This window comes from Momordica charantia (genome assembly GCF_013281855.1).
Source record: "Momordica charantia cultivar OHB3-1 chromosome 4 unlocalized genomic scaffold, Mcharantia_2.0 BLBB01000004.1, whole genome shotgun sequence".
NCBI lineage: Eukaryota > Viridiplantae > Streptophyta > Magnoliopsida > Cucurbitales > Cucurbitaceae > Momordica > Momordica charantia.
In genome coordinates, this window is record NW_028275162.1 from 5,714,150 (window position 1) to 5,782,688 (window position 68,539).

The 68,539-nt window shown below is 33.0% G+C and overlaps 7 protein-coding genes, 1 long non-coding RNA gene and 1 other non-coding gene across 15 annotated transcripts; all 9 read right to left on the bottom strand.

Moving 5' to 3' along the window:
• Positions 1-6,441: 6,441 nt before the first annotated feature.
• On the bottom strand, positions 6,442-7,173 carry LOC111017366 (basic form of pathogenesis-related protein 1). Its single transcript, XM_022293105.2, has one exon. The coding sequence runs from the start codon at positions 7,076-7,078 to the stop codon at positions 6,587-6,589; it is 492 nt and encodes a 163-aa protein (XP_022148797.1). The 5' UTR covers positions 7,079-7,173; the 3' UTR covers positions 6,442-6,586.
• A 3,684-nt stretch (positions 7,174-10,857) lies between these two features.
• LOC148211689 (pathogenesis-related protein 1-like) lies at positions 10,858-11,577 on the bottom strand. The gene has a single exon (XM_088123254.1). The coding sequence runs from the start codon at positions 11,517-11,519 to the stop codon at positions 11,028-11,030; it is 492 nt and encodes a 163-aa protein (XP_087979380.1). The 5' UTR covers positions 11,520-11,577; the 3' UTR covers positions 10,858-11,027.
• Positions 11,578-17,313: 5,736 nt separating this feature from the next.
• Positions 17,314-18,439, bottom strand: LOC111017330 (pathogenesis-related leaf protein 4-like). The gene is made up of 2 exons (XM_022293046.1): positions 17,962-18,439; positions 17,314-17,429 (listed from the first exon to the last, which is right to left on the bottom strand). Exons 1-2 carry the CDS (start codon positions 18,437-18,439, stop codon positions 17,314-17,316), a joined length of 594 nt encoding a protein of 197 aa, XP_022148738.1.
• A 7,872-nt stretch (positions 18,440-26,311) lies between these two features.
• LOC111017341 (uncharacterized) lies at positions 26,312-31,229 on the bottom strand. 7 transcript variants are annotated; one of them, XR_015790451.1, is made up of 4 exons: positions 31,089-31,229; positions 30,569-30,804; positions 29,631-30,188; positions 26,312-29,454 (listed from the first exon to the last, which is right to left on the bottom strand). XR_015790451.1 is itself a non-coding variant. In XM_022293058.2 (3 exons), the coding sequence occupies exons 1-3, from the start codon at positions 30,779-30,781 to the stop codon at positions 26,622-26,624; spliced, it is 333 nt and encodes a 110-aa protein (XP_022148750.1). In that variant the 5' UTR covers positions 30,782-31,017; the 3' UTR covers positions 26,312-26,621. The 7 variants fall into 7 exon arrangements, 1 of the variants encoding a protein (XP_022148750.1); XR_015790453.1 differs by having other exon boundaries at positions 31,093-31,209; XR_015790452.1 differs by lacking the exon at positions 31,089-31,229 and adding an exon at positions 30,916-31,060.
• A 4,699-nt stretch (positions 31,230-35,928) lies between these two features.
• LOC111017387 (uncharacterized) lies at positions 35,929-37,185 on the bottom strand. The gene is made up of 2 exons (XR_002602277.2): positions 37,087-37,185; positions 35,929-36,515 (listed from the first exon to the last, which is right to left on the bottom strand). It is a non-coding gene; the product is annotated as an uncharacterized LOC111017387 (long non-coding RNA).
• A 3,126-nt stretch (positions 37,186-40,311) lies between these two features.
• Positions 40,312-40,956, bottom strand: LOC111017389 (basic form of pathogenesis-related protein 1-like). The gene has a single exon (XM_022293138.2). It carries the CDS (start codon positions 40,887-40,889, stop codon positions 40,410-40,412), a length of 480 nt encoding a protein of 159 aa, XP_022148830.1. The 5' UTR covers positions 40,890-40,956; the 3' UTR covers positions 40,312-40,409.
• Positions 40,957-47,726: 6,770 nt separating this feature from the next.
• On the bottom strand, positions 47,727-48,384 carry LOC111017384 (basic form of pathogenesis-related protein 1-like). The gene has a single exon (XM_022293132.2). It carries the CDS (start codon positions 48,302-48,304, stop codon positions 47,825-47,827), a length of 480 nt encoding a protein of 159 aa, XP_022148824.1. The 5' UTR covers positions 48,305-48,384; the 3' UTR covers positions 47,727-47,824.
• A 6,491-nt stretch (positions 48,385-54,875) lies between these two features.
• Positions 54,876-54,947, bottom strand: TRNAT-UGU (transfer RNA threonine (anticodon UGU)). The gene has a single exon. It is a non-coding gene; the product is annotated as a tRNA-Thr (tRNA).
• Positions 54,948-58,130: 3,183 nt separating this feature from the next.
• On the bottom strand, positions 58,131-58,747 carry LOC111017391 (basic form of pathogenesis-related protein 1). Its single transcript, XM_022293140.2, has one exon. It carries the CDS (start codon positions 58,714-58,716, stop codon positions 58,216-58,218), a length of 501 nt encoding a protein of 166 aa, XP_022148832.1. The 5' UTR covers positions 58,717-58,747; the 3' UTR covers positions 58,131-58,215.
• Positions 58,748-68,539: the final 9,792 nt, after the last annotated feature.

The following is a 68,539-nucleotide window of genomic DNA, read 5'->3' on the forward strand; positions in this document are numbered from 1 at the left end:
GTGTATATTTGTAGGGAGAATTAATGAGAATGAATGGTTTTGGTTTAGTTCATGGCTGTTATTCTTAGCTAGTGTTAAAAAAAGAAACTAAACTTGTGGAGCCGCCATATTCGCTGTGAATCCTAATAATGGCAAACCTTTGTTTACTTTATCTCTTTTGACTCTCTTTTTTGGCATCTATCGTTTTGATCAATTCATACAAAAAGAGGGTTTTTGGGTAATTTTAACAACTATACATCATTTCGGAAGACTCGCACGTTTAAATTGCCGGATTCAATCTTCGAGCGTTCTTCACGATCTTATTGTTTTTGGTCGAATATTTTCGGTAAAAACAATACATATAAATTAGTCAAATTTTTCAAGATTTTTCAGTTTTCATTCTTAACTCTATGAACAAAAGAATTATAAATTTTTAACCTTAATAAGCTTATCATTAAGTAGTCATAGCATGTAGACATCCCAAATGTAACTTAGATTCACCTATTAGCAAATTAAACCTGCCTTATAGAATTTATGTTCTACATATAAATTAGTCATTTTTTCAAGATTTTTCAGTTTCATATTCTTTAATCTATTAAAAGACATATTATCAATTTTTAACCTTAATAAATCTATCATTAAGTAGTGGTTCTATTAGAAGAGCTCGGTTGTTTCTACTTGAACATGGGTTTATAACTTTTCAGGAACTGCTTTCAAAAGTTTTTCATCAATTTCTCGTTGAAGGGATGGTCCAAAGGAAGACGATGAAGATAGCAAATAGATTAAATTCTTTTTTAATTAAATGATGCAAATTGTAACCAAATATGTTATGTTTAGTTATTATGTGACTTGATGAGCCAAACAGGAACCTAACTCAATGGTAATTGGCATATAACTTATTCTCGATTTGATGAACATGTATAAGTCAAGTGCGGCTTGTACACATTTCAATTAGTATCCGACCAAATTAGCACATCAAACCTATTTAAATCTATTTTATTGTATAATCATAATTTAAGGATATCTCCTGGAACTAAAAAAAACAAATAATAAAGATATCTCATAGAGTTACATTTACAAATTATTCAAAACACAATCTGTCTATTTGAATTCAAATTTCTCCATCCTATTTGTGCGTTTAATATTTTATTCATTTAAAAAAGCATTTTTATAGAAAAACATAACATCAACATGTGTATTTTCAAAAATAAAATAGATTAAGGTTTTGATATTCTGAAAAATATCATAATCTGAATCAAACTAAAACTCAAATACACTTAAAAAAATAGATTCAAGCTCGGGTTCCCTTATCTTACATTAGTCCAAATTGGTGCGTTCTTTGCCAATCTTCAAATAAATCTTTGGATCATCTATTTCTACACTTTCCATATTCGACGGCTCTATGGACTTGTCTCTTTGATACTTTTCGTCTAGCTTATGTGGTGTGCCTGCTCGCATTAATCATATTATTCATGAAAGCCTTTTCTGCTCGTTATCAAAGAGAAACCTTCTTTGGTGCAAAATGCTATTGGATCTTTCCTGTGGAACCTCTGGTTGGAAAGAAATAGTTGTACATTTTCGGATAAATCCAAATCTCACATTCAACTATGGGAGGATATCAAGTGGCATCATTTCTTGGTCTTCAACATCCCCACTTCCCCTCTTTTTTATAATTATGACATTGTATATTTTTTTTAAAAAAAAAATTGGGGTGCCTTTATATAAGTCTCCTCTTTTGTATTTTCCTTACATACTTTCATTGAATGAAGTGATACCTCTTTTCCAAAAAAAAAAAAAAACTTATATGCTATATTTGAGAAAAGAAAAAAAACTTATATGCTATATTTGAAAAAAGAAAAAAAAAATTGATACTGCAGTGAAATTTTGAAAGAAAAGATTATGATACGGTTCATCTCAAAATCACTTGACAATGAGAGAATTAGCCATGTATCTTATAAAACCTTGTTATGTTCCCTTCATCTTTTAGATGTGAGATCCGTAACATGCAGCTTCAAGATGCGGCTCTTTTGAGCTACCAATTTTTTCCTAATCTTTTTCTTTTTTGGATCGAATGCTTAATTGAGCGCTTGTTCTGTGACCATTTTAATATTCAAAGAATTCGATCTCAAAATCAAGTGACAATGAAAAAATTAGCTCATGTATCTTATAGACCTTGTTACGTCCTTTGATATTTTAGATGTTGATTCATAACATACTACCTCAAGATGTGGCTCTCTTTTGGGTTCACCAACTTTTTAGGCTTCTTTTTTTTAAGGAGAGATCAAATGCTTGTTTACGCTTGTTGGACTCTGTTACCATCTTATCATTTATAAGATTCTATCTCAAAATCAATTGATAATGAGAGAAGTAGTCTAAAGTATGTCTCCTCTTCCCTCTTATGATTTTTGAACAAATTGAAGGCAAATGGATCAACATGCGAAGGAGCAATGAATCTGTCCCAGAACTTGCTGCATAAAACCAGTAATTAACTAATTCTTATAAAGTTGGTAACCAAAAACGTATGGAAAAAGTTGTCTTATTTAATGAAGGGTTAATATGGAACGTTGGCCATTGGCTCACATGGCTACAAGCCCCAAAGAAACTGACAAAGTCTAGAAAGATTGCGGCTGCTAAATGCGAAACCATGACTTTTGATAGTACCTTTTTCTTGCCCATGTGAGTGAGCAAATTGCCTTTCATAATAATCTCGTTCCTTTCTTCTATCTTCAAAGTTATTATAAGAACACGCATGTCAATGTCAAGATTTTATTTTAGGGTTTCGAGCCTATATGAACCTACCCCATATCTTTCTATCCTTCAACAACTCATATAATTCAGTTAAAGAATGAAATGTTGAGGGTGATTAAAAAACTAAAGATTTTGATTTCAGTGGAGACTGCTACGATCATGATAAACAGTGTGAAGTAGTGTGACATCCGAGTAGAGATGAGGAGTAGATGAATTAATTGATATCAAATTCGAATAAGGGAGATCTTGAGATCATAAAAGAATGGTCAAGAAAGACTTAAAAGAATTGATAGTCACTACTTATATAACAATGCATTTTCCTTTTCGGTAACTCAATTGTAAGAATTCTAAAGTCAAGCGTGCATCTTGGAGCAATCTTCGGTTTGGTGAATTCTTAGTTGCTTTACTAGGAAGCAAAGTAGGTGAGTCGGGGCAATTAGGTGCCAAGTCTGCAAGTTTTACTAAGCGGGACATGGGATCAATTTAATCTCTGGCATCAATTTAATTACAGGTTCATATGATTTTATTAAACTAATTTCTTTTGAATTTGACTTAATAAAAATCAATTAACTAAAAACAATTAATGATTTCAAATTAACTCAGGTAAACTATTGGAGGTTAATTTTGATTAATTTTAATGCTCTATAATTAACTAAAATTATTTATAATTTCCATGAAATTTTCATACACAACCAAATATCGTTATTTTTTATTCTCAAATATCTTATTTCCAAGCATCTAATTCTCAGACATCTTAGCTTATTCCAAATAATATTAAACTAAAATCTCAAACCAAACGACTCTTTGAGGGTTCAAAAAAAACACCTCACTATGTGGTAAAAGCCAAGACCATCATGGGACTTTAGTTGAATTCCCAACAATAATCCTCCCCTCGAATAAAGTACTACCGAGCCTCCCCTCAAATAGTAATTCATCCATCCAACTCTTATGAGACCTTCTGGGTGAAACTAAAAGCAAAGTCGTGAGGATTATGCTCAAAACGCGGACAATATCACTCAGTTGTGGAAATACTTGGGGGTATTTCGATTATCTGTTGTCATTAACAAATGTTATAAGAAAAAGGATTAATCGGAAAAAAAAATACTAAGGTGCCTTATTTAATAATGATGAAATTCTAAAAACAACATTTTTATATATGTTGTAGGGTCGGACGGTCGCCCCATGAAATTAGTCGAGGTGCGACTCATGGATATAAAAATATATATATTTTTATATTTTCGACATTTTTTTATTTAGAATTTGAAATCTTAATTGCATAATTACCTTAAAAAAACATATTATTAACTCATTTAATTTTTATTAAAATTAACATATGTAAAATATTATGAATTATATAATATTGTAAAATAATAATCCTACAAAATTTATAACATATATTTAATAAATTAATTAACAATACTTTTTATTGAACTAAATATTAATTGATTATTACCGTCCATTTAAACCTATATTAATAGGTTCTGTTGGATAACCATTTTGTTTTCAGTGTTTTTGTTTTTGGTTTTTAGTTTTTGAAAAACAGGATGTTTGATAATAACTAATTTAATTTTCTGTTTTTTATTTTCAAAAATCATTTTAAAATTCTACGTAAATGTTTTTAAAAAAATTAGTTTTTAAAAACAAGTTTATGTTTTTCAAAATCTCATTTCTTTTTATAATACTTAAATTTTTTTTGTTCACATTTATTTTTAACAAATTTCTTTCTCTTTAATTTTTTTTCATAAATAGCTCTCTAAAAAATTTATTTTTTTCTCTCTAAAAATTTAAATATTTATTATTATCTCGACTTCAAAATTTTTATTTTTTATCTTTTTATTTTTTATCTTTTTATTTTTTCTTTTTGTTCTATTAGATCACACTCATCTCTTTCTAAAAATTTAATATTTTCCCGAACTTTTATCTTTCTAAAATTTCTAAAATGTTCCTAATCTCTTTTGCCTCTAAAAGTTATATATATGTATCTTTTTTTACTATAACTTTAATTTCTTTGTGTATTTAATTTTTTTTTCCTAAAACATATATTTCGAATCGCGTTTTTATATCTAAATTTTTTCTCCCTATATATATTTTTTTCTCTTTCTATTTTTTTTCTTTAACATATATTTTCCTCTCAACTTTACTCTTTTTCTCTAAAACTTTTATCTTTTCGTCTTTAACTTTTCTTTCACTATTATTTTTCAATTTTTTTATCTTTCTAAAATTTTTCTTTCAAAAATTTATTTCCATATCTCCAAATTTATATTTTCATGTCTCTACATTAGGGATGACAAAAATTCCCGCAGGTTCGGATCCCCGTTCCAAGAATAAGAAATTCGTGTCTCGGTCCCATCCCGATTCCATTTTTTAAATAATTAATATATTTTTATTGACATATTTATTAAATTGTGAATAAAATAATAAATATGTTTTAAAACTGATTATTTATACTAGTAAATAATAATTCTAAAAATAATTAATATATATTTATTAAATTTTTATTTCTTAAATTCTGAAAATAATTAAAATGAATTATAAAATCGGTAATTTTTCCGTGAATATGCCGATCCCGTAATAAGAATTTTTTAACATGGATCTCGATTCCCCGATTGAAGAACGAGGTGCAGACAAGGGATTAAAATTTTCACGTGCATGAAAATGAGGGAGAGTATCCTTACTTTCGTCCTACACCATTATCATCTATAGTCTACATAGAATGTTCTCACAAATATATATTTTCAATTTCAGAAAACTAAAAATGGTTATCGAACGTGTTTGTTTTTATGTTTTTTCAAAGCAAAAAAACAAAAAATAATTATCAAACATATATGGTTTTTCTTTTTTAAAAACAGAAAACTAAAAAAAAAAAACAAAAAACACAAATGGTTATTAAACAGGTCCTGAATACTTTGAGAATTACAATTCAATTTAAACTACTAGACAGACACACATCCAAAAACATAGAATTTCTTTACCGTTTTATTTTTAAACTCTTTCGCTTTGTGGTGAAGGCAAAACGAGGAAAAGTCAAATCCATTAATAACTTCTTCCATCCTTGACAGTGACAATATTTATCTATTTATTAAAGGTCCAAATCATTCATGTCGATCCACTTCAATATAAGTCAACTGATTTAGATACCTATATATTTCGGACAAAAAGATTGCTGAATTCGAAATTTCCACTTGTTATACTAAAAAAACCATAAATACCACATCTATTATCATCTCAATTATTATTGGAATAGAAAAACAAAATTTATGTGTTCTGTTTTCCATGTCTTTTTTTTGGAGAGATTAAAACATGTCTCACAAGTTACAATATCCCTCAATTATTACTTCTTTTTCTCCTATATATGTCATTTTCTTTTTTCATTTAGAAAAATAGAAATCTGTTTTACAATCATTCCCTCTTTCATTCTCATCAACTTTTTTTTCTTTCCAAAAACATACATAAGTTCGTTTTAACTTAAAGTTCATTTTTTAAAATATAACTTTCAAGACTCTCTCTTTTTCTCTTATCTCTTCTTTTTAATTATGAGCTAAAAAGGGAAAAAAAATACCTTCTTTATTTGTTTCCAAGATTTATACACGGTTTTTTCCCAAATTTTAAAAACAAGATTTAAAACAAATATTACCAAATCTATCTCTGCTTTAAAACCAAAAATAAAAAAAACGAAACAAAATAACTAGATATATATAAGCATCAAGACATATATAAATAAATAACTCATAACTTTATGTAACTATTTAATATTCTTAAACATAGATGCAAATATATTGCATATGATCAATATAACAACATCATCATCATTCTGTCACATAATATAAAGTCCCAACTTTTAATCATCTGCCAAGTTCATTCAGTAAGGAAGTTGGCCAATATAGTTGCCTGGAGGATCATAGTTGCAGATCACAAAAACCCAGTTGTTCTCACACTTCACTCTCGCACACCCTATACGCTTACTGTCCCGCCACACTATCTGCGTATAATGCCCGCACTCGTCCCCGACGCAGCGGTTCGCTCGGTGGTCGTAAAACTTCTTCTCAGTTGCCCAGAACTTCACCGCCTCCACCGCAGTCATCTCGCCGTATCCCTCAGCCAGGTTCTCGCCGTAGGGTCCATTGGAGTGCACCATCTCGCAGGTCTCGCTCTTGCTGTTGGCATAATTCTGAGCATAGGCAGCCAGGGTGGCGTCCCAGGAGACCGGCCAGACACCGACCTCGGCTCGGACTGCGTTGTGCGTGTCCACGAAGTCTTGGGGGGAGTTTTGGGCCATGGAGAGGGGAGCTATGAGGAACCCCACCAAGCATATTGTATAGAGAATGGTGGGGGAAGGGGAAGGGGAAGCCATTTTTCTTCTTTTCAAGAGCTTTGGAGGAGATTATTCTTTTGGATTGGTGGTGGAGATTTGGGGTTTAGTAAAGGATATTTATAGAGGAAGGTGGGTTGGTGGCTTTCATTTGCAGTTGGAGAATTGTCTAAGGGAAAAAAAATAAAAAAGAGAAGATGGGACAAAATAATGAGAAGGGTGATGATTTTTCTATTGTTTGTTACTTCTTTTCATTCAAATAATGGGAGGGATATGGGCCATGCATGTGTCATCTGACCTGCTTTTGTTGATAAATTTTGCCTCTTTGTTTGGTATGAAACTGTCCCTCCTCATTAATGGTGGCTCATCTTTCTTTCTTGCCAATCAAATTTGTAAGTTTTAATGATATATGTGTATAAAGGTTTAAATACTCTTTTTGAGTCCTGTAATATTTCAGCCGTTCAGTTCATTTTAATCTCTATACTTTCAAAACGTTCATTTTGATTTCTGTATTTTAAAAAAGTGATCATCTTGATCTTTTAACTTTCATTTTTATCTCATTCATGACATTTTACATACTAAATTTCTTGTAATGTAATTATAAATTTTTATAGAAGGATTTCCATTGTATATAAAATTTGTGTTAAACTTTGCAAATATGGACAAAAATTGTCATATTTTGAAAATATAAGGATCAAAACAGATGTTTTGAGAATATAAAAGATTAAAATGAACCAAAGTTAAAAGTACGTAGAACGGAATATACATTATGAAAGTATAGGAATCAAAATGAATCCAAAGTAGAGTATCTATAAACATATCATATATAATGATGATTACATAAATATTGTAGTTAATTATAAGTATACAAGGAAAAATTTTCAAAATGAATAGAGATGATACTAACAAATCATAAGATAATGAATGCAATATTTTGTTTGTATTCTAATAAAAATATGGGCATACCTGACTTGTTAAGTTCACATGCATTCCTTACAAAAGGGCAAAAAAAAAAAAAGGAAAGATAAAAGTTCACATGTATTTTATAAGAGAATGTTGTTGAAGAGAAAGGAAACTTTATTCGTCCTATAATTTGTGATCTTTGTATTTTAAAAAAGTGACCCATTTATTCTTTATTCAAATTAATTTTTTATAAAACGAAATCCTTTAATTAACACAAAGTTATGACTATCTGTTTTTTAAAAAAATTGAGAGTACAGTGTCGTATTGAAATTGTGATGGACAAAAATAAGATAAAAAGAAAATAAGAAATCAAAATGATCACTTTTAATTAAAAATTTAGGGGTAAATTTGTAATTCTTTGTATTTTAATAACCCAAGGTAAAACTTTAGTCACCGAAAGAACCTAAAAAGTTTACTTTACTAATTGACGTGCTCTTTTGTACCTTTTTAGATTGGATTAAAAGTAATTAACAATGTAAGAACAAGTGCATACTCCCATAATTTACTGCACAAAAATTGATTAATTTTATTAAAAGTGGGAATTGTTTATGAAAATATTTATTTCAAAATCAAAAGTGTCCCATGAACTGACAAAGTCTCAGCCGTTGAATAACTTACACCTATTTTATTTTATTTCATATTATTTTAATTTTTCTTATTATTTTATTTTTGCAGTTGTTTTGTTTTATGAGCAATTCATGGTCTTAATAGTACTTTGGACATGTGACTCCCTATCCCTTTCATAATCTTGCCTTATTATTTTTAGAATTTTTCATGCCTTTGTCTTAACTTGTACGTTTTGGTAATTGAAGCTGATTTTTCTCCTTGTTTTGATGGGTTTTTAATTCAACTTGGAATGTCTTTGTATGATGTTAAGTAATAATGTAAATATATGTATATAAAATAAATATATCAGGACGATCTATAAATTTAAGTTTTTAGATTTATGCTTAGTTTAGAATTGTTGTGGCTCATAAAATAATTGGCGTCAACCCTAGTTTTTATTAAGAATAAAAACAACTAGAAAATGAAGTAGATGGGTGCATTTGGTTGGTGGTATTGAAAACATAGATATGAAAGCAAGAGATTCCGTGGAAAATATAGTTGTATTTCATGTTTTCAATGTTTTCGAATATGTGTCTAATAAAAGATTCAGAAATTGAATATCAATTTTAAAAAATTGTTCAAAGTGCGTTTAATAATGCATGTGTAAATAATTATAAGAATAGTGGTAGTTACCAACTAAAATTTAATTCTAACGTAAAACATTATTACTTCATTTATTAACATATATGATATATAAACTTTGTACTTTATTATTTTATAATATATTATGTCATACATGTTTTAATTTTAACAAAAATAAATGAATTTACAACATGAAATAGTATATTGATCAAAGTTTTTATCTTTTCAGTGTAAGTAAAAAACAAATCTGCCAAGCAAATAGGATTGAATCTTAAAATAAAAAACACAATCCAAATTGCATATCAATAAGTTTTTAACATTTGGTAAACTTCAGTTATATCCAACAAAATGTTATACTAATTTGAATACAAAAAAAATGTAAGGAAAAAAATTATATAACATCATATCAGGCCCAATTGAAAGGTGATAATTAATTTAAATGGTTATTATTATAACCAGCTTTACCAAATGCTAAAAATGGTTACTGGTGGGGATGGTGCGGTAATAAGAATATGTGACCTTGTAGTATCGCCTACCATAAGTTCTCGTATTTTTTGCCTTGTGACTAGTGTTGTTCAGTCCAGGTAAAGCGAGTCCCAGTTATGAAGATTTACTCCACATAAACCATATAACATCAATTTCGAGAAATAAAATGAAAAATATGGAAAATTGCTAAAATTATTTTTTAATCACTCTAAAGTATTTAAAATCTATACCAAACGGACTTTAGTGATGGATAATTAAAGAAGACATTGTTTAAACTTTAAAACCTCTATAGCATCATTTTTCTGCAATAAAATAATATTGATGTAGTCCATTCATCGTGTCTCGTGCTAATTTTTAGCCTAAAATGAGGGGAGTGTAATTTTAGGCTTCAGTTTACCCGTGATTTAAGATATGAAATAAGGTGGCTCGAAAATTTTATCTGTTTGAATATAGAATATCCAGCCAAAAAATCGAATGAATCTTCCCATTTACCATGAAACGTGCAAGATAGAAGGTTAACATTCCGCTGCTCAAGTTAGTACAGATTGAAATTTACAAAATCGGGTTGTAATTGAGATTAGGTTGTACCTGCCTTTATACATGGCCATTTGATAGGAAAGTCATTAACTCATAAATTTTCCTCGAATTTACCAGATGTTCTAAAGATGACGAAACAAATTGAGATAGGGATCGGCACCCGATTGTAATTGAGTTTGACCTCCAAACCTCCGCATACTGATGGCTCCTTATAGCTCCCTTTAAGGGGTTATTCCGATGGTTCCACGTGGCATCTCGAATCCCCCACAACACTATCAATCCAATCTCTTTTTTTCTTTTTCTTTTTTTTGAGTACCACTATCCATCCAATCTAAAATGTGTTGGTTTAAGCTCAATAATAAATTCAACCTTTATAGTAGATTTTTGATTGGTTTATGAATCATTTTAAATCTAGTTTGAGTTTAATTAAACAAACTCGAATTTATTATTAATTAAAATTTTCTTATCATATAATTGTTTGTCTATAAATTAATTTCCATTTCCACGTGGCTTGAATCCAAGACCAGCTTTACCAAATGCTAAAAATGGTTATTGGTTGGGATGGTGCGGTAACCAAAATATGTGACCTTGTAGTATCGCCTACCATAACTATGAAGATTTACTCCACATAAACCATATAGCATCAATTTCGAGAAATAAAATGAAGAATTTTCCATTAAAGTAAATATAAAAGTTACTCCAAATGTTGCACAAGATAATAATCCTCCCAAATAGGATGAAGTTTACAATTTACTCCGAACTTATTATTATTCATATAGTTTTTTTTTTTTTTTTTTTGTAATAATCTCGTGCAAGTTTAGTATGGACGTTGGCCCATAATATTGCCTCTAGGATAATAGCTGCAAATAAGGAAAACCCATTTGTTATGGCACTGCACTTGGGCACAACCAACAGAATGTGTGGCCCTCCACACCACCTGCGTATAATGAAGGCACATGCTAGGGTCGTTGACGCACGTGTTCGAATTGTAGTCGTAATGTTTCCCCTCGTCGACCCACAGCCTAACTGCCTCCTCCGCAGTCATCACTTCCCATCCCTCCGCTAGGTTTTCGCCATACGGTCCACCGGAGTGCTGCATTTGACACGTATCAACCCTCGTCAACGCATACTCATGAGCGTAGGTAGCCAAGGTGGCATTCCAAGAGAGGGGCTCGACACCGACTCCCGCACGAATGACATTGTGGGCGTTGATGTAATCCTCGGGAGAGCTAACTGCCACCGCACGAGAGTCGAAAGCTAAAATTAGGGTTAGGGTTAGGGTTAGACCGAGGATGTTGGCGGATGCCATATTGTGTTAAGATATGGCTTATTGTAAAGGCAGGTGGGGTGTGGTTGTGTTGGTTGTGTGGAGATATGGTTTTGGGTTATGGTATTTATATTGAGAGGAGAGATTCTATTTTAGGAAGATAGAGAAAAATAAGGTGAGATTCGTGGGGCACCATGAAACTCTCAATTTTTTATTGTGTGATTCAAAATTTTAATAATGGAACAATATATATTGTGTGGATGGTAGAACACAACTTTCTAGTAAAATCTATATCTGTCCTAAAAATATGTGTGGATCTTATGATTTTAGATAGTTAATTAGACATGAAAAAGAAATTAATTTATATGATGCATTTAATAATTATGAAAGTAAGACTAACAATGTGATGATAAAGGTTTGAATGTCGTCAATATCGAAGGAAATATGATAGTTCTCGATTTTACTCAAATGTTGATGTCGAGAAAAAATCATAGAAATTGATAGATGATTTTATTTGAATGAGTAAATACAACTTCGTTGTTTATTATTATTATTATATTATTTTTAGATAAACAATGATGGTTTAATTAGGCTATAATTAATATTTTAATATTATATATATACAAATATAAGTAATATATTTTTTTATTATAAAAATTTGTTCAATAATATTCACGTACGAAATTTTCAATCAATTAAATATTTTTAATGATTTCTTATGAGTATGAAACTCTGTGAATCCATTCTATGAAGAAATAGAAAAATGGGGATTCTTAATTATTAAAATATCTATATATAGAGAAATCAATAATATTGCACTCATAAAAAAAAAATGTTATTGAGGCAATTTCACCCAGATGGTAATGGATTTCCAACGTCCTTGGACAATACTCAAGACTCTAGGTGAGTAGTAGGAGCAACTTTTAATTTATTATGAACACAAATGGATTCAATTGTTAACCACATCGTAAATTAAATTGACTATGGATTCAAGCCATAGCAAACGGTTTCACAAAATCATACTATTTCCCCGATCAAAATAAAGCAATTACGTTAAGAAGATTTGGCTCGTTACTCACATTTCCTTAATATAATGGTACTGCTATTAAAAAAATGGTAGAAAATGTCAATATTCCTCAATGTTGTTGACATTTCCTTACAATTTTGAGAAAACAACATGTTACTCCATCGAGATATTGGACCCTTCCAACATCTCGAAATGTCGAGCAACATTTCATTTCAGAATGATACTTAAATAACTTTCTTTACGTGTGCTTTGAAAAATTAAATATATCCGTGTCCATATTTTCATCAATATTTTCATATAATTTAGTCATTGATGCGGAGGTTAGTCAATATTTTTATTATACGGTAAATATATCAGCAAAATGATATTAACCAAAAATATGTAATGCGAATATAAATACTCATAATAACGATTTCAATTCAGTTAGGATGAAATACTTATAATTAACCATCATGAGTAGCTCATTCGTCTAAATGGACCATAGTTAATTAGGAGGGAATGAGTTCAAATTCAATGATGACCACCTATCTTGGTCTAAATTTTAGAGATTTAGAAGGTTTTAATGAGGCTTTAATAGCTAAGCAGGTTTGGGGTATTCTACGAAACGAAAACCTTTGTCTCCAAAGTCCTTGAAGCTAAATATTTTTATGATTCGTCGATGCTCCATGCGGCTTCGGTCAAGAATCAATCTTACTTTTGGCACGATTTCCTTTGGGGTAGAGATCTTCTTGTTAAAGGGTTGAGGTTACAATCTTTTTGATTCTTGGGTCTGACATTTTGACAAGAGAGGGAATTACAGCGTTGAAAGTGGATATAAACTGTTTATGCATCGTCTTAAGTGCAGTGGTGTTTCTACTAGTGATGGTTCCCATGGTTATAACTGGAAATCAATTTGGGACCTAAAAGTTCCTTCAAAGATTAAATTATTTGTATGGAAGGCAGTAAATGAACATCTTCCAACTTCACAAAATCTCAATAAAAGGGGTCTTGACGTGGTACCCTGGATGTTGTATTTGCCATTCTAAGCCTGAAAGTTCCTCGCATGCCATCTTTCTCTGCAAAAGGGCCAGGCAAATATGGAATCTTATGTTTCCATCATTGTTTAACACACCTATTAATTCAAATCTTAGTTTTATGGACTTTTGGTTGTATATAATTGATCGTTTGAATCCAGATGACAGAGGGCTGGCTAATATTACCTGTTGGGCGATTTGGGGTGATCGGAATTTGCAAGTTCATGGGCCGATAGTCTCTCCACCTGATTTAAAATGTGCTTTGATTAGTTCTTAGTTCTAAAACTATACAAATGCCCAGGTTAATAAGAGAGAGATGTTACCGCAGAGGCCAGAAGTGACTTCTTCTAGTAGCACCCTCCGCTGGCTTCCACCTTGTGGCACCGATTTGAAGGTTAACTCCAATGCTGCTTGTAGAACATCGTCAACAGGGCTTGGTACGGTTATCTGAGACAGTAGGGGTGGTTTGGTGGCGGTGAAGTCCATGCATCTTCATTTCACCTTTCCTCTCTTCATGCTGAAATTAGAGGAATATTGGAAGCTTTGAAGTTCGCTCGATCAACAAATTGCCATCGCCTTGAGGTTGAATCTGATTCACAAGAGGCAATTTGTTTGATTCAGGGAGATTTGCGAACCATGGGGGATGAATTGAACTGGATTTTAGAGATCAAAGCTTTAGCTCTAAATTTCGATTTCATCTCCTTCGCCCATGTATCCCCAAAATGTAATTTGTGTGCTCATTTTTTGGCAAAATGGGGATCTCAATCTCTTCATTGTGTACCTGGCACACCCATTATCCTCAGGGATTGTTGGATATTGTTAAAGGGGAATCCCCTTCAATCTTAGCCCATGTGGCTTAATTTAATGTAACTTCTTTCCTTTCCAAAAAAAAAAAAATTAGTAATTCCTACGTGAGATTAATCAGGTGCGCGCGAACTAATCCACCATGGCTCATTTTAGTTAGATTTCTAATAATTCTAATCTCGTTATAGATTTTAGTTTTCTTTGGTCTCGATTGTTTTTGAAATTTATGACTTTTATTTTAAAATAATCATGAATTAAGACTTTTTTAATTCTTCCAACGCTACCTACCTAGTTCACTTTTGTCTGAAGTTTTTCAGAATCCAAACACAATTTGGAAGGTAATGAAGATTTATTACACAGTATGAAACTAATCTACTTTGTTACAAAAATTTTGCACATTCAATTGTAGCTAGCTCCGTTAATAGGATTAGTGCCTCTCCCATTAGAATATATATTTAAATTTCTTTGTTTCTTTTATTCCAAAAAAAAATATCATCTTCTTTATAATGTAATGTAATTCTCCCATCTTTTTTTTTTTTTTTTAATAAAAAGAGTACCAATTTCTCAAGCATACGAAACGCACAAGTAATGTGATAATGATCAGTAGAGTATCATCTCTACAGGGAATGAATGTTTCACTAATTACCAATTTCTATACTTCGATTTTATCTAAACGTCGAAAGTTTAATGAAAGAGAAGTAAAAAAATAAATTCTAAAACTGGGTCAATAAAATAAGAAAATAACGCAACTAGCAAAAAAACAGGTGTAAATTCAAGCTTATTAAACTCTAAAACATGACTTCACCCATATCACCTTTAACTCTTCCTATAATTTTAATTGAAACTTTTCTAATCCAAAGGTTGTTGGCGGATTCTACCCTATTGACTCGATATTCTTTCTCAAGCAATAACGATTCTCTTCAAAAAGTCGAGTATCTTTATCTTATGACTACTCCAACAATTCAAATAATTAAGCACGCAGAACCAAAAAAATATGCCACAAAATTTACAAGAATGTATCTTTATCTTTATCTCTTGCTTAACAAGGGAGAACTATTCAAGTCCTAATCAGTTATTTTGTTTCTCAACCTTAATTTATGAAAAATAATCAATGCAAAGATTGCACAAGTCGAAACAATACATTAAGAGCATAAAAGTTCTCATAACCAACAAAAGTTTAGAAGAGAAATTGACTAAAAATGGAAGAGTAGAGTTAGATAAACCGCTACATCAATGCTGTAGAAACAACTATTTAGTGTTAAGGATTCCATGTTAAAAAGATAAGGGAGTTTATAATAATAGACATGGGCTAGTTCTTTTATTGTTAATTGATTTTGAAATGAAACCCCATAAATATTAATATGGTATCAGACCAAAAATGCTTAAATGAGCATGATCTTGAGAGGCATGTTAAAGACTCATTGCCAATTGGTTTTAAAATGGAATCTCATAACTATTAATAGTTAGCTCATACTTGAAGAAGAAAACAAATCTGGTAATATCAAGAGTCTCCCTTCTTCGCGTTCCTTTCGTTTCTCTCAAAATCTCCAACATTTCTCTCTAAAATGTCTTTTGGTCTAATATCTCCTCTTTTTTCCCCTTTGCGGCTAGGGTTAAAATGAAGCATTTAAACAAATTATGTTTGCAACACCTAGGTGCTACCTGCAAGCGCTTAGTCACCTAACATGTTGGAATTTTGGCTCATTTTTTTCTTGATTTGCTATTTTTTTTCCTTCTTCTTCGATTCAACTTCTACAAAAGAAATAAATACTAAAAGAATTAAACTAGCCAACGAAAAGTTAACTAAAACTAAAAATTTCAAAACCACCTCAGCTTATTGAATCCAAAATTTACTCATCAAAATAGTGCTCATCCTCGAGCAAATACCACAAGAACACAAAGAGAATTTAAACCAGCTGTCAAAATATCATTGAATAGAGATAGACTCGAGCTTTAAAAAAACAATTTCTTACTTACAAAAGAAAGGAAGTAAATGAAGTAAGCTCAAGCAATGCTAAGAATTTTTAACCAACCAGCTATAATTTTTTTCCATTTTAGGCCCTATACGGTTGTGGGCAAAATTCTTCATGACTTGTCTATCTCTCAACCCAAATAAAAAGAAAAAAATTTTGCACAAGCAAACTTAACCATTCTATATCCACAAGATACATGCAAACTAATAGATAACATCACGATTTTAGGATAGACAAGAATTCACTCATGTAATGTCTCAGAAAAGAAATCAGAACTTTAGTATCTCTCATTCTTACAAGCCAAGTAACCACTAAACAAAAGAATTTTAAATGATAAAGAATTTTCTAAATCCAATCTTTTTCTAACTCAAGAACTTTTCAAAAGTTTTTATACTTAGGAGACTCGTTGACTAACTACTAGTCCTAGCTTGTAGCTTAATTAAGACCCATTTTAATGGTCCTCCACTACGGTTAGAGGAGTAGTCCACTTGTATTATAAATTCTTATTAGATCCCTTATCTTTTCAATGTGGAATCCTTAACCACAGTAATTGACCAATCATAATATAACGACAAGGACCATTTAGATTATGTGATTAGATTATGTGTGTTGCACGAAGTTACATTAAATTATGTGATTATTACTGCCGAGATCAATAAGAAGTCACGAATAGCTTACTGCTAGCGGAGTGTTTATAATTAAGCATACAATTTTTAGTGTTATAAAGAATTGCCCTATGTCTGGGTCGATTTGCGTGTGTTTATGTTTAAACTAGACTCCTATATTGTTTTCATCCTATGATATTGTCTGTTTTGGTGACTTTTATTATATTTAGGTTGATCGATGTTGTCCTTTACATATATATTCATGATCTTAATTCTCTTTTCCTAGCTAGCAAACCTAACACTTCACTGTTGTTTCAACTGCGCCCTCCACGATTTGTGCAAGAGGTTGTGATTTTTTACTTTTCAAACCGAATGGAATTGGTCCTCTGAAATTATCGTCATAATTTCAGCTAACTAATCTTGACGATAATGTTGATGGACGATTTTGAATTCGTTCATGAGTTTGAGTTGCATTAAATTTTCTGTAGATTTTTGCCCAGATGCGCCCATTGCAACCGCAGTGCATAATCCTATAAAGTTAGCAATAAAGCTAGGGACAGAATTGCACAAATTCTTACAAAAAAAAAAAAAAGTATTCAGAAATGACCAACTTTATATTCAAGATGAGCTTCAGGTGACATTTCTCATCTAGAGTTCAATATGTGGATATATTTTCCACGAGTATTTACATAATTTGCTAGAATATGGTCATATTAACTCTTGAAACCTAAGAGTTATCAGTTGCATATCCTTAAAAGTAATTCATTAAAACTAATTCTGTAGAGAACGATATTGAAATACTGTAATAATGTACACTTGCACCTCCTCTTACCTGAGAAGGTAGAGGCAAAAACCAGGAATTAAACATCTAATTAGAAATTTAAAAAAAAAAATTATTCAATTGAAAAACTATTAATAAAAATGCCAAGAATAAGTGGACAATTATTCCCATTATTCCATGCGTGGAACCGGATCCCGACGAAAATTCGTGAGAAATTAAATGGGGTGCAGGGGCGGAGATACGGTCGGAGATGGGGAGGGGGATGGCTTCCCCCTTCCCACCTCGTCCTGTGAACACCCCTACTGGAGGATAGTAGTTACACGTGATAAAAAGCATGTACTTTTTGCAGTTTGCCATTGCACAACCAATGGATTCGGTGTCCCTCCACACCACAGCCTTAAAATGGCCACACTCGCCTCCGACGCACTTCTTGGAGCTGTAGTCATAGAACTCGCTCTCACTAGCCCAATATGTCACGGCCAACTCCTCTGTTATCGCAGTTTCGGGTTCGACTAGATAGTTTTGGCCATACGGTCCGCTAGACGACTGCCTCATCTCGCATGTAGTAATTGCTGAATTTGCTGAAACCTGAGCATAGGAGGCCAATGTCTGGTTCCAAGTCACAGGCCCAACGCCATACTCCGCACGCACATCATTGTGGCTGGCCACGTACACCTCCGGAGAGTCGAACGCAGCCGCTATGGCGGTCAGGGTTAGTCGAACCATGCACACGGCGGCGAGAAACTTGGCGGTTGCCATTTCTAAATTTAAAGGCTTTGCTACAAGGAGTAATGTGTTACGTTGTGTAATGTGTGTTGCTTTAGGGTATTCATATTGAGACCAGAGATGGGGTATGAGCCTATTTTAGGGAGTTTGTTTTGAAGGGTAGAATAAAAAGATGTACAGAGTGGAGCAACGTTGAAATTGTACAAATTTCTGTTAATGGTCTTTCTCTATTCCATAAAATGTGGGCTAATAATTTAGCTCATTTAGATGGGTGTTCAATTTCTTGTTTCCGTTTCTTTCTTTTTAAATTATAAAAAAAGGTTAAAAAAGATTTTTTGTCCTTCTACTTGCCCTGAGATAACAATTTAGTCTTGCCGTAAGATAACAATTTAGTCTATGAACTTTAGTTTGTAACGATTTAGTCACTATACTTTCAACTTTGTTACAATTTTGTCCTCAAATTATAGTAGGTAACAATTTAGTCCAACTAGTTTTAAGTTTGTAATGATTTAGCCCATATTGTGATTTTTTGTTCAATTTCTTATACATTTAGATTGATTAATCGATCAATGACCAAAATGTATTTATAAATCATAAATACTAAATTGATATAGGATAAAAATTGATACTTAATTTTGACAAAAATTTTTCGCAGCAAGGATTGAATTGTTACAAATTTTAAACTATAGAGACTAAATTGTTACATACTAAAGTTCAGGGACTAAATTGTTACCAATTTAAAAGTAGAAAGACTAAATTGTTACAAACTAAAATTTAGGGACTATGTGTTACTTTAGCAAATATGTAGGGACCAAATGTGTTTTTTAACAAAAAAATATCAATTGTATGATCTCAATACACTTGATTCAAGAATATAAAATATATTTTTATTTATGATTTGCAAAAATTGGAAATGAGAATAGGAAAACAAGAAACAAGACATTTGTTTTTTTGGTCCCATAACTTTTTAAATAATTTTGAAAAAAGCTCTTAAAAAAATGAGAATAAGAAACATAAATTAAATAGTTGTAAAATGGTTACATTGTTAATGATCTTACATTAAAAAAATAAGCAAACTAATATAGGTCTATAATATATATGAGTTGCTCTTTTCATAATCGATTGGTTTTGAGATAGAACCCCATTAATGTTGATATAAATTTCTTAATAAAATTAGAAATGAGAAATAATAAATGGGAACGTTATCAAATAGACGCTTAATATTTTATCAGATACAAGAAACACGTTATCAATTAGGCTATAATTGACATTTTAAACATTATATATCTAAAAATAAAAGTAATATTTATGTAAAAAAATGTAGATGTTGACGAAAATTAGAAAAAAAAAACAATATGAAAACATGAAAACTAGTGTTTCAATTAATTTGTAAAATTTTAACAATAATTTACCAAAATTAGCTCATGTTGCAAAGGAAACTACCAAAATTGTATACATATGTATATATTTATTGAATTACCAAAATTAATTGATTCATCGTTTCAAAGAATATTTGAATTAAAATAACAGTAGAAATTAAAAAGTAGAAGAAACTACATAGAGAAAAAAACTATGGAGGAGATATGAAACAGAGAGAAATCTCACAATTCTCTTTCTCGAATTACGCCACCATCTCAAGTCTTTCGAGCTTAGAGGAGTTGGAGAACTCTGGAAATAATATATCAATTATTAGCTAGGGAGTGATGATCAAAGCAAAAGATGGGTAGTTTAGCTCTCTGGTTGGATTAAAGATTTCTCCTTTGTCTGCTATTTTTAGCTTTCGGTTCTTGCTTTTTCTTCTCTCTGGCTTGATCGATGTTCGTCTTGATGATGTGCAACTTTTATACAGGTTTGCATGTATCTTTGATGATTGCGGTTGTTTCTTTCAGAGCGTTTCAATTGTTATGGTTGCAAACAAAGTTCCAAATTGATTGGGAAATGGAGTGTTTCATGGTATGTAGATGAGTCAATTATCTCCGTTGATATGAGGTCTTTTGAGTAAAATTGTAAGGGTTATACTCAAAGACAAACAATATCATACAATTATAGAGATACTTTGAGTACTGGGTACCATTGTCCTTAGTAAGTGGTATTAGAACCATGAGAGAAATCCTAGGAGATCGAACAAGAGTGATTGGTGAGCGTAATAGGTCATTATAGAAATTATGGATGAATCTCCAAATCTGACAAAAAAGTGCTTGAGATGGCAAGCAAATACGTGCTATGTGCTCGAGAGACGAGCAATACATGCCCTATCAAGTCATGGTAGATTGATAGGAAGTCTAACATAGTCGGGTAGATTAATAGAAAGTATGGTGTAGCTAGCTTTGTTCAAGGAGAGAAGTTTGAAGTCACGACAGTGGTCGTAGACATCAGGTGTTTCCACCCAATATGATCTGTGTAGTAGGTGCTGGCTCTATGTGGGGTGGATCCTAACTATAGCATTTTGATAGGATCAGACTCTCATTGTTAGTCGCAAGTCCAATGTGGGGTTTATCCTAACTACAACATTTGGATAGGAGAATTCTCTCATTGTTAGTCACAACTCCAACAAATTATTCATATCGAAGAGTAGATGAGTGTATGGCTATTTGATGAAAGATACAAGTGGTCCCTTTGTTTGAAGAGAGAATTGTTTGGGTTACAATAAGTGAAACAAAGTTCCATATTGGGTCAAGGAAGGGAACGATTCATGATAAATATATAGATGAGGGTGTTAAGGACAATAGTACCATCGTACCTTCAAGTATCTCTATAATGGTATGATATTGTCTGCTTCGAACATAACCCTCATGGTTTTGATTTTGATTTTATCCAAAAGACCTCATACCAATGAAGATATTGTCTCTCACTTATGAACACATGAACTTGCCCATTATCTAGCCAATGGGACTTTGGTTGCATTCCCAACAATCTTTCCCTCGAAAAAAGTACCATCGAGCCTCCTTTCAAGTATCATCAAATTAAACTCTGACTACTGATTACCATTGTTTACAAGGGTAAAAAGAGGTTGAAATCATAATGTTTTACTTTATTTTGTTTAAAACTAGCATGTCTTAGCTTGCTTTTGTTGGTTTTTGGTCCTTAATATGAAATTAATTAATTTTATTTAATTAATTAATTAATATTTTGATAACAAACCTAATTTTGTTATTGATAATTTTAATGTTTTGAAGTATTCATATCGTAGAGCTCGGTACAAGGATTTCAATATCTTTTAAATTACCCAAATCAGAGCTAACACAGAAGTTGTAGCCAAAAGAAGTTAAAAAAAAATCGTACATGACGATGACACGGCAACTGAATCCTACACGCAAAAGAAAAAGAAACGAGAGAAAAAGAGAAAATATATATGAATTAAAAAGGATGTTACCGTTCGAGTTAAAAAAAAAAAAAATTCAGTAGGCGCTGACACATTGAAAAGTGAAAAAAACCTCAAGTTACCGTTGGGTTTTTTGTTTTTATTATTATTATTATTTTATTTTATTAAATAACAACATTTGATTTTTAATTATTCAAATACAATAGTCCAAATTTAATTTGGATTTCAAATTTCTTTCCAATTTTTCCTCCGGTATTTAAACCTCCCATTCTCTCAAATTTTAAGAAAAATTCTCTCACTTTTCTCTCAAATTTCTTCATGTTCTTCAAAATTGTGAGCGATATTCACTCTTTGTGAGAGTTTGTAAGACTTGTATTCAAAATTCCAATTCTTGTAAGGATTGTTCTTGAGCGCCGAAAAAGAATGTTGTAACGACTTGATTCTAAACCGTGGAAATGATCGTGTGTCCTCTTACCGTAGGAAAAAGAAGGTTTTGTACCAGTTTGACTTCTATCATAGAAAGAGTCAAGTTTCTTAGTGGAACACCCAAGGAATCTGGGGAGTGAGATAGACCGGTGTTGCTGAACCACTATAAAATTTGCGGTGTTATTTTATCTAACCCTCTCTTATTTAATTTTTGCAATTAATTTTTATTTATTATAAATTGCATGAAATTAATTGCTATAATTCGTTATTCATGTTTTATGTGTAATATTTACATTGAAATTAATTAGGATGCTTGAAATGTTATTTATAATTTATTGAATAATTTATGTTAAAATTATTTGTTCGTAAAAAGTTTACTTAATTATTTAAATTGGGTCCACGTGTTAAAAAGTTTATAAATTGTCGTTAAATCCTTTTCACTCTAGGATTGTCATATCGATCCAACAGCTTTTATGTCCCATTAATGTTATATTCATGCATTCTTCTTTATCATGGTATATTTATGCAAATATTAAGGTTTCACATAATTTAGAGTCGGAAAATTAACGAAAACCAAACTTTTTGTGCAGGGGCTTCAGGGGAGGCGCCAGTCGCCTACACCTCGGGCTTAGTTTCTTCCATGGCGCCTCCCCTCGGGCTTATTTTCTTCCATTTTTATCCTTAATGAAACACATTTGACAAATTCTCTACCTTCAAGTCAACCAAGTGTAGAAGACTGTGTTTGAAGCTGAATAGGCCAATCAAAGAGTTGGAAGACAGAGCACATTTTTCTCACCTACCTGACCAACCGTAGGCTGCCTATAAATTCCAACATTCATTCATTCTCATCAAGCTTCCTTCCATCCTTTATCACTTTGCAAGTTTCTTCAGAGTTCTTCCTCCACGTAATTTAGGATTCTCTTGTTCTTCAAATTATCTGTACTGTAACTTAACTCTTTCCCACTTTTCGTACTTGTATGCTAATTCCAAACTTGTCTTTATTCCTTGTATTTTTGGAAACCCAATTTTATAAAATTCAAGAATTGTTCTTCTTCATACTTTCGTACCTACGTCAAAAGATTCTTGTAATCACACATTATTCTGAAATATAATAAGTTTTCACTCCCCTGAGTTGAAGAGAGAAATAATGGTAAAGTTTGTCGGATCGCAAACTTCTCAATGAAAAATTTGTTCTTAATTCTTTGATCTTAAATCATATTTTTATCTTGCAAAATCTTTACATTCTTTCCTATAACAATATGTGCTAAATTTATTTTCCTCCTGGTTAAGTCTATTAAACAGGACAACAAAAGGGTAAAAGGCGTTTTCTCACTCTTTCATCTCATAAGATTGTCTAATAAAGTTTAAATTTTAATTAAAAAAATGGGAGCGGAAGCAGGTAAACAAAATAGAGAAAAAATTGCCAGTGTTGTCTCCTCTATTTACTTATACGAAGGAATAAATAGTACATTTGCACTGGAAACTGTAGCAGTTGGAGATTTCAGCTCTGTATCCTCATTATTTTAGCCAACGGTCAAAAGGGGTTTTCCTTAAATGATAGTTGCTTGTACCAAGTTTCTTGTGGGGGTCTTATTGCTGTCAATTGAGTAATAATTCAAATGATTGTTTTTCATTCTTCCTCGAGCTGAAGGTAGTTTCACGAACGCCCAACTTACTCCTCAAGTCTTTGAATATGACGTTTTGAAATGGCTATGTGAACATATCAACTAATTCAGGTTTAGAAGGAACATATTTGGTGGTTAGTAGCCCAAGGTAAAAATCTTCTCTCGAACAAAGTAGTAGCCAAGTTCGATATGTTATGTCCGTACATGGAATACCATGGGCCCAATCTACATCATAGAAAGCGTACAGATTTAGTGCTATATTCTTCTAAAATGATATTTCATGCCTTCGAGTGCCCTTTGGTGTCTCAAGATGTGCTTGACCATCTTCAAGTGCTTGAGTCTTGGTTTTTGTAAATGTTGGCATGCTTTGTTTGCGGCGAATGTGATGTCAGATCTAATGAGAGTCAAATATTGAAGTGATCCCACTATGCTTTTGTATTTTGTGGCATCAACTAGTTCATTATTGGTTGGAGAGGATGAGGTGAAAGCAGACATTTGTGTGCTCATTTGGGAGGCTTGAAGCATTCTTGCTTTATTTAAGATCTCCTTGGCATATTTTTCTTGTGAGAGCATAGCTTCAGGGATTTGATGCACTTCTATACCAAAGAAGTAATGTAGAGGTCTAAGATCTTTTAGTGTAAATTATGTACCTAGTTGAGTGATGAGTTTTTCCATGAATTAGACCCTGTCAAGATAATATCCTCAACATAAACAAGTATTAGAATGAGTATATTTTCTCCCTTATAAATGAATAAAGATGGGTCAGAGTATGAGGAATTAAATCTAATATGAAGAATAAATTGAGATAGTCTTTTAAACCAAGCTCTAGGTGCTTGTTTCAGGCCATAGAGCAATCAATTGAGTTTGCAAACATGTTGTGGCTTTTCTAGATGTTGGAAACCCGATGGTTGAGACATGTACACTTCTACTTTAAGAAGACCGTGTAGAAAAACGTTATTTACCTCAAATTAGTCTTGAAAAACAACCATTTCAATAATTAGCAACGAATTCTTCAACAACAGACTCAATTGATAGCAATAAGACTCCCACAAGAAACTTGGTACAAGCAACTATCGTTCAAGGAAAATACCTTTTTGTTCAATTAAGCTTTTAAGACCCAACGATGTAAACTTACCCCTACATCATTTTGAAATATTTTAATCTTTCTTTCAAATTGGTTTTCCACAAAGATTTTGAAAGTTAACGAAACAAGTAAGAAAATCAATTTTTTTTCTTAAAGGGTAAATCCAACAAAACCTTAAGAAATCATCTATAAAGCTCATATAGTGTCTAAAACCTTGAATGAAATTAATGGGAGAACTACTTGAGTATTTATTTAACTTTGAAAGGAAGTTGACAACTCTTGCCCATTTGACAGAAATCACACAAAGTTCTTGCTTTATTCCAACTAACAACTTGTAAGAGATGCGAATTATTCAAATGCTTCATAGCCTCATCATTTAGACGGCGATACGTTTGTGCCAAATATTAGAAAGGTGCTTTATTAACCTTGTTGCAGTAAAAGCTTTGGAGCTTGCTTGTTTTCCTCAACCAATGCATAGAGGCCATCTCTTTTATGGCCCTTGTCTAATATTTGTCCCTGTTTGTTCTTAATAACAAAATCAAATGTATCAAATGTAATTAGACAGTCATTATACAAAGTAAGTTTACTAATTGACATCAAAGTTTTCTTTATTTTAGGAACCACCAAAACATCATTCAATTTTAGCTTAGAGAAATTAGTTTGAACATGACAAGATCCCGTGTGAGTTATGTCCATGGTTATAAATATTCGTCAACACGTTGATATTTCCATCGACATGTCCATATTTTTATGGGTTCGACATCGACATGAGGGGTCAATCAACATTTCCATTATAGTATAAAAAAAATCGACAAAATATGAAAAGTATCAACAAAATATCACTAATATATACATAATATTAATTATTTTTTTAACTTATTTAGAAATATGAAAATGTTTATTTGTTAATTTAAATGTTTTTTACAATTTTTTAATTTATATAAGTTTTACAGAAATATCTATTGACATCGACATTTTATTGATATTTGCATCGATATTTTCATGAAATTGGGATCTCAACATTTCCATCGACGTTGACATTTAAAACCTTATGTCTAAGCCATTTCCATCTCCTACTTATAATTTTTCAGTTCTATTATATGGTTTTGAAAGGGAGATTATACCAGGATCATTTTCTATGTATGTAGTGGTTCCAAAATCTGTAAACAAGGTTTGCTCAGTGATTTCATTTATGCTCAAGGTTACTGGACCTTTCGGAATCTCCTCATTTGGGTAGCTGTGGTCAAGTCTACTCCAGAGTCGTGTGGTTATACTTAATTGCCGCATATCTTGTATTGAACCTTCTCCTTTTGATTTGATTTGTGGCTGCTTAGACTAAAATTTCTGTAGCCTTGTTGAGTTGTAGCAGATTTTTTCATTTGATATTTCGATTTCGGTAGGCACCTCCTTCTCTAGCTATGTAATGCCTTCAGACAAAATCCCAAATATAGGAGAAAAGCCATCGATTCTACTCATTATCTCAAATGCAATTACAGTGAAGACAATATATACGATAGGCATAAAAACTCCTAAAATATTAATAAAAAATAATGCAATTACAGAGAGTAAAAAAGTTTGTTAAAGAAATAACAAAAAAATAACTAAACTCAACTTAAATAATAGCTCCACATAAGATGCCACGTCAGAGAATATTGTCTTAACACCCCCTGCTGTAAGCCAATGGAGGATGGATCCCAAACATTGAGCTTGAACTTTAAACGATTGAAATTGACAGCAGACAACGGCTTAGTAAGCACATCAGCAATCTGATAAGAAGCAGGGAGATGATATACCAATAGTTTCTTGTTGAGAACAGGATCATGTACAAAATAAATAGCACCCACAATACTTCTATAATGATGAACGATCAGAAAAACACTCACCTTGCCATAGCAACGGACCACTTACCATCGGTGAGCAATAGACGGAGCCTCAGCCATATAAGTCTTATGAAAAAGATCACCAATATATTTTGATTGAGATAAAAGAAGGCCACCCTAAGGAGGATAAGAAATCTCTATTCCAAGAAAATAACTCAAGCGACCCAAGTCTTTTAACACAAACTACTTATGAAGATCATAGTTAGGGTCTTTTAACACAAACTACTTATGAAGATCATAGTCATAGAGCTACCCGTAACCAAAATATCGTCAACATACACCAAAATATAGCCGCAATGAGAGGCTGTATGTCGAAAAAGTAAAGAAGAATCAACTTTTGAGTTAACAAAACCCAAAGAGTGAAGAAACACACTCAACCGATCAAACCAAGCTCGGGGGGCTTGTTTAAGACCATACAATGCTTTCCGGAGACGACAGACAAGAGGCGAAGAGCTGGAGACAGAAAATCCAGCATAGTCGAATCTCTCATCAATAGAAGTTTACTGGCTGACCTGGCTCTTCAATCGACGATCTACTGCTCCCTCTTAGTTGCAGATGCCCATGCTTTGATTCGAAAGCCCTAGCCTGAATCCCCAGTAAGATCGGAGTATGGAATTCCTCCTCCCTTCAGTCCTGTTTGAACCCGTCCCAGCAACGAAAACCCTCCTACTGCAAGGTGAGGCTCTGCCCGCCCTTCCCTTCTCCGTCAATCCACTCCGGGTCGGGTCGGAGGAGCTGCTAGTCCAACTTCTTGAGCAGCCGAGATAGGCTGTTCCATATAGACAGTTTCAGAGAGAAGACCGTGAAGAAAGGCATTATTGATGTCAACTTGGCGAATTGGCCAACCATGGGCTAAGGCTAAGGTGAGTAAAACCCGGATAATTGTTGGCTTAACAACTGGACTAAAAGTCTCAGAATAATCAATATCCACAGACTCATGAAAGCCTTTGGCAACTACCCGAGCTTTATACCTCGAAATGGTTCCTTTTAATCTTACACACCCACTTACATCCAACCAGTTTCTGATGTAAAGGTTGAGAAACCAAATCCCAAGTGTGGTTGCAAAAAAAGAGCATTATACTCCTCATTCATAGCCTGTCTCTAATGATCATGTCGTAAGGCCTCTTTAACATCTTGAGGTTCAACTTCCTTATAATCCACAACAAAGACTTTGGGTTTGAAAATCCCATTCTTTCCTCGTGTAGTCATAGGATGGGAATTATGAACAGCCGAAGAAGATGTTAAGGAATAAATCACACCAGTAGGCTCATCAAAATTGGAAGAAATATTAGCATCAGATTCAAATGTGGCATTCAAAGAACCAGTAGATAAAGAGCCACTCAAAGATCCATTAGGTAAAACATTTGTGTCAGGCAAAACAGTATTTTCGACAGCAGGCAATACAGTGGTAGTAGATTGAGGACAGCTGTTGTGGGTACCATTTAAAGCAGACACATCAGCTAGTACATATACCTTAGGAGAAGACCCAGTAGGTAGAATAGAGGTAGGTGCCGGTGCAGTATTAGGAGACATGGGATTAGACAACTCAAGAGGACAAGACAAACTAGGAGACAGAGGTTGGGGGTTAGACAACGCAGTAGGAAAAAACAAAGAAGACGTATGAGACAAAGTTTTGGACAAAGGGGAAGAGGACGAATTTAAAAAAGTGGCAAAAGGAAAAAAATGTTTATCAAATAGGACATTTCGAGAGACAAACACTTTCCCAAAAGTAGATAAACATTTATAGCCTTTATGTGAATTACTATAACCAATAAAGGTGCAAGGTTGGGAATGAAAACTAAGTTTATGAGAATTATAACGACGTAAACAGCGAAAACATTGACATCCAAAAACCTTTAACCAGGAATAGTCAGGTTTGGAATGGAACAACTTCTCCAAAGAACTCACTCCACCAAGAACTATTGAGGGTAACCGGTTAATAAGATAAACAGAAGTGGAAAAGGCATCATCCCAAAAAGATAAAGGCACAAGGATTGAGATAACAAAGCTAAGCCAGTATCAACAATGTGACGATGTTTACGTTCAACAATACCATTCTGTTTAGAGGTATAAGGACATGTGATCCTATGATCAATGCCATGCTGTTGAAGAAAGGAGATAAAGGGTTTAAACTCACCACCTCCATCAGATTGAAACCCAAGAATAGAACAACCCAACAGTTTTTCCACCATGATTTTAAATTGAATAAAGACAGAAAATGCATCCAACTTGGACTGAAGAAAGTAAATCCAAGTATAACGTGAAGAAACATCAACAAAGCTAATGTAATATTTAAAACTATTATTAGATGTTTTAAACGCAATCCCCCATAAATCAGAAACAATCAATTGCAAAGGGGCAGTGTAAACAGAACTAGAGGGAGTAAAATGAAGAGATGAGATTTCCCAACAGCACACGCATTACAAAAAGTCAATGACATATTAGATGCTTTATTCGATTTATACAAAGAAGTAACCTGTCTAACAATAGGAATGGCAGGATGCCCAAGTCTCCTATGCCACAAATCATCAGGAGAAATAGATACAAAATGAGATAAGGGAGCAGTGGGCAAAACCAGAGAGGATGTAGTAGTTAAGACCTGAGGGGAAAAGCTTTGTTGTAGGCAGATGATCAGGAGAAGAAGTGATGGGAAACCGGTACAGTCCATCATGTAGAGTCCCTTGGAGAAGTACCTTGCCAGTGAGTGGGTCCTTCACACAGCAAAAAGAATGGTGAAATTCAAAAAAGACAGAGTTGTCCTTTGCAAACTGACTGACACTTATTAAGTTTTTGGTGATGTGAGGGACATGAAGCAAGTTATTTAAACTAAGAACACGATTAATAGAAGTTGAAAGAGAAGAATGACCAAAATGAGATATATGCAAACCTGCACCATTCCCTCCTTGCACTTGATTACCTCCATGATATGCAGTGCCAACAAATAGGTTGTTTAGGTTATTGGTAAGGTGATTAGTGGCACCCGAATCAGGATATCAATGATTATCGTAATTCATATCAGGAGCAGCAAAAAGGGCAGACATCTGAGGAGGACCATTAGTGAATGCGTGGTTTTGATATTAGGGAAATACTCCACTAGAACCGGAAGAATTTGGCCCTTGGAACCTAGGATCAAAATGGGAATAACACCTCACTGCAGTATGGCAAAATTTACCACACAACTGACATTGAATACGGCTCCTATTTGTCCACTGCTTACCACCTTTATTAGTTCGACCCCTACCTCTGTTCTGAGAACCGTGAGTATTCGGATTTCTGGGAGCATGATTCTCTTTTCTGACATTGGCAGCATGAGTAAGAAGATTGGCCAAATGAGGTGTACCATCAGAGCTAATCACATGCTTCTTACTTTCATTCCTATTTTCTTGTGTTAACAATAACGCCATAACTTCTTGTACTGATTGAGGACCAGACTTCGCAGCGATGACTGAGATCATAGACTCAAACTCAGATTCAAGTCCAGAAAGGATATATATAGTATGATCTTCCACAGAAATTGGTTTTCCTACTGCCGCTAAAGCATCAACACACTTCTTGACTTGTGAAAAATAATCTTTCAAAGAGGAATTTCCTTGTTGTAGGTTTTGCAATTTCGATTTAATTTTCATCACTTGTGCAAGGTTTCTGGAATTAAAAATTTGTAATAAACAATTCTATATTTCTCTAGCAGAGGTGCAGTGAAGCATTTGTTCTAGCAATTCTTCAGACATCGATCCAAGTAACCATGAGGAAATCAATTTATCTTGACGTTTCCACTAAGTAAAAGCAGGATTTTAACTTTGTACTAGAGGAAGATTCAGCACTGACCTGAATTAATTTCGGAGGAGGATCGTCGTCACATTCAATGTAAGATTCTAGACCATGACCTTCTAGGGTTGTCAGTACTTGAAATTTCCATAAAAGGAAATTCTCATCCGTAAGTTTCACTGTTGATATCTTGTTACCTGGATTGATATACTGACTTGCTTGAACTCCATTGGTGCCGGTAGAATCAATTTCAGTATTGGCCGATGAATCCATTTATTGGAAGCAGAAAACTGAATCTGTCGAAAACAACCGTATAATTGAATGAATTGATTTCAATGAGAAGAAGGAATAAAAGAGAGAAACCACAAAAAAAAATTCCAGATCGAGCATTTCCTCTTCCTCTAGACCTTGCAATTTGACAAGAAAGGCTTGGTATTATGGTCAATAGTATGATGTTTTTCTTCCTCTGACTCATCAATTAATTGTTGTTCATGGATTTTAAAAGCCAACACAAATTGGTTGTAAGAGAGATAAGGGGCATTATTGGAAAGCATTGCAATTCTAAAATCCTTATACTTACCTACCAATTCTCTTGGGAGATGGAAGAATTTGTTGTGTCATCGAGGGGTTTCTTCATTGTTGGTAGTTTATCACACAATCCCTTGAATTTCTTCAAATATTCTTCCATTCTCATACTCTCTTTCCTCAAGCTGACTAAGGCTTTATTCAAATGATTCTCATTTCCTTAATTTGGCCAATTAAAGTTTAAACAAAGTTAATACTAAAAAGTTTACTAGTTTTTACAACTTAAGGGATTAGACCTAAGAGAGGAAGACTTTAGATATAAAGTTTTCATTCAACTAGTCTAGATATAGGACTTTGACTCGAGTTTGCGATTATTTTTAACCCAAACTAAGAGATTTTCTAATAGATATATTACAAAGAACTTATAATTCGAGATCACTTAGATATAAGCGGATTAAGAAGTTTAATCGTTCAATAACAGGGGATGCCTCAGGCACCTCGAGCTAGTCACAACATTTTTCTAGCTAATCTAAAGTAACTAGGGTTGGTGATAAGAAAACAATAGCCAATTGGATCTAAGAACCCTTATGGTTATGCAAACCCCTAGATCACAAATGCTAAATTCTCAAATAAAGATGATTTCAACCTAAGGAAGAAGTTAGAACGAATTTACCTTGATGATCAAGATCAAGAGTAGAGAAAACTTGTTTCAAAACTCAAGATTTGAATCACTCCACAAGTTCGCTTGATCAAGGCTACTTCAATAATTCTAGTATACAATTCTAAAACACAAAAAATGGAAAGGAAAAGCTCATGGCTCAATAAGCTTAAATTTCATTATCTCAAAACTGAAATCTCAAATCTCAAATCTCAAATCTATTTTTCCAAGGGAACAAGCTAGTCTATTTATAGCCTCCAAAACAACCCTTCAAGTAACATAAAAGAATTGTAAAGGTTGTAACTCTCTACTACATGAATACCATAACCACCACTAACTCAAATGTAACTTAAAACACATAAATGAAATGTTTAAACTGAAAATACAATTAAACATACTTTAAATCCGAGAATGAAACTCCTCCACCATAAAACCAAGAGTTTGTAACCCTCCAAGAGTGAATCAACTGGAGTTTGAACTACTTTGAAGTACTTTGAAGTCTTGTTCATTTAATGCATCTTGAGTTCAACTTAGACTTCCATTAATGCAACTTGGGTTTGTAGTAAATGAAGTTGGACTTGTTCTTGACTTCATTCAATGAAACTTGAGGTTGCCATAAATGACACTATAGTGCATTTAATGCAACTCTACTTTGTTGTCAACTTGGACATAGGATTCTCGAACAACTTCCTTTAAATCTTGAGGACTAAGACACTTTGGTTCATATCATCCTCCCCTTCTTCAAAAGGATTCGTCCTCAAATTAAAAGGATCTCCTACATCAAATGGAAGGAAATCAGCAGCATTGAATATGTAATCTTCATAAAACTCGTCGTGTAGAGCACTCTTAAAATCATCAAAAGTCAAGTGTATATCTCTATATGGGTTCCTCTTCAACTTCTTTCCAACAGAAAATCGATCCTTCCAATAGTGTCTCCAAACCCAATAAGCCGGTTTGAACATTGTATGCTTCATGCCATGAATGAATTTAGAAACAAATTTGGATTTTTGCTTCTCACGAGATGCTTCAGCCTTGTAAACGACATGTTGGCTGTCATTGTGTACTATGGAAGCATTCTTTGGTTCAATCTTCGCAATGAGTGTTCTAGCCTCCTGTAAAAACTCAAGGGAAATACTAGACCAACATGGTTTAAGCTCTCTCTATAGATAACAAACGCCTTTGTACAAAAGATCAAGAATGTTTTGTTTGGAAAATAAAACATAGTTGACATCACAAACTTTTTCAAACAAGCTTACATTCTTGGCTTTTCTCTCATTTTTCTCTTTTGGCCATAGACTTATCTCATGCTTTTCTCTCACACAAGATTCTTTTTCAAACAATTCACATGCTTTTGTCTCGACTTCATGCGCCTTTTTCCCTAACTGACACACAACATCATATGCTTCTTGAGGTGTAGGTGTTACAATAGTAGAAGTGTTACAATCAAACAATTCATTGCAATCTAGTTGCCTACTAAATAAAACACTATTAGCATGCATTGGCACTAGGTCACAAACTATGTCTTTTTGAATTTGATCACATTCTACCTCAACAATAGGCTTAATGTTAGTTGGTAAACTAAACTTCTCTAAAGATAAATGAATCTTACAAAATGGTTTAGGTTTAGTATACCTCGTAGACTTTCTTTGGAGATGTTTCTCAATCTTTATGGCCATGTGCACCATCCCTTCTAAATCTTCGCAAAATTGAAGATCAAGTCGTTCGGCAATCTCCTTCTTGAGTCCTCTTAAGTAACGAGCCATTGTAACTTCCTCATCCTCATAAAGATCAAGCTCCTCAAGCAACATTTGCATCTCCATGTAGTAAGCCTCCACGCTATTGCTATCTTGTCGCAAAGATCTCAACTTATAGAAACACTTGGGAACAAAATGCTCTCTCATTAAATGCTTGAAAACATACCATGAGTCTATTGGAAACTCAAAGTTCTTCCTCCTACTCAAAAACATTTTATCCCACCAAGTAATTGCATAATCTCGAAGTTGGGCAACAATGAGTTTTACCTTTCTTTCATCACTTAAAGGATAATAATCAAAGACACGTTCAACTTGCCTTTCTCATTGAATGTATTCCTCCAGGTTTGTCCTACCATAGAACATAGGAAGTTTAGGCTTAATGATCAACATTATGAACTCCTCTGATTTCTCCTTTGGACAGCATTAAAACATCCACCATATTTCCTTCCTTCGGCCTCCCAATAGTCCTTATGATGTAGTGAATTATTACTCCTCTTTTGCTTCGGTTGTATTGGTTGTCTTTCAATAGATTTGAGTCTCGAATCCATGCTTTGGAGCGTCTTTGTCAAATGCTCTATGTTGTGGAAAAACTTTGTAAAATTCTCTTGCTGAGACATGGCTAGAAAAGAAAACAAAGTATCAAAGAAAAACGAACCTCACAAGCACTCCCTCACGTGTTTACACTCGTAAAGGTATAGTCACTCGTGTGTTTACTCAAAACAACAACACTCTCAAGAAACTCACAATCTCACTCACATAAGCCAATGAGTAAAGTTTACAACTCAAGTGGTTAGATATAACACACAAAGAAAACACTCAAATAACTTGATATAGAAGTAAATTCAAAACTCAAATCAGAAACAAGCTAAAGAAGAAAGTGATAGAATTGGAACATGATAATTAAGTTGGAACAAGATATTCAAAAGACCAGAAAGTGTAACTCTTGAACAATTAGGCTATTTTGAGAATTTATGGAGTTTAATTGAGCCTTGACAACAGATATGAGTTACACAAGAAAAACATCATGAGAATTGAACAACAAATGGCTGGAAATTAATTGAGAAAATTGTAACCGCAAAAAATTTAATGAGTAACGGCTAGTTATGAAAATAAATCAAGACATAATTGATATGATTTATTACCAACAGCTAGATTAACAAAAATAGGCAATTTCAACAGCACGACTAAGATCTAGCATGATTTGCAAGTAAAAATGTAAAGAACAAAGAAGAACACATGCTCTCGAGTATAGCAGTTTTCCAGAATAGAAGGTCAATTTTTGAACTTTTCACACAGAAGCAAATTGAATCAGAAGATATGAAAGAAGACAAAGTTGTAGATAAGACAAAGATCTACAAACTCATAGAAGACAACAAGACGAAACGAATAATGGAAATGACACTTTTTTTGTATTTTAAATACGTCGACAGAATGTAACGAGATGAACAATAAGAACAAAAATTTCAAAACAAAGAACAAGAAGAGCAATACGAAAACAGAAACATATATCCGATCTAGAGACTAGTGCTCTGATACCAAATGATAAGAAAACAATAGCCGATTGGATCTAAAAACTCTTATGGTTATGCAAACCCCTAGATCACAAATGCTAAAACCCCCAAATCAAGATGATTTCAACCCAAGGAAGAAGTTAGAACGAATTTACCTTGATGATCAAGATCAAGAGTAGAGAAAACTTGTTTCAAAACTCAAGATTCGAATCACTCCACAAGTTCGCTTGATCAAGGCTACTTGAATGATTGTAGCATGCAATTCTAAAACACAAGAAATGCAATGGAAAAGCTCATGGCTCAATAAGCTTAAATTTCATTATCTCAAAACTCAATTCTCAAATCTCAAATATGTTTTTCCAAGGGAACAAGCTAGGCTATTTATAGCCTCCAAAACAACCCTTCAAGTAACCTAAAAGAATTGTAAAGGTTGTAACTCCCTACTACATCAATACCATAACCACCACTAACTCAAATGTGACTTAAAACACATAAATGAAATGTTTAAAACTGAAAATACAATTAAACATGCTTTAAATCCGAGAATAAAACTCATCCACCATAAAACCAAGAGGTTGTAACCTTCCAAGAGTGAATGAACTGGAGTTTGAACTACTTTGAAGTCTTGTTCATTTAATGCATCTTGAGTTCAACTTAAACTTCCATTAATGCAACTTGAGTTTGTAGTAAATGAAGTTGGACTTGTTCTTGACTTCATTCAATGCAACTTGAGGTTGCCATAAATGACACTAGAGTGCATTTAATGCAACTCCAATTTGTTGTCAACTTGGACATAGGATTCTCTAACAACTTCCTTGAAATCTTGAGGACTAAGACACTTTGGTTCATATCAATTGGGTTTATTTCATATAGTTTTAAAACAACATCATTTTTATTATTTATCACCTTAATCCAATTGGAAATTCACCAATCATCATCATTTAAATAAAAAATGTTGTTATTTCCTGAGGATTGATAATCAGAATACTCATTCCATTTTATTACTTGTGACATGTGTACAATTGTGCTCTATCTTTTTATTTCGAATTAAAAATCTCACACAACTACATCTTTTGAAGCTCAGTACTTCTTTGTTCAACACTAGAGGATTTCACCGACACAGCTAATTTTAGATCGTGGCTTTGATATCACTTGTATTTCACAATGATGAATATTGTTCACTCTGGGCATAAGTCTTATGGCTTTGCATTTAGTCTTAAAAAAAAGATCTCATACCAATAGAGATGTTGTCTCTTACTTATCTAGCCAAATGTGGGACTTTGGTCGCATTCCCAACACGAAGACAACTATCTCTACTAGTATAAGATCTTTTTGATGAAACCAAAAGCTATGAAAGTTATGCCTAAAGCGCACAATATCATACTCTTGTGTAAATATTCCGGAGTACCATTGTCGTGCTCCACGACTTGTGCCACTGATGTTGATGGAGCTAACGGAGGGTATATTTGGGTGTTGACTTCGGTCACGAGTCTAACTTGCATTAAATTTTCTAAAGATTTTCTCCGAGATGCGCCCTTCACAACTCCACCCACATGATCCTACAAAGTCAACAATAAGATAGAATTGCACAAATTCTTCCAAAGATATAAAAAAAAAAAAATACCAACTTTGTATTCAAAATAAACTTCAAGCAACATTTATCATCTAAAGTAAATATATGAATATTTCTTTTGGTTCGTAGACAAATCCATTCAAATGAGACAAGTAATAAACTAGAATAACTCTTGAAGCCATATCCTTGGAAAAATATCTCTTGGAATATCCCTATTAAAATGACTCGTTTGATAGCGTCAACTTGCACCTACTCTTACCTTACGAGGTAGACCTAGGCACAGCATGAATTAAGTATTTAATTAGAAATCTCTTTCAAAAAATTATTTAATTGAAAAACTGAAAAAAAGTGTCAAGAATAAGTTGGTAATTATTTCAATTATTCCACGCGTGAAACTCGATCCGGGTGAAATTTCATGAGAAATTAAATAGGGTGTGGGTGCAGGTGCAGGTGTGGGGGCGGAGGTGGAGGCAAAGATGGGGAAGGGGACGGCTTCCCCGTGCCCACCTCGGCCGGTGAACACCCCAACGGGAGGATAGTAGTTACAGGTGACAAACCCTAAATATTTTCTGCAGTTCACCATTGCACAACCAATGGATTCGGTGTCCCTCCACACCAAAGCCTTGAAATGGCGACACTCGCCCCCGATGCACTTCTTCGACTTGTAGTCTTAGAACTCGCTCTCCCTCGCCCAATACAACACCACCATCTCCGCTGTCATCGTCCCCGACGCCACGGTGAAGTTTTGGCCGTACGCTTCAACGGGCAGCTCCTTCATCTCACAAGTTGTAATTGCTGAGTTTGCGCAAATCTGAGCATAGGAGGCCAATGTGTGGTTCAATGTCACAGGCCCAACGCCGTAATCGGCACGCACACCTCTGGAGAGCTGAACGCATCCGCTGCGCTCAGGGTTGTTAGTCCCACCAACTACACCGCCGTTTCTCAATTTTAAGGCATTGAGGGCTCTGGTTTAGGGTATTTATATTGTCTTGGTTCCATTTTTGGGAGTTCGTTTCCAAGGGTAGGATGAAAAGATGGAGTACAGAGTGGAGTCTCCATAAATTTCTATTAATGGATCTTTCTCTCCCATAAAATGTGGCTGATAATTTAGTTCGTTTAATCATTTTTTAACGTTGTGGTTGAATACCCAACTCATTGTTGTTTACTATAACGTTGATTACAAAAAAATAAAAAATGTGGGCTATGAGAATTTGAGTCTTCCAGCTATTAACCAAAGAAATATTTATATGTTATCGTTTGAACTATGTTTATCTTAATGTTAACCTCAAATTTGGACCTGCTCTTTATTATATATAGAATAGTTTACTTTCAAATTTACGGAAGTAATTATAAATATGTCACAACATCTCTCATATTTATTTTTGTCAGTTCAACAATCTTTAATTGTCTTGAAAATCTTTAATATTCAAAGAAATCGTCAATTGATTTAAGGTTTTCTCGAGCTCAGAGTTACTATTTTGATGTAAGATTACTTCGCTCCGGTGATTGAGGTGGGATGTCTTTGATGACGTGAGTGTAACTATTTTACGACAATGAGATTCGTCCAATAGACTCTTGCAAGAATAATATTTATGAATAAGAAACTATAGATTAAATGTGATTTTTTTAAGATACATTTCGTACTTCAAACTAATTAGCTTGTTCCCTTCTCTTCATGGCCTCCGTAGGTGACAAGTTGATTTGATATACAATTGTGATGTGTTTAAAAATAGGGATTAGTATATTAATAGGCTATTTAGAGACTATAATTATATAAAAGGATTGAATGGTATAAAATTTACACTTTTGTCATGAAACAACCTGATTTAGGATGGTACCTATCATCCAATTTACTAATATATTCTTTTGTATCTGACCTCAATATTAATTAATTTTAAAAATCTAAAATTGGCTACTTGGCAGGTTACATTTTAAATCCCTTAAATTTTGCGTAATTAGACTTTCTAAATTTGAAAAATATCAAATCCCAAAATCCTCCATTATTGAAAAAATTCGAAGACTTCGTTCCTCCGACTTTTCTTCTTCTTCTATTGTTTGTTTCCGTTCATTCCTTCGTCTCCGACCACTATCTGTGTTCCTTCGTCTCCATTCTTTTTTGTCGCCGGAACAATCCATCTAGCTTCTCCTTCGTCTTCGACCGCCCATCCATTGTTTCTGTCCGTTTATCCCGAGGTTTCTTTTTTGTCCCCGACCGCCTGTTGATCATTCCAGCCCTCCGTTTATCTCGACCATTGTCTAGTCGCCGACCAAAAGGTTTGTAGGTTATTTGTTTTATTGAAAAAATTGTAGAGGGATATAGTCGTATATACTTTATAGCCAGATATAAGTTATATCTCCATATAAGTGTATGTTATAATGACTATAGTTTATATCACCGTTTTTAGTGTATGTTGCTTAAGTTTATAGCCGCATATAGTTTATATTTCCATATAACTGAAAAAGGTAGTCGGATATAGTTTATATCTCTATTTGAAAATATATATATGTGTGTGTGTGTTATAATGGCTATATTATTGAAATCTGGCCAAAAAAATGTAATAAAATGAAAAAATATTTGTAATAAATTTCATTATTTAGTAGAATATATCAAGGAGTAAGTTTCGGGATTATGATAATAATTGAATATTTTGTAATAAATTTCATTTTTAGTAGAATATATTAAGGAGTAAATTATGGAATTATGAGAATGATTGATTTAGGTCATAGAATAATTTAATGTTTACAAAATCAAACTTGAAATATTAATCTTTTGCATTTAAATAAAAGATAAATTATAATAAAATATAAATGTCATAAATAAGGGCAAATTTGGCATTTGAAAAAAGTTTTAAATCCAGAAATCTAAGACTGTAAAATTTGTAAACATCAGATCATTTGTGAAAATAAGTTTTCAAAATAGCTTATCCAAGACATTATCTCTTAAAAATAAGCAATGAGCCATGATCCATATTCAAGAGTTGAAATGAGCTAGGGTTAATTAAGAGGGACTGGAGTCAAATCTGGTGATTGCCATCTACCTTATAAATTAGTAATTATATGTGTTTCTGGCACCAAATGATGTAGGATTAGGCGGTTGCTCTGTGAGATTAGTCAAGATACGCATAAACTGGCCCAAACACTCACACTTTACTCATGTGCCACCTATATTCTTATGGCAACCTATCATAACCACGTTTGGAATCACACGACGGGATCTCACCGAATGAGTCACACCTGGTGGAGACATATGCATAATGTAGGTGGCCTTACTCGACACCACACCACACGTTAGACCAGATCTTGTCCATAACACCTACCATTATTATATATTTGTTAAAAGAAATTACAAATTGGTCTATATTCTACATCAAATACAAAAGTTGGTCAAATCTATCGTTGATCCTCTTCCTTTGAACCTCAAACTTTATTCTATATTTGACCATAGATAGCTCGTCTAAAAAGTCACTTTAAAATTTATATTGGGCAGCGAAATTGTTTAAAAAAATATACATTTTGAAATATGTATTACATATTTTATTGAACGACATCATGAATTTTATATTTTAAGAGACGATAGTAAATGCAATATTTCTTGTGTCCTTGATGCTCTTAATTGTGTCACACATTGTGTGCAGAATTAATGGCTCTGATAAGACTCTAGCCGGTCATCCACAATAAATTAAACTTAATTTTGAGTGAATTATGACTAAGCGTTTGTTGAAGTGATTGATTTCTGTATCATCGAGCAAGTTGATCATCAAGATGAAAAATTTGGAAAAAAATGATAAGAATAAGAACAAAACTATATTATTTGTTGATCAACTGCCAAATGAAAGAATGGGGTTTTTGAAAGAATTGGATTGGGAAATGGGAAGTGAATTTAGTAAGGACGGAGGGCAGGATTGTTGCCTCCAGGATAGTAACTACAGATGACAAAAACCCAATTGTTTTGGCACTTGAGCATTGCACAACCAATTTGTTTGGTGTCCCTCCACACCACAGCCCTAAAATGCCCACACTCGCCCCCGACGCACTTGTTGGCGTTGTAGTCGTAGAACTTGCTCTCACTTGCCCAGAACTTCACCGTCAACTCGGCCGACGTCGTCTCGTATGCCTCTAGCAAGTTTTCCCCATAGGGTCCACCGGAGTGCTTCATCTCACAAGTAGCATATTTAGAGTTGGCGTAATTCTGAGCGTAGTCGGCCAAGGTTTGGTTCCAAGTCACTGGGCCAACGCCATACTGTGCGCGGATGGCGTTGTGGATGGCCACATACTCCTGCGGGGTGCTGTAAGCGTCACCTAGCCTTAGGCTTAGTCCCAGCAAGCACAGGGCCAACACCAACTTGGGGGATAATGCCATTTCTAAACTCAAAGGCAAAGGCTGTGCTTTGAAGGGATAATTAATTATGTGTTATTTTGTGTTGGTTGTGTACGTTTGAGGGCTCTCCTTTAGCCTTTTTATATTGAGACCACAGATGGGGTTTGCTTCCATATTAGGGAGTTCGTTTCAAATGCTAGGAGTAAAGAGTGGAGGCACCGTAGAATTCTACAAATTTCTTTCAATGGTCTTTGTCTGCCATAAAATGTGCCTTCAATCTCTCTCTCATAAAATTAGTCTAATAATTTTGTTCATTTAATAAAATCTCCTATGTGTTTATTTTTGTTTTTAACTTAGAGTGTAGAATACACTTAAATCTTCTCAAGTATAACTTTATGTGGTTAATGTTTAATATTATGTTTATATTAGTGATATTTTTCTTATTTTGTCGATTTTTTTTTTGCAATACTGTGAAAATGTTGATTTACCCCTCATCTTGATGTCGAATCCATGGACATATGGAAACGTCAATGCAAATGTCGACATGTAGATGGAAATTTAATACCCTGCTTAGAACCAATAGATATGAGGACAAATATAAATGATTAATTTCGTTTTGAGTATGAGTATATTGATTTTAACATTTCAATGTTAATATCAACTTTTAACCTCCGACTCTTTTGGAGAATATTAATGTTTTAATTAATTGAATTATGTTCAAGGATAATTTTATAATCAATCCAAACATTTTTTTTTTCTTTCTAAGATGTTATAACTAAAAATAATTGATTGGATTTAAATTTTATTTTAGACTCTAAATTTTGAGATAATGTCTTTGGAGGGTTGTTTAAGAACGGTCTAAAATTTACTAATTTTACACTTTTAGATTTCTGCACGTAGGATTTTATTTTAATTCCGATTTTACACTTATTTATTGCATTTACATTTGTTATAGTTATTTTTTTTAATATAAAAGATTTAATTTCATAAATTATTATCATAATCCTTTAATTATTGTGGGCCCCGTACAAATTTTCAACACTAATCCCTTAATTCACTCATTCAAAACTTTAATTTACTGATTCAAAAAGATTGAATCTCTTCCCTAAAATCATTGTTAGGAACTCACTCTCCAACTACAACCGTTGGATATACCAGGATTTTTTAGGCTTCAAAAATAAAGTCACAGTTAGCAACTCACTTTTGAGGCTTCTAAAATAAAATCACTATTAGCAACTCACTCTCCAACTACAACCCTCGGATATATCCGGATATAAACTAAATTCCATATAAACTTCCTTATATCCCCATATATACAATAGTTCACACGAAATCAGAAATCGAAAACAACCGTTGGAGACTGACTACTTAGGCATGGAAGGAACATTGAAAGGGTTTAACAGTAAAAAAAAAAAAAAACAGGATTTTCAACATTGTACAATTTGAAAGAGAAAACTAATAGGATATATTGGAATGCAAACCTTTCGATCGAGACAAACGGAGACGAACTGCTCCAATAATGGAGGGGGACCGGAGACGAAGGAACAGCGACTGCAGATGAAGGAGCAGACGAAAACGGCGAGTTTTTGAATAAGAATAACGGAGACGACAACAGGATAAGAAGAACGGATATGGCGGTCGGAGAAGAAGGAAACTAGACGACGGAGGAGGCAAAGGAATGTAGAGACAGTTGGCCGGAGACGGAAAACAGAGACTGTTGGCCGGAGATAGAAAACACAGGAAGGTCGGAGGAAAAGGTTTCAAATTTTTTGAAAATGGATGATTTTGGAGATTTTTGTGGTTTTGATATTTTTTTTTTTACCTTTAGAAAGTACAATTAGCCAAATTTTGAGGGATTTAAATTGTAACCATCCAATTTACCAATTTGTGATTTTAAAAATGATTTAATAGTACAAAAGTATATACTAGTAATTTGTGTGATGGGTACCGGTTATTTCATGACAAAAGTGTAAATTCTATGCCCTTCAATCCTTTTATATAATTATGATTTCTAAATAGCCAATCAATATATTAATCCCCTAAATTTTTGTACTTATTTTATTTTAACTCCTAAAATTTCCAACAAATACTTTGTTTGCATCCTTGAACTTTACCGAAAAAGAATAGCTATTTAAGTCATTGATGTTAAATTTGAATTAAATTATATTTGCCAAATATATAATTATGCCCTTAAGGTGTAATTGCAGAATTAAGTAAAATTTTTTATCTAGCTCTAACTATGAAGAAAAATTGTGAATAGTGGACTTGTGTAACAGAAATTGCTTACTGTAAGTGTACGAGTAAAGTTTTAATAAAAATGATAAGTCAATACCAATATCGTCTTCTAGATTGAGTTTCTAGCTCACTCAAGTATCACAAATATTATTGCTCAATTTTATTTAGATAATCAAATTCGAATGAGAGAATATAACAAACATAATAAACATGCAATAATAAAGAGAAAATAAATACGGAGAGAAGTCTAGGGAATTGATTTCACCCCTGGATGTATGAACCAATTACTTAATTAATTAAGATTGAATGAGCTATTAATTATATTGGTCAAGAACTCTCAAATCTCAATTGTCTCTCCGAAGCGCAAGTTTACTATATTTGCTAATTAAGAAACCAATATTATTTCTATCTAGTTTCAATAGAAATCAAAGGCTTATAATGAATGAATCTTTTAATGATCTCTAAAGGACTTCTAATTAAATCTTCCGATCTTACAAGTCTTTCAGTTATGCATCCCAGTTCTTATTCTAAACTACCTCTCTCGAGCATAAGATTCAAATCTAAGATCAATTACTCTATGACCAAATGATTAAAGACATGAAGCATAGAAGAACACAAATAGAATATTAAAACTCATTCAATCAAGAGAACTAAATAATAATCAATCCATAAAATTCAATATCTATATTAATCCTAAGATAAAAAAATTAGCTACTCATATTCAATGTAAAACAACAAAATTCCAAAGAAACTTACATAACAACTATAAAAATAAAGGGAAAGGAGAAAACAAATATTCTTGTGTTGATTTATCGTCACTAAGCCAATATCTAGGATTCCAAGCCTTGAAAATCCATTTTCTAAGTTCCTTTGGATTCTTGTTTTCCCTTTCCTTTTGAGTTGTCATGTTCTCTCTCTGAGATGGGTATTGGACCCCTAAAAGAGGGTTGGAAAACCTGATTATACAAAAAAGAAAAAAAATGTCATGAGAGCACCATAGCTCATTAATTGGACAGCAAAAAAAGTTAAAAGAGCGCTGCAGCATTAGTCTCTCAAGCCAAAAAATCCAGCTTTTGTGTTTTTGCTCTGCAGGTGCCTTTGTGCTGTTCTCTCAGGTACTTGGACTCCAATCCAATCTTCTGTGACAACGGATTCTACTATGATTTTAAGATAATATAATGGGCAAATACAATAATCTCTTAAATCTAGAGGCCATGACAAAAGTCACTAGCTTCTAGGAACTACAACAATAGAATCTTAGGAAACAGGAATAAAAAATCTCACCAAATACCCACGAGTATAGGTTGCCAACCATGCTCTACAACCTCGGGATCTCGTCTCTGAAACTCTGCCAAATACCACTGACGCTGCCCTTTGAAAATTCGTACACCTACACGTTTAGTCGCCACTTTGGTGTATAGCAACACATGAAACAAAACCTAAACAAAAGGGCTCTATTTATAGGAGACCAAATATGCTAATCCTTATAGGAAAAACAATATTATAATCCTTTTCTTCATAGGACATTGGTTTCTAGTTTTGGCTCCATTATCCCAACAATTTCCCACTTAGAGACAAAATATCAATTTTGCCTCCCACTGCACCAGCCATGTTCCATCATCTTGGCAACCCTGCCAAGGCTTAGTTCTAATTGTACCAACAACTTCTAACTGATCAACGTCCTCTTGGTACCAACCAAGGCTGAACTCCCACTGTACCGACAATTTCTAATATCTTCTTGGCACTAACCAAGGCTCCATCTGTGATTGTCCTGAGACTGAGCAATCCTACGTGGTCTTGTCTCCTAGACGTTAGAGACACAACCAGGTGCTCCAACTCGAACTAAGTGGTCCCTGATTCTTCATTCTTCACTTGCACCCAACGACTCCTGAAGAAAGATTTCCACTCTGATGACTTGGCACTTCCACCTAAGTTCGTTGCCACTCTAGAGACCTCAACACCAATTGTAATCTTTCTCCTCAATGCACTCGCTTGCCTACACGACTTCATCAGCTCGCTAATCCGTTTAACAACTGGAGTATTATCATGATAGTCTAGTGAATACCTCATCGAGTTGTTCCTCTTTCCCTTTCCTTTACTTCTCAGTTGTTTTACTTGAATTGATGACAGATTCTCCTTATTTGTCCTGATTGTCAATACTGCTAGTTCTTTTAAGTCTCCCCTCGAACTATCTGCAACTCTGTGCATAACCTACCTCTCCGATCTTCTGGTAATGTCAAACCTCAACACTTACATTGAAGCTTCTCTGTGGCCAACAACCACTACCTCGGATCCCCTCATGACTTTCCACCTACTTTATGCAAACTCACTTCTGTAGCCTTCGTCATCCAGCTTCCCCGCTGATATCAAATTCATCCTGAAACTTGGTATATACCTAACATCATGCAAAATTAGCTCGGTCCCATTGTCAGCCCTCAAACGCACCTCCCCAAATCCTTTGACCTTGGAGAGTCTCCCATTCCCTGTCCTCACCATGTCATGACTACCTGTAGTACGTGAGGGATGTGAACCAACTCTTGTTTGAAGATACATGCACCGAAGCTACACTGTCCACTACCCCATTCTGATGATGAATCCACAAATGTCGTGTCACTCTCAACGAATGCTAACAACATGTCATTTGACAAACATTTGTCTGTATTTCTTTGGTTTGATCCTCTTTTAGCTTATTGTAGTGTTTCTTGAAGTGACCCTTCTCATGATAGTAAAAACATTCAATCTCAGTACTTCCACTCCTCTGATTATGTCCCTGTTATTTTCCATATCTCATTTTCCCTTTGTCTTTGTTCTACACTGCCAACACTGACTTCATAGAGTTCTCCCTATCAGAAGTGGATGTGGAATTCTTCCCACTTCCTTTCCCTGCGAATCTCCTTAGCAATTGCAGCGTCACAGATATCTGAAAATTTCAAACTCTTATCCCCCAACGAATTTGACAGTGCCATCTTCATTGTTTTCCAACTATCAGGTAAAGAAGACAACAACTTTATAACATTCATTTTATCTAAAAAAATGATCTCCATCGACTCCAACTAGTTCATCAGTTGAACGACCTCATTGATGTGGGAGTTCACCGTTGTGTCTTCCTCCATATGAATGTTAAAGTATCTCGTATTAAGATACAACTTGCTGTTGGTAGAGGGCTTTTCATATATGTCCGTCAGCACCTTCATCAATCCCATCGCTGTTTTTTAACTCGCTACAAGTCTTGCCACATTCATCTCAAGCACAATCTGATGATCACTACGACTTGTTCATTTATCTCTGCCCATTCATTGTCTGTCATCCCAATCGCCGGTCGTTCTTTCAGGTCTTTGTGTATCTTCTTGTATGTAAGAAGATCCACCACTTGCATCTTCCAAAACCCAAAATTTTCCTCGTCAAATCTGAAAACCTCATCGAAGTAGTGATGTGACTTTTTACTAGATCTCATGCATGATGCTGAACCTTACAGCATACCACTTATTGGGAAACTTACTTATCAAAAATATTTTCCTCTTCCATAGTTTTTCAATGAAAACTAAGTCAACCACACAATAAGAGAAATATAGGGTACAACAATAGAATCATAAGAATCAGCATACCACAAATTTATATTGGTTCACCTCAACTATGAGCTATGTTCAGTCTTCCGCGACAACGGCCACTAGCTTTTAGGAACTACAACAATAGAATCATAAGAATCAGAATGAAAAACCTCACTAAATACCCACGAGAATAGGTTGCCGACGATACTTTACAACTCCGGGATCTCGCCTCTGAAACTCTGCCAAATACAGTTCAACCGCCACTTTAGTGTGCAACAACACATGAAACAAAAGATAAACAAAAAAGTTTTATTTATAGGAGGCTAAATATCTTAATCCTATTTTTAGTTTTGGCTCCATATTATCCCAACACATGTGCATGTCTTTGAGAATCTTTAAAGTACATTACTAAATATTTTCTATTTAATTCTATATAAAATTCAACGTGGATCTAAATGTTTAATTTTAAAACTTGTTTATAATTAATCAAATTCATCTACTGTGGGGTGAATTGTTCATTCCTATAGTTAGCTTCATTCAATTTGACCTATTTCAATCCAAAATAGTTCATACAAACCAAAATCTCACTCGACATCTCTAATGAACTCTAAGATCTAATCTTCTAATCATCCTCTATTTATGTAAGGTAATACCACACTAGATTGCTAAACTTTCAACCACTTACCCCAAACTTATTTTATAATTTCCTTATTTAAATAATATGAGAGAATAGCTTATGCCGTCGGTAGTTCGTCCTCTACCCATTGGTAAAATATACTCTACTGTTTGTCCTTATTTACTCTATTTTTTTTCCTTTTCTTGTTTTTCTTTATTATTATTATTTTTCATTACTACCTCCATATTAACAAAAATGTATCACCTAAAAAAATTAAATTAGGGAAAAAGTTATCCTAAGTGAAGCATTACCTAGGATTGTCAAGGTTCTTGGATATATCAATAATTCAACTAACGGAAGCATGAAAACTACTAAAGCATAGCCAATTCAAATATAACTCAATGACGATAGAGACCAGCTAGAATAAAGCCAACATGATAATGATTAAAGCGATAAAAGAGATGATAATGTGGAGAGAAATTATAAGAATAAGGACCAGACTATATTATTTGTTGATCAACCGCCAAATGAAAGAATGGGGTTTTCGAAAGAATTTGGTTGGGAAATGGGAAGTGAATTTAGTAAGGACGGAGGGCAGGATTGTTCCCTGCAGGATAGTAACTACAGATGACAAAAACCCAATTGTTTTGGCACTTGAGCATTGCACAACCAATTTGTTTGGTGTCCCTCCACACCACAGCCCTAAAATGCCCACACTCGCCCCCGACGCACTTGTTGGCGTTGTAGTCGTAGAACTTGCTCTCACTTGCCCAGAACTTCACCGTCAACTCGGCCGACGTCGTCTCGTATGCCTCTAGCAAGTTTTCCCCATAGGGTCCACCGGAGTGCTTCATCTCGCAAGTAGCATGTTTAGAGTTGGCGTAATTCTGAGCGTAGTCGGCCAAGGTTTGGTTCCAAGTCACAGGACCAACGCCATACTTCGCGCGGATCGCGTTGTGGATCGCCACATACTCCTGTGGAGTGCTGTATGCATCACCTAGCCTTAGGCTTAGTCCCACCAAGCACAGGACGAACACCAACTTGGGGGATAATGCCATTTCTAAACTCAAAGGCAAAGGTTGTGCTTTGAAGGGATAACTAATTATGTGTTATGTTGTTTTGGTTGTGTACCTTTGAGGGCTCTCCTTTAGGGTTTTTATATTGAAACCACAACTGAGGTAGGCTTCCATTTTAGGGAGTTCTATTATTGGTCTTTGTCTCCCATAAAAAGGTGCCTTCAATTTCTCTCTCTCTCTTGAGAATGTGGCTATTAATTTAGTCCATTGAAAATAGTTTCTCCTGTATAAGAGTTGTGTTTATTTTAGGTTTTAACTTAGTGGTAGAACACATAAATCTTCCCATCTTAGTGGTGAAAGGTATGTTAATTTTCAGAGAGAAAATTGGAGAATGCATCAATAATTACTTCTTTTAATTGGTCAATTTACATAATTCCCTCTCACACAAAAGACTAAAATAACTTCCAAGATCTATTAGTCTATTAGGGATCGACTAAAGATCATACGTTTATCAATAATATATTTGATCAATGATATATTATATTAGTGGATGAACTAATATTTATTCCTTATTATATAGTATATCACTCTATATCATTGATGCACACATCTATCAATGACATAGCCCATCGATGTAAATGAGTATTATATGAGAGTAAAATAAAAATTACGCAAAGATATATCTTAGCATACGCAAAGTCATAATTGTATTGTTATATTTGCAAATATGACCATTTGAATTACCATCCATTAAAACTTTTCAAAATTAATCTAATGCACAAATTAACTACATCCTCTAATGTTATTTCCATCTTTTTTTCTTGTGTGTGAACTCTCAAAAGAGAACTTTTGATTTTTTTCATAAAAAGGAAAAACGTAACTAACAATTAATGTGTTCATGTGGGAGTAGAATTTCGAACTCACATGACATACTTTAAACCGCTGAGCTGTCGTTCAAGTTGGCGATGTATTCTAATCATTAGATATTAGTACCACCCCTTTAAGATTATAGGGTTGAAAATACTCCTTTCCACGACTTCTATCATAACTTTTAATTAACGTATTCTCTTGATGCGTGTGGCAAAGATGGAACAAAATAAAAAAGTTGTATACTCTTCAAATGGCCATCTTCTTTATGGAAAATCCTATTTTCACAAGGTTGTCTTTGTCTATACATTTTTTATTTATATAATATTATGTATTGGGTGATAAACAAATTTACTTGAAGACAATTTTTGCAATGGATTTTAAATTTGCTGCGATTAACGGTGGAGGATGTACCTTTTATGTATCCTTCGGTTGTGGTATGTTTTTTAAATACTTTTTTTTAATGAATAGTGATGCCTCTTTCAAGAAAAAAGAAAATTGGTGAGCATGCACCATTTTAAATATGGTAGTTAGTAACACGGTGTGTACATGAAATTTTGTAGTTTGATAACAAATACATAAATATATAAAAAAGAATAAGATAGCTAAAAATTATAAGATAAATTAATTTTATAAAAAATCAAGAAATTTTGTAGTTTGATAATAAATACATTTATATAAAAAAGAATAAGATAGCTAAAAATTATAAGATAAATTAATTTTATAAAAAATCAAGAGGTTGATTTAAAAGTTAAATTGAAGTAAATTATGAAAATAATGCAAATTTAAAAGAGCAAATAAATTGATAAGAAATCTATTCACGGATAATCTTCCATATTTCTAGGATTGAACTACAAACCTTCAGTTTACAAAACTGACGCTCTACCACTAAGCTATAGAGGCTGTTGTTAAATTTGATATTTATAGTTTTTTTTAAATTAGACATTTAGAGTTGTCCAACATATGTTATTAATTAAATTAAAATATCACTTAAAAAACTAATTAAATTAAAGTATATTTATTTAGATAATACAAATTAAAAATGCTAAAGAGAAACTCAACAAACTAGTCCGATGAGTCATTAATTTTATAAAATAAAATAAAAATAAATAAAATAAAGGTTAAAACCTTGGGTACACATTTTTTCATCCTCTCTTACTCTTCACATGCTTTACTTTCTTGTCCTTCTTCTTCTTCGTGCGGACACCCTCACTTTAGAAATTTAGGGGGAGTTGCGTGGAGTAGAATTGAGGGGATAAATTTAATCATTGTTTGGGAAAGAGAAATTTATATACAGGGAGTTTCCCCCAAATAACTATTCAACTCCCCAATTTGTTTCTCTCTCTTTCTTCCGATGGACTCTACATATTCTTTATATTTTCTCCCATTTCTCTCTCCACTCATCACTTTTTTACTACCATATTACTCTATCTCTACTCTTCCTCTCATTTTTTTGTTATTCATCTCAACTCACCACTCACTGAATTTGAATCTCCAACTTAGAATTGCGATTAATTCTAAAAAGTTTGATACATTAAATCTTTTAATTTTATTTAAAAGTCTACTTAGAATCTACGTTTTAAATATCGATGTGGATAGAAATATCGAGATCTTAATTTCATTTATTTAAAAGTCTACTTAGAACCTATGTTTTAAATGTCGATGTGGATAGAAATGTCGAAGTCTCAATTTCATGGAAATGTCGATTGAAATATCGATAAAATGTTGATGTCGATGGATATTTCTAGAAATGTTATAAAAATAAAAAATTTGTAAAATATATTTAAACTAACAAGTAAGCATTTCACCATTTCTAAATAAGATAAAAATGATTAATATTAATATTATGTCTATATTAGTCAAGATAATTTTCATATTTTTGTCTTTTTTTTTTGTGCAATATTATAGAAATGTCGATTTATCCTCATGCCGGTGTCGAATCCATGGACACATGGAAACGTCAATGCAAATGTCGACACGTAGACGGAAATTTAAAATACTCTTTGCTTAGAACTAGTAGATGTGGAGACAAATATAAATGAATTAATTTCATTTTAAGTATGAGTATATTGATTTTAACACTTCACTATTAATATCGATTTTTAGCCAAATCGAGTATAGCTCAACGGTAATTGACATATGCTTCGTCAAACTAGTAGGTTGTGAGTTCGAATGTCCCCCCAATATGTACTAAAAAAAAAAAAACCTCTCACCTTTAGGAGAATATTAATGTATTAATTAATTGAGTTAGGCTTATGAATAATTTTAAAATCAATCCAAAACATAATTTTTTTCTCTTTTTAAGATGTTATCACTAAAAATTGATTGGATTTTAATTTTATTTTAGACTCTAAATTTCTGTAATGATTTTATTTTAATACCTAAACTTTCAAACAAATACTTTGTTTCCATCCTTGAACTTTACAGAGAAAAAAAAGGGCAGTTACAAATCTGGCAAAAAAATTTAAAGAAATAACAAATTTAGCATCTACATTTTAGATTTGTAAATATAGCAAATTTTCTAGAAAAAACGGAGGTCCAATAATAAAATGTCAAATTTACCCTCATAGCATTGATATACCATTGATATAACACTGATATATATATATATATATATATATATATATATATATCTGATATATACTTGATATACATCTGATTTACTATTGATATACAACTCATATATCATTGATATAACTATAATATCTACTATTATAACTTCTTATATGATTATATTATTTACTATTTATTGATTTACCACTAATATATGTGTAATATATTATTGATATGCCTTTGATATACCATTGATATAATACTGATATACAATTGATTTACTTCTGATATATGTATGATATCTACCCATATAACTTCTAATATGATTTGCCATTGATATACGTATGATATAACTATGATTTCTACTGATATAGGTTCTTATATGATTATATAATTTACCGTGCTGATATATAACGTTTATATATCTGTATATATACTTGATATGTCTTTAATTTACCATTAATATTACTCTGATATCTACTAATATAACTTCTCATATGATTATATGATTTACCACTAATATAACCTTTTTTAGAATGACCACTAATATAACTTTGATACATCTATGATATATACTTAATATGTCTCTAATTTACCATTGATATAACCATGATATCTACTGATATCTAACATTGATGTATCTGTGATCTACTGATATCTACTGATGTATATCAGATATCAATTAAAAATATATATAATATGCCACTAATATACATCAAATGTACATCAGAGATACATCAGATATATATTAGATAAGATATACATAGGTATATCATTAAAAATATATTTAGTATAGCATAAATTAGAGATACATCAGATGTATATTAGATGTATAATATATATTCTAATGTATATCAGAGATACATCAGATATACATCAAACGTAGATCGGAAATATATCAGAGATATATTGGACGTATATCAGATATACATCAGATGTATATAAAATATCATAAGGGTAAACCTGGAATAATAAAAATTCAGAGAATAAAAATTCAAATATTTTGTCATATTTACAAAATACAAAACTGGTTGATATTTTTGTAAATATGTATAAAAGGTTTAGCTACCCAATACAATTTCCAAAAAAAACTACTTTAAGTCATTTATTTGAAATAAATTATTTGCCAAATATACAATCATGCCCTTCAGATGTAATTATAGAAGTAAGCAGACTTTTTGACGTAGCTCTAACTATGAACACAAATTGTGAATGGTCGATTTGTGTAGCAAAAATTGTTTACCTCGGGTGTATGAGTAAAGTTTTAATAAAAATGCTAAGTCAATACCAATATCGTCATTTGCATTGAGTTTCTAGCTTACTCAAGTATCACAAACATTATTGCTCAATTTTATTTAGATAATCAAATCAAAATGAGAGAATATAACAAACAATATAAACATATGATAATAAAGAGAAAAAATAAATAGGAAGAAAAGTCTTACGGAATTGATTTCACCTACTGAATTTATAAACCAATGTTTAATTAATCAATCTAACTATTAATTCTATAGGTCAATAACCCTCAAATCTCGAATGCCTCGAGCGCAAGTTAACTCTAATTAAGAAAAACCAATGTTATTTCCATCTAGTTTTCAATAGAAATCAAAGGCTTTATAATGAAAAATCTTTTAATGATCTCTAAAGGACTTCTCCCGAACATAAGATTTAAGTCTAAGATCAATTAACATATGGTCAAATGATTAAAGGCATGAAGCGTAGAGGAACAAAAATATATAGAATATTCAAACTCATTCAATCAAGAGAACTAAATACTCAATCCATAAATTAAAATTCAATAGCTATATCAATCCTAAGATAAAAAAAATTAGCTACTGATATTTAGTGTAAAACAACAAAATTCCAAAGAAAGTTACAGAACAAAACTAGAAATATTAAGTGAAAGGAGAAAATAAATATTCTTGTGTCGATTGATCGTCATTAAGCCAATTTCCATGATTGATCGTCATTAACTCAAAGGCAAAGGCTGTGCTTTGAAGGGATAACTAATTATGTGTTATGTTTTTTTGGTTGTGTACGTTTGAGGGCTCTCCTTTAGGGTTTTTATACTGAAACCACAACTGAGGTAGACTTCCATTTTAGGGAGTTCTATTATTGGTCTTTGTCTCCCATAAAAGGTGCCTTCAATTTCTCTCTCCCTCTCGTAAATGTGGCTATTAATTTAGTCCATTGAAAATAGTCTCTCCAAGAGAGTGTTTGTTTTAGGATTTAACTTAGTGGTAAAGGTTGTTAATTTTCAGAGAGAAAATTGGAGAATATAAATAGCTACTTCTTTCAATTCAATTCGTCAATTTAGATACAAACCCAATAATGTATTTATATTCATATAATCCAAAATCATAATTTAAACATAATTTAAACAAACAAGATCCATCTCAAACTCATTGACTCGTAAGACTAAAATAGCTTGGAATATCTATTAGTTGCAACTCTTATATTTTTCCATAGATGATTAAACAACTTCTCTTTGTCATTGAAGACCCGGTTGTTACACTCCAACCAAAACTGCTATAAGACCGAATCTATTGCATTACACCACAATATAGAACACCTTGAATTGGACAGGCTAGAAAGCACTTCACCTGTTACAATTAATGATAGATTATATTAGTTGATAAACTATGTTATTAATAAATATTTATTCATTATGATATAGTATATCACTCTATATCATCGATACACATCTATCAATGACATAGTCTATCCAATGTGAATGAGTGATATAGAAGAGCAAAACAGTATTTACATCTTAGTAGATGTGCAATTTTTTTTTTCATATTTGCAAAGTACCGTGTCAATTACATTCCATTAAATTTTCCAAAATTAATCTGATGAGCATTACCTAAATCCTCTGATTTCATTTCCACCCTTTTTTGGGTGTGTGAACTCTCCATTGCAAGAGAACTTTTGATTTTTACAGGAAAAAGAAAAATGTAGCTAACAATTAATGTGTTCCGATTTTTGGAACAAAATTAAAAAGTTGTAATACTCTTAAAATGGGCATCTTCTTTATGGGTGATCCTAATTTCACAAGGTTGTCTTTGTCTATACATTTATGATTTTATATAAATATTTATTGGGTGATAAAAAAATTTACTTGAAGATAATTTTTGTAGAGGATTTTAAATTTGCTGCGGTTTTATTTATCCTTCGGTTGTGGTATGTTTTTTAATGCCCCCATGCAGGATTGAACTACAGACCTTCAGTTTACAAGACTGACGCTCTACCACTGAGCTATAGGGGCTATTGTTAAATTTGACATTTATAGTTTTTAAATTAGATATTTATAGTTGTCAAGATATGTTATTAATTAAATTAAAACATATCACTCAAAAATCTAATTAAATTAAAGTATGTTTATTAAGATGATACAAATTAAAAATGCTAAAGAAAAACTTAAGAAATTTATCTACCATAGCTCAATAAGTCATTCAATTTTATCAAATAAAATAATAAATAAATAAAATCTAGGCTAAACCCTTCGGTACAAATTCTTTCATCTTCCTCTTACCCTCATCCTCTTACCCTCATCCTCTTACCCTCACATGTTCCACACTCAGACACAACTCCCTTTAGAAAAATAGTGTTTCCACCGAGGATCCCCTACAATACAATGTAATTCTCATAACAATCCTGCTATTCTCTTTCCCTATTGATTCTTAAACAAGGACGAAAGACATCGAATAAAGGGGAAAAACATACCTTATAATAAATTACACTTTTTGCGGATACCAAAATATGTTAGGAAAAATTTTTCCCAACAAAAAGAAAAATCAAGTTTTAGTGGGAATAAAAGTTGGAAGAAAGAAAAAGAGACAACTCTTTATATTGTTTGGGAAGATAAAAGAGTTACACAAATTTTGAAACTTCATTATTAATTATAATTGAAAATAACTCATAATTCTTTTTAGTTAATTTATAGAAATAAAAGACAAACTTTACGAATTCTGACTCTTTATATTATAATTTTTGACATTATTACACAATAAGCATAATTAGCCCTTTATTGTTATTCTAGTTAACTCATTATTTTGATGATTCTAAAAAAAGCCCTAAAAATTTAGCTTTTTAGTTTTGTATTTTTTCCAAGGGAATTTAACTTTTTAGTCATTAGTTATGAGATGTGAGCATTTATGTAGGTGGGAAAGAGAGACTAAGAAATGGAGAGAGAGAGTTAGTTGGAGGGGAAGAGACAATTATCATTATTTTAATAAAAATATTTAAATTAAAAGTACTAAATGAAGGGAGAAAGTTTCTCGTGCCTTTTATATATACTATAGATTATCACATTATTAAATATTATTTAATCTATAAACAAATAGCGAAGCGAGGATTTTTTCTAAGGAATACGAAAACTTTTGCATTGGTGATATTATATATATGTTTTGAAAAGAGTAACTAATTTATTAAGAGGTATGTGAGAAACATACACAAAAACTAGATGAAAGCGCTCTAATTTAAACAAGTTTTTCTTTTTTTTTTAAACGAATAATTTAAAGAAGTTGTAGATAAGTTATAATTAAAAAAATGGAAGATTTTAAAGACCAAGATGATGCAGAGTATTATATATATATATGATTTTTAATTTCTAAAAAATTAGGTGGATGGAGTCAAACCGAATCTACAAAATTATGTTTTATATAGGATAAGTAAACTACTAGACTATATGGAGTTTCAATTTACATAAATAGATTCAAGATTTTAAACTTTTGTCTTGAAGTTGGCAGATGGAACCCAATAGAATTTTAGAAATTTGCCCACTTATATATATATTTAATAAACAATTAAGAAAAATTCAAATATAGAAAAATCTTTAATTTAGGGAATTTTCAACTTCAAATCTCCCTCTAAAAAAAATCACATCTCCTCTCTTATTTCTCTCATTCATTCACAATGAAACTCTAATCTCTCTCTTTCTCTCACATCGAAACTTTGCCATCCCCTTCCTCCCTCCTCCAACGAGAGCAAGCGGTGCTACAATACCTAGAATCCAACCAAATCTGTGCCTACCTCCAAGGCTGTAAGTTATAACCTAGTATAAATAAGTATATACAGTATGTTCATTAGATCACTAATAATATTTTATTTCAAAAGTACACGTAACATATATGTTATAACTTATAATAAGTGTGTGTATACAACATTAACATAAAATGAAGTTAATGAAAAAATATGAACAAAATTGATTGGCATAATAAGAAATATAACAAACACAAACACACATATACATATACATATACACACTAATGATTTTAATATTTTTTTTTTGCAAAAGATGTAACATTCATTAGAGTATGTGAGAAACATACAAAAAAGAGGAGGCTTTAGAGAAAAGCACTTCAATTAAGAGAAATGGTAACAATATCATAATTACAAAAGTGGGGGGATTTTTAAGACCAAAGAGATGCGCACATCTTTATATCGTGGTGAGGAGCAATTTTGATGAATCAACAAAGATTCTATTGTTGCGCTCTAGCCAAATGTTCCATAAAATAGCGCCAATAGCATTGCTCCATAATATATGGTGTTGCCATGTTAGTGGCAAAGAGAGGCTCTCGCATACGAAGTGGTCGATGTGATTAGGAAGCACAAAGGCTATTTTGAAAATGTTGAAGAGACTGGTCCATATAGTTGTTGTGAATGGACAATGAAGAAATATATGATCTAGAGTCTCGTTTGATGAGAGGTAGAGAGGGCACTGATCTGGGCTGATATAGAAAGTAGGCAGCCGTTGTTGTAGCCTCGTGTGTATTTAAGGCTCGATGAAGGGAGGGACAATTGCTCTGATCCCCTCCTTGACTCCTTCTTTTCTCTTCTCTCTTGCTATCGACTAGTTAAATGTTGCAACACAATGTGCAATAATATTAAGGATCTGTTTGATAATGTTTCCGTTTTTTTGTTTCTTATTTTTAGTTTTATTGTAAAACTTAAGAATTAATTGACAGCAATTTATGCTTATTGTTTCCTATTTTTTTAGAAACATTTCCAACAAAATCAATTTTCCTTCCTTTTTTTCAATAACAAAAATGAAAGAACAATAAATAGTAACTAAATGCAGTTACAAAACTAAATTTGAAAGAATTGAAATAGTGATGAATAATAATAGAAGTTTACTCTAGTAATATATATATATATATAGTGAATAGAAAATCAACTATTAGAATAATCAATTATGCCAAAAGAAAAAATATATATATAATTTTAACAATTCCGATCATTCTCTAATTCCCGCCGATTTGTACATACCTCAGATGGTTAGTCTATATTTTTCTGAATATTTAATGGCAGAATCACAATTCATAATCATAATTTAAAAAAATATATTATTGAAATTAAATTTAAAGCAAAATTGAAACATCTCACGTGGTTTGTTAAAATAAATAAAAAAGTCATTATTACTCTAAAATCTGGATAGAACTGAAAACAATTAACAACAAAACTCTTTTTTTCTCCCTTTTTTTTTCTCTTGGCTCTTTATTGAAGGTCCAATCCCAATGAACACATTTCCAAGTTTAGTAAGGAAGTTGGTCTGGATATCCCCCTGGAGGAAAATAGTTGCAAATGGTGAAAATATAATTGTTTTTGCACTTCACCTCAGCACAACCAATATATTTTGTGTCCTTCCACACTACATTCAAAAAATGGCCACACTCATCATTCACACACTTGTTGGCCTTGTGGTCGTAGAACTCCTTCTCACTAGCCCAATACTTCACCGTGGCCTCCGCCGTCGTTGATTCGAATGCCTCTGCCAAGCTTTCGCCATAAGGTCCCATGGAGTGCTCCATCTCGCAGGTATCAACCCTTGTCTTCGCGAAGTTCTCGGCATAATCAGCCAACGTCGTGTTCCAAGCCACGGGGCCAACGCCGTACTCGGCACGGATCGTATTGTGGGCATCGACAAAGTCCTTCGGGCTGCTTTTCGCAACCGCTACGATTGCAGTCAGGGTTAGGGTTAGGGCTAGAGTTAGCCCCACCAAACAAACGGTCCAGACAAACTTTGGGGCTGCCATTTTGAGAGATGTTATGTGGTTGAAGGGGTTGGTTGCGGAGATTTGGGTTTGGTTTAGAGTATTTATATTGAGAGGGGAGAGATGGGTATGTTTCCATTTTAGTAAATTGGTTTCAAATGAAGGGTAGGAAAAAAAAAAGGAGATAAGAGTGGAGGCACCAATGAAATTCCCTAAATTATTGCTCACAATGGAACAATGTTGTTGTGTGTGGATGGTAATAAAAATTTCTAGTGACAATTTTACACCACTAAATTGAGTTATCATTTATCTAACCATTATAACAATTTAAAGGGAATTATATATTTCATCCATAATGTTTGATATTTCCATATATATCGACATTTTATATTTTTAAGAGTTCGATATATCAATACTGAGGGTTGATGAATATATAATGCGAGTTTTGTAAGCAAATGTGTAGGATTGTAATAGATTAACTTTCTTTATCATTCAAAATTTTGAAATTAGGTATTAAGTCTTTTTTTTTCTTTTTAATGACGACTTCAAAATGAAATAAATTGCTTTATAGTTATTTTTTAAGAAATTTTAATTATCTCTCGGAAAGACATGTTTTTTTAATTGAAAATGAAAAGATAAGAATAGAAAAAAAAATATTTTCAATCTAATTAACTACTCAAAACATATATCATTGACACATAAAATCAGACATTTGAATCTCTGTCTCGCAAGTGTAGAACTAAAAAAAATAGAAAAAGTATTAAATTTTAATTTAAAAAATAAAAGAAAAACGAAATAATAAATAGAAAATCATGCTGTTTAACTTTCATTAATTTTGAGGTTGGAAGTTGAATTTGAGTCAATTTTGATTTGATTACGATTTTATATTTTTGTTTTAAAATTTATGTATGAAATATTAGCTAGTTTGTAGGGAAAAAATTTAAAAAGAAAAAAGGGAAGAACAACCTAGGTTTCTCAAAAATATTTGAAAAAGAAGTCTTGATAAAGATTCTTAAAATATCTAAAATTTATTATCATTTAGTTTAATTCTAGAATATAAAATATTACTTCAATTATGTGATCTTCATATCGTACACCATCACAAAAGAACTAGGTTCAAAATGTTCGCTCCATATATTAAATTTTAATTTTCGTCGATATGTTGACATTTCATCTACATTTTCGTATATTCAGGATTCAAATTTCAAAATCGAGGAGTTAATCAACATTTCCATAGTAACGTAAATGTTTTTTGACAAAATATAAAAAATAACAACAGAATATCACTAGCTAATATGGATATAATACTAATAATAATAGTTTTTAACTTATTTTAAAAGAGCGAATTATTAAATACATTGTTATGATTTTTTTATTTTTATAATTTCTAAAAAGTTATGAAAATAAAAAAATCTGAACAAATATTTAATAATTCGCTATTTTAAAATAAGTTAAAAATTATTATTATTAATATTATATCTATATTAGTGATATTTTGTTGTTTTTTTTTATATTTTGTCAAAAAAAATTTACATTAGTACGAAAATATCGATTAACTCCTCGTGTCGATTTTGAACCATGAATATATGAAAAATGTAGATAAAATGTCAATATGTTTGACGAAAATTTAATATATGGTGTCAACATTTTGAACATAATTCTATTGGGATGGTGTACAATATGAGATCGCATAATTGAAGTAATATTTTATATTCTAGAATTAAACTAAATGATAATAAATTTTAAATATTTAAAGAATCTTTATCAAGACTTTTTTTTTTTTTTTGAGAAACTTAGGTTGTTATTCTTTTTTTTTTCTTTTAAAATTTTTTCCCTACATAAATTTTAAAACAAAAATATAAAATCGTAATTAAAAGAAGTTATATGATCAAAAGTGACTCAATTTCAACTTCCAACTCCAAAATTAACGAAAGTTAAACAGCATCATTTTCTATTTATTATTTCATTTTTCTTTTATTTTTAAATTAAAATTAAAATTTTTTTATTTTTTTAGTTCAACACCTGTGAGGTAGAGATTCGAATGTCCGACCTTTTGTGTCAATGAGATATCTTGAGGAGTTAGATTGAAAATAATTTTTTTTCCATTCTTATCTTTTCATTTTCAATTAATAAAATATGTCTTTTCGAAAGATAATTAAAATTTCTTCAAAATTAAAATAACTATAAAGCAATTCATTTTATTTTCAAGTCATTATTAAAAAGAAAAAGAAAAAAGACTTATACCTAATTTCAAATTTTTGAATGATAAAGAAAGTTAATCTATTAGAATCCTACACATTTGGTTACAAAACTAACTTTACATATTCATCAACCTTCAGTATTGATATATCGAACTCTTAAAAATATAAAATGTCGATATATATGGAAATATCAAACATTATGGATGAAATATATAATTCCCTTTAAATTGTTATAATGGTTAGATAAATGATAACTCAATTTAGTGGTGTAAAATTGTCACTAGAAATTTTTATTACCATCCACACACAACAACATTGTTCCATTGTGAGCAATAATTTAGGGAATTTCATTGGTGCCTCCACTCTTATCTCCTTTTTTTTTTCCTACCCTTCATTTGAAACCAATTTACTAAAATGGAAACATACCCATCTCTCCCCTCTCAATATAAATACTCTAAACCAAACCCAAATCTCCACAACCAACTCCTAATATCTCTCAAAATGGCAGTCCCAAAGTCTGCCTCGACGATTTGTTTGGTGGGGCTAACCCTAGCCCTAACCCTAACCATGACTGCAACCGTAGCGGTTGCGAATAGCAGCCCGAAGGACTTTGTGGATGTCCACAATGCGATTCGTGCCGAGAACGGCGTTGGCCCTGTGGCTTGGAATACGACGTTGGCTGACTATGCCGAGAACTTCGCAAAGACAAGGGTTGATACCTGCGAGATGGAGCATTCGATGGGACCTTATGCCGAAAACTTGGCGGAGGCGTTCGAGTCGACGACGGCGGAGGCGACGGTGAAGTTCTGGGCTACTGAGAAGGAATTCTACGACCCCAAGGCCAACAAGTGTGTGAACGATGAGTGTGGCCATTTTATGAATGTGGTGGGAAAGGACACAAAATACATTGGTTGTGCTGAGGTTAGGTGCAAAAACAATTATATCTTCACCATTTGCAATTATAGCTAGCTTCTCGGATGCAACACAAATATTATTTGAAGTATAAATAAATAATATTTTGTACCTTTTAATCTTCGAGTAATAACTTTTTATTTTTTTTATTTTTCATTTTTTTACAGCATCACTTTTTTTTATTTACTTGTTTCAATTTTTCTTTAAAATTTAATTTTAATAATATATTTTTGGAAATTATGATTATGAATTGTGATTCTGTCATTAAATATTTAGGAAAATATAAACTAACCATTTGACTGGGGTGCAAATTGGTAGAATTATAGAATGATTGGAATTGTTAAAATTAGGGATATAATATTTTGTACCTTTTAATCTTGGTAATTTTAGTCCCTGTATCCATTTTATTTTTTCTAATTATTAAAATTGTGATACAGGTCGAATCCTAGTTTGGGGATGGAGAACTCCACCAAAAAAATTATGGATTTAGTAATTAATTTTAAATATTTCATAAATTAATAAAACAAAAAGTAATAAACATTTAAAATTATTTTTATTTTACTGAAAAATTATTATTTACTAGTATAAATCATAATTTTTAGAAGGTATTTAATATGTTATTCATAATTTAGTAAAATAGTTAATAAACTATGTTGACGACGAATTTTGGAGAGGTGCACATGTTCCTCGGATGAGAGTGTTCACCGAGGAGCAAATAAGCCTGCAACCAAAAAACTCGACGCTGGTGCGGTGTCTACACCTTGAGGTTTAAGTGACAGGTTTTTCACTTGGTGTTGGTGGAAGTCTTTCCCTTTTATAGGCGCAGATGGCTAACCGGTAATCGGAGCAAGAAAATATGACCAAATGAGTCGTCACTTACTTGGTGTATGGTTGTAGACATACAGGTGCACCGAGCTGTACGTTGGCCTCACGGAGAGGTGAGCCCACAGTCAAATCAAGCCCATGAAATACCCTATAAATACAGACGTCCATTCACCATCTAATTTATCCCGAAAAGATCAAAATCTTGCATAGGATCAAAATATATCGATCCACCAGAGCGAGAAGGTCGATCAAGATCCACCAGAGCGAGAAGGTCGATCAAGATCCACCAGAGCGAGAAGGTCGATCAAGATCCACCAGAGCGAGAAGGTCGATCAAGATCAACCAGAGCGAGAAGGTCGATCAAGATCAACCAGAGCGAGAAGGTCGATCAAGATCAACCAGAGCGAGAAGGTCGATCAAGATCCACCAGAGCGAGAAGGTCGATCAAGATCCACCAGAGCGAGAAGGTCGATCAAGATCCACCAGAGCGAGAAGGTCGATCAAGATCAACCACAAGATCAACCGGAAGCCAGAAGGTCGATCAAGATCAACCACAAGATCAACCGGAAGCCAGAAGGTCGATCAAGATCAACGAGAAGCCAGAAGGCCGCCAAAAGGCCGATCAAGATCAACGAGAAGCCAGAAGGCCGATTAAGATCCACAAGAAGCCAGAAGGCCGATCAAGATCAACAAGAAGCCAGAAGGCCGATCAAGATCCACAAGAAGCATCAAGATCCACAAGAAGCCAGAAGGCCGCCATGAGGCCGATCAAGATCCACAAGAAGCCAGAAGGCCGATCAAGATCCACAAGAAGCCAGAAGGCCGATCAAGATCCACAAGCCACTAAGAGGTCGATCAAGATCAACAAGCTGTCAAAGAGGAAGGCCGATCAAGATCCACAAGCCACTAAGAGGTCGATCAAGATCAACAAGTTGTCAAAGAGGCCGATCCAGATCAACACACCATCAAGAGGACGATACAGGTCAACACGTCGCCAAGAGGTCGATCAAGATCAACACGCCGCCAACAGACCAATCAATATCCACAAGCGGCAAGAGCCGGTCAAGATCAACAAGCCGCCAAGAGGCCGATCAAGATTAAAAAAACAAGAATTCAAGAAAAAAAATCAAAGGATAAATATTTTGTATTGTACGAATCCCAAAATATGAATAGAAATTGTATTTAGGCAACGTAATATAATTTCTTCGGAAATCTCGTGTGAACACCCGTGTCTCACTATCTCCTGGATTTTGACGTGTGTCTTGCTCAGATTTCTCCCTCAACAAACTATATATTAATTATTTAAAAAATAGAATCATAGACGGTATCGGGACATGATGCAAAAAGCATTATTCCTTGTTTTTTTGAGTGGAGACACGACACTATGGGATCTTTTTTCAATCCTAATGCAGAGATATGCAAATAAAAGGTTTAGAAAGACAAAAAGTTTTCTAAGAAGAAATTTTAGAGGGATAAAAAAATGAGAAAAAAAAATTTGGTGAGAGAAAAATTAAAGACAACGAAAAATTTAGAGAAAGAGTAAACTTGAGCAAAACACATGTTAGAGAAAGAAATAAAAATTTAAAAGAGAGAAAAATATTAGTGAGAAAAAATTAGACTGAAAAAAGTTATTTTTCCCACCTATATAAATTCTCACATCTCAATGATATCGAAATTATTTCTTAATAATAATATTTGAATTCTTTTTTTATTTTAATTTAAGTTAACTAATTTTCCTTTCAAATTTAACTACATAATTTCCAAACCTATCCTCTAATTTCTAATAATTCAATTTAATTATCATATGTATATATATGTATGTATATGTATCAATATTTTCTATATTTTTCAATTATGTAACTAAATACTAGACTTGATTATAAATTATCAATAAAATATAATTAAGCAATATTAGACTTCAATTTACTAATTCAACTTATTTTCATCAATCTTTAGTATATTGTTCCGATATTTCTATCAATGTCAGCATTTACATAAGTATGTTACTTGTTAAAAGTGATCATTTTTACAATTTCCATGATTTTTTCCTAAATATTCGTCGACATTGACTTGTCCATCGATATGTCCATAAAATCGGGACCTTGACATTTCGAACCTTGGTTCTCACAAGGGTGGAGGGGAACGCCTCTTATAAAAGCCCCATCCCCCTCCCCCTCCCACATCGTCATCAATATAGCCTTTAATGGGTTGGGCTGGGTGCTGGGCTCAATTTTAAGAGCTCGGCTCTGAGTAATTTTTTAAACGATATATTCAAAACTATCGTGGAAATGTCGATACTTTTGTGACATTTTGACGATATTTTGATATATCGTCGACATAGGGAGAAAAACGACTTTTCCACCCTATGTCGATGTCGAGTACTTCGACACGTCAACATGTCGACGTATCGATCGACATTTAAAACATTGCTCATAACTAAATGACTGAAGAGTTAAATTCCCTTTAAAAAAATAAAAACTAAAGAGTTAAATTTTCAGGGTTTTCTCAGAATCATCAAAATATAATGAGTTAACTAGAGTAACAATAATAAAAGGATAGTTATGTTTATTATGTAATAATGTAAAAAATTTGAATATAGAATTATTTTAGGCAAGAATATAAAGAGTTAGAATAGGTAAAGTTTGTCTTTATTTCTATAAATTAATTAAAAAGAGTTATGAGTTATTTTCTATTATAATTAATAATGAAGTTTTAAAATTTGTGTAATTCTTTATCTTCTGAATCTATATAAAGAGTTCTTTTTTCTCTTTCTTCCAAACTTATTCCCACTAAAACTTGAGGCTTTTTTTGTTGGAAAAAGTTTTCCTAATATTTGATATCGGAAAAAGTGTAATTTATTGTAATGTATCCTTTAGTTAATGTCTTTCGTCTTTGTTTAAGAATCCATAATGAGAATTACATTGTATCGTAGGAGAGCGTTAGTGGAAACACTAAATTTCAAAAGGGAGGGGGTGTCTGCATGAAGAAGAAGGTGGAGCATGCGAAGAGTGAGAGGAAGATGAAAGAATGTGTACTTAAAGGGTTTAGCCTTTATTATATTTGATAAAATTGAATGACTTATCGGGCTAATTTGTTGAGTTTTTCTTTAGCATTTTTAATTTGTATCATTGATAACTCTCCAAAATAGAGTTATTTTAGTAAATAATTGGGCTAATTCATGCATTAGTGTGAGGATCTTTATCTAAGAAGCATGCTAAAGTGAGGAATTGAGTGGAAAAGTTAATTATCATATGCTAAATTCTCAAGTTGCTGAATTTCTGTAAATTTCTGCTTGTTTCCCCTATTTTTGGTTTATTTGTGTAGAATTTAGAGAAGTTGCGGAGGAGCAGTAGAATGCCAGAATTAGAGAAGAAATGTCGGAGCATTGTTGTGCCAAAGCATGTCAATGCTGGAGTATCACTTGCTGCAGAAATTCCCAGGCAGTGTAGAAACACGCGGGATTTTCACTTATGTCCGTAGAACGCGTGTTTTACTGAATTTTGCCCTAATTTTCGAGGATGCTATAAAAGCAACAAAATAAGGATTGTCTCCCCATCAATCCCCAAGGGGGGAATTGATCCCAAGAGAGAAAATACTCCAAAAATGGTGCTGAAGTCGAGGAGAGCAGACCCATTTCGTGGAAGAGCATATGACAGGGAAGAGCTGCTGCTGCCATTGCGTGCTGGTGGTCTCCATCTGCATTTTTCTCTGTTTCTCTAGAATGGGTTGTATCTTGCTCTACCCATTTCATTTTCCCTTTTTCCCATGAATTACACTCCATTTTGGGGAGATTTACATGTTGTAACTAACTTGATACTGAACCTCTAGCTGCTACATCTATTTTTAAATAAAGTTGTTTGTTTTCTTCAATCTTGCGTGATATTGTTGGCCGCTATGTCGTGTTTGCTAGCTTCTGTATTGACCCGGGAGGGCTTATGGGTGCTGACTTGCTTTATTTGTGATTAGCACTTTTCTATAGCTTTAGAGATACTCAGGAATCGGGTCCGCTAATCATGCCTATAGCTTGTATTTATTGCTTGGGTATTTAGCAACGAAAGTTGTACTTACTCATGTTTGTGGTGTCTTGGAAGGGAACCGAGTCGAGCTGGGCACTAATAGATGTTAGTGAATTAGAGGGTAGGTTGATAATTGGTGAAAGTATGTTGAATCTCCCCCCGTTTCCCCATATCTGTTAACCTCTCATTCACATTCTATGCTAAAGCATTTCTTTGCCACAACATATGTTATTACAGTATTTATCTGTTGAATTTCATTTATGCATTTTTATAGTATTTTACTTAGTTTAATTAAACAACCACTATTATCTTTTATTTGCATTTTTTGGTTTTCTTAAGTGCACGCTTAGAGTAACATCCTTAGTCCCTCTGGATATGACCTTAATTATACTACAATCGACGAGAATAGTGTACACTTGCACTTGCATTCACATCAGTTGTGGGAACGCAACAAGTTTTTGGCGCCGTTGCCGGGGACTAAGATATTTTACTTTAAGCTTTTGTGATTACGGATACCGTGTGTACAATGCTTTTTCTCTCTTGTGTGCTTGATTCTCTAAGTTAGCTACCCCCCCCCCCCCCCCGAGAAAAAATGAAATGAGAAAAAGGAATGGTTCAGTCTTCTGTCCCGTTTATCTGTCTTATGCCCTTCGCTTTGTGAGTAGTCTTAAAGTTGGAGCCTGGATAGTACAGTCTATAATGTTGATGCTGGAGTATTTAAATGTATGTAGACTTTGTTTCTTTCAACATCTGGATTAGACTTGACTGTCCATATTGCCCTAGCATCTCTCTCGTAGTACTAGCCTCAAGTAGCGGTGACCTTAGGAAGGATTTTCAATGGCCGTCTATCCAAAACCCGTTTTATCTTTGTATAACTAGCATGGACCTCTTTTAAATCCCCTTAGATTTAAGCAATTGTCATCCCTATTCATGTATTTATCCTCTTAGCGAGCACTCTTATATTTCCTATCGTAGTTTCATTTAAAGTTTGGGGGCGTGCTAAAGCATTATGTTCTAGTTGTCCTTAGCCGCATTGAGGACAATGCAGTCTTCTAAGTTTGGGGGAGTGAGCATTTATTTCTTAAAGCCTTTGGTAGCTATTTTGTATACAACCGTGAATCTTTCTAATCCTGTAATTCAGCCCTCATAAAAAACATAAAGTAAAAAAAAATCGTAAAAGGAGGGGCTAGTAGCCCGCATCCAGAGCATAAAGAGGTTGCAGGATTAGGAAGGGCTAGTAGCCCATGGTTGAAGAAGCCCAAGTTGGTTGTGGAAAGGTTAAATGTCCAAGCTAGTGAAATGAGGCATAAGAAATGAATCGTTAAAGGATGCTAAACTTGTGAATGGAAAGTAGAAGGAAGTTAGAGTTGGGTGGAAAAATGTCTTCTAGAATGAGAGCAAGGTCAAAGCCGCTTTCCTTTTTATGCTCAAGTTGAAGCATTCCAGCAAAGATTATGTAAGCTCTTGTATTTTTTATAAAAGTAAAGTGTTGAGGCATAAGTCTGGAGGTTGGGTTTGCAAGCTACTAACATATTTCTTAGTGAAAAAGGGTTGTCATGCATGCTCTTGCTTGGGGATAAGTAAGATTTTAAGTTTGGGGGTGCGATAACTCTCCAAAAGAGAGTTATTTTAGTAAATAATTAGGTTAACTCGTGCATTAGTGTGAGGATCTTTATCTAAGAAGCATGCTAAAGTGAGGAATTGAGTGGAAAAGTTAATTAACATATGTTAAATCCTCAAGTTGCTGAATTTATACAAATTCCTGCTTGTTTCCCCTATTTTTGGTTTATTTGTGCAGAATTTGGAGAAGTTTTTGAGGAGCAGTAGAATGCCAGAATTAGAGGAGAAATTTCGGAGCATTGTTGTGCCAGAGCATGTCAATGTTGGAGCATCACTTGCTGCAGAAATTCC

Excerpts from the sequence above, each read along its gene's own strand:
- LOC111017366 (XM_022293105.2), bottom strand. The coding sequence starts at position 7,078 with ATGGCTTCCCCTTCCCCTTCCCCCACCATTCTCTATACAATATGCTTG.
- LOC148211689 (XM_088123254.1), bottom strand. The coding sequence starts at position 11,519 with ATGGCATCCGCCAACATCCTCGGTCTAACCCTAACCCTAACCCTAATT.
- LOC111017330 (XM_022293046.1), bottom strand. The coding sequence starts at position 18,439 with ATGGCAACCGCCAAGTTTCTCGCCGCCGTGTGCATGGTTCGACTAACC. Across the intron at positions 17,430-17,961 it reads AGGGGTGTTCACAGGACGAG|GATTATGCACTGCGGTTGCA; the intron begins GTGGGAAGGGGG and ends CTAACTTTATAG.
- LOC111017341 (XM_022293058.2), bottom strand. The coding sequence starts at position 30,781 with ATGGATTCATCGGCCAATACTGAAATTGATTCTACCGGCACCAATGGA. Across the intron at positions 29,455-30,568 it reads CTCCTCCGAAATTAATTCAG|GACCCACTCACTGGCAAGGT; the intron begins GTCAGTGCTGAA and ends TGCTGTGTGAAG.
- LOC111017389 (XM_022293138.2), bottom strand. The coding sequence starts at position 40,889 with ATGGCATTATCCCCCAAGTTGGTGTTGGCCCTGTGCTTGCTGGGACTA.
- LOC111017384 (XM_022293132.2), bottom strand. The coding sequence starts at position 48,304 with ATGGCATTATCCCCCAAGTTGGTGTTCGTCCTGTGCTTGGTGGGACTA.
- LOC111017391 (XM_022293140.2), bottom strand. The coding sequence starts at position 58,716 with ATGGCAGCCCCAAAGTTTGTCTGGACCGTTTGTTTGGTGGGGCTAACT.